Consider the following 72,089-nt stretch of genomic DNA (forward strand, 5'->3'; position numbering starts at 1 on the left):
AGCAAAACTGCTAAGTTTTGTGTTAAATAACTAAGCGCATGCGTCCTGCGTGCCATGCGCAATTTGCAACAAATCGCAGCATAGCGAAAATCGGCAACGAGCGATCAACTCGGAATGACTCCCATTGTGCAGTACAATTAAGGACGTATTAACGTCACGGAGAACCCTGCTGTCCCTGACGGAGGGTCTATATATGTATGTGGATTAATATATGTTTATATGTATATAGTATGTATATGTATGTATAGATATATACGGATAGCTAATCTCATGTACTGAGCGCTCTGTTTGAGAAAGAATCCTGGTGGCTTCCGATGGTTATTCGTTCTCGCCGCGGACAGAATAAAGTGTGAGTCACTCCATGCTCGGCATGGGAACATGTCACAAATCCAATGGATCGTATACAGGAAGCTACGCTATATTCTAGCTATGTAACCACGGGTGCCTTACTTAGGCCTGCCATGGCAGGCGTAAGGGTGAGTAGTAGTATTTAAAAATTATAGGATACCTTGTCGTCCAATATATACCCTGTAGGGAGATGAGATACTCCTTACGTTGGGTCATATCAAGGATGCTGCAGCATGCTTAAGTGAGACGGCAGGGGAAATTGGACTCTTGGATTCACATGCCATTTCTATAGCGGTCTCGGCTAGGCAATCGTTGTGCATTCACCAGTGGAAATGCTGATGCTGACTCCAAGAAATGGAGCCTCTTCCCTAGGAAGGTGAAGCCTTGTTTGGTGATGGCCTAATTGATTTGTTCTCATTCAACAGCCGCAGGTAAATCAACCTTCTGGCCCTATGGTCAATCACAATGAATGAAGACGCATCATTATCGGATGCCGTCATTTCGACCCAATAGATGCACAAAAAGTTAGATTCCCTTTTCTTTGTAGGTTTAGGAAAGGGAAGAGGGAAGATGTCCGCAGCCTCTTCCAGGTCACAGGTGCAGAAATTATCCTCTACGTCTGCCGAATCCACCGCATGCCACTGGGGCTCTCTTGCAGGAGGCCGCACCGGTGGGAGTGCATCAAAAAAATAATAATTCTTCAGTCAGTTCTTGATTCATTTTGAAAATTGGCAGTTTTCGAGACATTTCCCCTCAACGATTTTTTCAAATCGGCCTTACCAGTTCTCCGAAGAACAGGGAGGTAGTATGAGACGCAATACAAAAAATTGTGTCTGAATCATGTCATTGTCCGCGTTCCCCCCGTCACACCAGGGTAAAGCCATTAATCAAGCCTTTTTCATGGTTCCGAGACCGGACAGAGGCCAATCCTAAATGGAAATCCCTCAATGTCTACCATAAGAGACTTGAATTCAAGATGAAATCTCTCAGGACAGTGATTTTCAGTCTGGTGGAAAGAGATTTCCTTGCTTTGGTAGATATAAAGAATGCTTACTTGCAGATTTCCATTTTCTTCGTTGTCACTGCAGTGTGCAATTCAGGATTGCCATTACCAGTTTCAGACGTTGCCATTTGGTCTATCCATGGCTGCGAGGTATTTTCACGACATAACGGCAGAAATGCTGGTTCCCCTTCAAAAGCATGGAGTCACGATTAACCCGTACTTGGACGATCTCCTGATAAAGGCGAGATCCAGGGACCAGTTGGTGCAAAACATTGCACTCTATCTGAAAGTTTTTCAACAACATGGTTGGCTCCTAAGCTTTCCTAAAGCAGAGTTGTTTCCAACAACGCGGCTGTTGTTTTTTTGGGAAGCATACTGTACACAGAACTACAGAGTTTTTTCGTCCAGCGAAAAATGTTCTGGAACTTCAGAGCCTGGTCAGACATGTTCTGAAACCGGCAAAAGTGTGAATTTATCAATGCATTCGGTTGCTGGGAAAGATGATTGCGGCCTACGAGGCCATTCAGTTTGTCAGTTTTCATGCCAGAAGTGTTCCAGGTGGATCTGTTGGTCAAGTGGTCCAGATCCCAACTACACATGCCCCGAAGGATTGTCCTGGTTTCTGAGACCAGAAACTCAATCTTGTGGTGGCTACACAGCTCTCACTTCCTAGAGGGGCGCAGGTTCGAGATCCAGGACTGAATCCTGGTAACCACGGATGCAAGCCTCCGAGGATGAGGTGCAGTCGCACGGAGGTCAATCTTCCAAGGAAGATGGTCTAGTCAAGTCATGAAACTTGTCTCCACATAAACGTTCTGGAGTTAGGGGCCATTTACAACAGCTTTCTGCAAGCAAAACATCTTCTTCGCGATCTGCCGTATTGATCCAGTTGGATGATGTAACAGCAGTAGCATACATAAACCGCCAGGGTGAAACAAAATGCAGAGCGGCGATGGCAGAAGCCACAAAGGTTCTCCGCTTGGCGGAAAAACATACAAGCGCTCTGTCAGCGATCTTCATTCCAGGAATGGACAACTGGGAAGCAGACTTCCTCAGCAAGCACGATCTCCATCCAGGAGAGTAGGGCCTCCATCAAGAGGTCTTCATGAAAGTGACAAGTCATTGGGGTGTTTCCTCAAATAGACATGATGGCATCTCGTCTAGAAAAGAAGCTTCAGAGATATTGTTTCAGGTCGAGGGACCCTCAAGCAATAGCAGTGGATGCACTGGTGACACCGTTGGTGTTTCAGTCAAAATATATATACCAACCAACAGAAAAAAAAGGACACAACAAAGTGACCCCCTGGCGCTGATTAGCAATTTACAAATAATGCGTCTATATGTCTTATAGTGTTTTTAGCCCTTGAAAATTCATTTGTTTTAAAGAAACTAGAAGCAGCTCACTGTGAATATGGGGGCTTCTTTACCCCCTTACCATAATACTCTTAGAAGAAGAAAAAAGAAAGAACAGAAGCGCTAATAGATTCCTTATTAAAAAAAACTTTTATTTTTACTTTTTAGCTATTGCTAAATAGCTCCTTATCTTACCTATATATTTAATTAAACATTTAAAAGTTTTACTTTGTAGAATGTTCTAAAAAAAATCTGGCCAGCTTAAAAAACAATAATAATAACAACACATTCACAATTAGAAACTCTGCTCAGTACGGAAGAATAGCCAATTAGATACAGATGGATCCCACTGTTGCTTTTTAATGTTACAAGGTAACCAGCCTCAAAATTGATACATCATTACACATTCAGCTTGTGTTTAAAGCCTTTCAGGTTCTATAGCTGTGTTTGAGAAATGATTTTAACACAGTTTCTCGTTCAAAGAGTAGACTAATAATCACAAGTCCACGCTTATTTAACCTACGAGGAATACACCACGATTCTGCCTCACTGCGCTGGGAAACATCCAAAGACCTCCGGATAAGGCTCATACAAAGGCATTCGAGCACTAGAGCCGGGAGTGAAAAGGACTTGAACCCAGGAGGTTATGTGGTAATCAGTGGCGGTTCTTGCCACGGGCAAGCAGGACTTTTGCCCGGGGCGCCGCCTTCCGGAGGGCGCTGGCGCCGTCCGGAGGGCGCCGCACCGTGGCAAGATCCGCCACTGCTGCCCGCTGTGTCCCCCGTCCGCCTCCGCTGCCGTCCCCGTCCTCGGCGCCTCCTGTGAAGGGAACTAGACGCTATGCGTCTAGTTTCCCTTCGTGGAGAGTAACTGCTGAGCGGTGCGCGATGACGTAATCGCGCACCGCACAGCAAAGGTCCTCTCCACGAAGGGAACTAGACGCATAGCGTAATTATCCTCATACAACATGGCCATGTTATAATATCAGTTGAGCTGCAGCAAAAGGCTCCATTACTGTTCGGAGTAAAGCTTCCACATGTGTATTTGCGAAACCTATGAGCAATCAAGTACCTGATGTTGTATATCTGATCAGCTCTAAGACATCAGCTGAGCTGTATATATATAAAAAAAACTTTTCTCTGCTTTGAAGGAAGCTTATACTTTGGCTCTACACGCAAATTCACAAGCAATCAATTCATCACTTCTGTTTACTAAATTATCTATATTTTCTGAGAGAAAAGGAACAGTTATTGAGATTATGCACAGGGTTCACTTCTGAAAGCTAAAATCATTGCAATCTATAAGAGCGTGGACTTGTGATTATTAGTCTACTCTTTGAACGAGAAACTGTGTTAAAATCATTTCTCAAACACAGCTATAGAACCTGAAAGGCTTTAAACACAAGCTGAATGTGTAATGATGTATCAATTTTGAGGCTGGTTACCTTGTAACATTGAAAAGCAACAGTGGGATCCATCTGTATCTAACTGGCTATTCTTCCATACTGAGCAGAGGTGGTCATTCCGTGTCGTTCGCTCGGTAAATTTCATCGCATCGCAGCGTTTTTCCGCTTAGTGCGCATGCGCAATGTCCGCACTGCGACTGCGCCAAGTAAATTTGCTATGAAGTTAGTATTTTTACTCACGGCCTTTTCTTCGTTCAGGCGATCGTAGTGTGATTGACAGGAAATGGGTGTTTCTTGGTGGAAACAGGCCGTTTTATGGGCGTGTGGGAATAAACGCTACCGTTTCCGGAAAAAACGCAGGAGTGACCGGAGAAACGGGGGACTGTCTGGGCGAACGCTGGGTGTGTTTGTGACGTCAAACCAGGAACGACATGCACTGAACTGATCGCAGATGCCGAGTAAGTCTGAAGCTACTCTGAAACTGCTAAGAAGTTTGTAATCGCAATATTGCGAATACATCGTTCGCAAATTTAAGAAGCTAAGATTCACTCCCAGTAGGCAGCGGCTTAGCGTGAGCAACTCTGCTAAAATCGCCTTGCGAGCGAACAACTCGGAATGACCTCCAGAGTTTCTAATTGTGAATGTGTTGTTATTATTATTGTTTTTTAAGCTGGCCAGATTTTTTTAGAACATTATATAAAGTAAAACTTTTAAATGTTTAATTAAATATATAGGTAAGATAAGGAGCTATTTAGCAATAGCTAAAAAGTAAAAATAAAAGTTCTTTTAATAAGGAATCTATTAGCGCTTCTGTTCTTTCTTTTTTTTCTTCTAAAAATATATATACATATATATATATTGTGACAAGAACACTGGGATAGTGTTTGAGGGCAGGTATATTTGTCCCAGGTTCTTGTCTTACATGTTTTAGAAAATGTTAACTTCTAGGAAAAATGCTTTTTGTTTTGTCTGAACCTTTTCAGTTTGCTGTAAAAGCTGGGTAAAGGCTCTGAGAGAGAGATAAGGCGAGTTCTAGACATTGGGCCCAGTTCGGGTCTTTGGCCTCACAGAGGGCTAATCAGGGTTTCAGCTGTGTAAGTGTGTTATAGTGCTGCTAACCTGATTAGTATGGGCAGACTGCCTGGGAAGGCTGAGGGATCTGTGTGTGAGAGACACACTTTCTGAGGCAAGTGAGCTATACAGTATGTACTGAAGAACTCTGTGTTTTGTTTAGTGACAGTTAGGAATATCTTATGTTTAGTTAGTGCCGGACAGGCAAGGTATTTTTATTTTGGGGTTTGTTTTATTTTCTGTTTCAATAAAACTGGCCGGGGTCAGTTGTACCAGAAACTGGACTTGTGTTGTTCCTCAGCTGCTGCGTGCTACCATATTCCCCAGGAAAAGGCGCCTTGCACCCCTACAGTGTTACAACTTGGTGGAGAATGCGAGCAACCCCGTTCTGCGCATAAGTGAAAGCAGCAGCTTTGTGAGGCCTGCAGAAAACGGTGGTTTATGCAGATACAGCCCAGTGTGAAGTTACTGAGACTCACCCCTGAGGGTTTGATATATGTCTTGGGTGAAAGCAGCTACAAAGCCGCCTGAAAAATCTGTCGACATGGAGGATCTGCTTAAAGCCTTGCTGCAAGCTACAGCGGCTCAGCAGGAGGCCAACCGACAGCAGCAGGTGGCAATGGAGGAAAATAGGAGACAGCAGCAGGTGGCTATTGACGAACTTTACCGGCAACAGCGTCAGGATAGAGAGGCCTTAACAGAAGTGGTGCAGAGCCTTGCAGCCCGGATTGGAGATGTGGCCGTCAGTGCTCCGACCAGCTCTAGTTCTATACGGGCCAGTCACTTCTTGCAGAAAATGACAGAGGCTGACGATGTGGAGGCCTACTTGACCACGTTTGAAAGGACTGCAGAGCGTGAGAACTGGCCAAAAGCACAGTGGGCCAGTCTGCTGGCACCTTTTCTGTCAGGTGAGCCCCAAAAAGCGTACTTTGATTTAAGCCCTGCTGAGGCTCGGGACTATGATAAACTAAAGACTGAGATCCTGACCCGCCTGGGAGTCACGCTGTCAGTACGAGCACAACGGGTGCACCGTTGGGTGTACGCCATGGAGAAGCCTCCGCGCTCTCAGATGCACGACCTTATTCAGCTAACAAAAAAATGGCTACAGCCAGAGACATTAACTGGTCCCCAGATGGTTGAAAGAGTCGTCATGGACCGCTACTTGAGATCTTTGCCCATGGTCCTGCGCAAGTGGGTGAGCCATGGAAACCCGGGTACTGCTGACCAATTAGTAGACATGGTAGAGCGGTATTTGGCAGCAGAGGAACTACTGATGACCACCCAGCAACCCATAGATCCTCGACAGCGCCCTTCAGTAAAGACTGGTAAGACTGTTCCGTGGGAAAACGTTGCTGGGCGGTTAAGAGAACGCAAGGCTGGAGAGACTGTAAACACTGGCCCTGGAGACAGGCCAATGGGGCTAGAACGGTCTATGTTGCCCAAACGGGTTGATAATCGTGTGGTTAAATGTTTTAGATGTGGTATGCCAGGTCATGTTGTTGCCAATTGCCCAGTCATGCAAGAACCCATGCAATGTGATGCTGCCTTTGAATGTCGCAGAATGTCTTTCTTTGCTAGGTTAGCCTGTACTGTGGTACCTTCACCTGAGCTGGAAAAACAAATGTGTGATGTGTTCTTAGAGGGTAACCGGGTAGAGGCCTTGCTAGATTCAGGAAGTTTAGTTACCCTCGTGAAAGCTGGGTTAGTGAACCCCTTAAAGGTCCAGCAAATACCTATTGGGGTAACTTGCATACATGGGGATACCCAACATTATGCCACTGCTGAGGTGAATATAGAAACTTGTTGTGGGTCAGCAATGGTTAAAGTGGGACTGGTCCCTACCTTGGTGCATGAGGCCATAATAGGGAGGGATTTTCCTCATTTTTGGAAACTGTGGGAATCACGGTTATCAACAGATGTGAGAAGTAAAAAGCCAGTTGATAATACCGGTGATTTTATGGATGTACGTGGGTCTTCGGAACTTTCTGGCCCTTTGCCTTTTGCTAGTTTGGCTGGGGAAGTGACAGATGGGGAGTCCAGTGAGGACCCTCTTGCCGGGAACAGAGACATAGTAGTTAGAACTGAAAGCGTGCCTGACCTGGAGGTAAAGAAGGATCTGTTTGCGTCTGAACAGTTAAAGGATCCTACCTTAATAAAGGCTAGAGAGAATGTTAAGATTGTTAATGGGGAACCTGTGGTACCAGGTGACAGGGTTACGTATCCCCACATGGCCATCTGTAATGAGCTCTTGTACCACATTGTCAAAAGGGGTGAGGATGTGGTAGAACAGCTGGTAGTTCCCCAGCCTTATCGGAGAACGGTACTAGATTTAGCTCATAGTCACGTTACCGCAGGACATTTAGGGGCAGAAAAAACCACTGAAAGAGTTTTACAAAGGTTCTTTTGGCCAGGGGTTTATAAAGAAGTGTCTGAATATTGTTCTTCCTGTCCTGAATGCCAGTATCATGCCCCTAGACCCCATTTCAGGAGCCCACTAGTTCCCATGCCTATTATAGAGGTCCCGTTTGACAGAATAGCCATGGATCTCGTGGGGCCCTTGTTAAAGTCTGCTCGGGGCCATCAGTATATCCTGGTAATTATGGACTATGCCACTCGATATCCTGAGGCTGTCCCTTTACGCACTATCACAACCAAGGCGATAGCTAAGGAGCTGGTGCAGGTATTTAGTAGAGTGGGAATACCAAAAGAAATTTTGACTGACCAAGGTACTCCATTTATGTCAAGGATCATGAAAGAATTGTGCAAGTTATTTAAGGTCACTCACCTCAGGACGTCCATCTACCATCCCCAAACTGACGGGTTGGTGGAAAGGTTTAATAAAACATTAAAAAGTATGTTAAAAAAGGTTGTTGAGAGAGATGGGAAAAACTGGGATTGTTTGTTGCCCTACTTGTTAATGGCCATCAGAGAAGTTCCTCAGTCCTCTACGGGGTTTTCTCCATTTGATTTGTTGTATGGTAGACACCCCAGAGGGCTGTTGGATATTGCCAAAGAGACGTGGGAAGGACAGCCCACTCCTTATAGAAGCGTTATTGAGCATGTAACACAAATGCAGGATAGGATTGCAGCCGTGGTACCTGTTGTCAGAGAGCACATGGAACAGGCCCAAAGTGCTCAACAGAGGGTCTATAACCGGAGTGCCAAGATACGGGAATTTGCTCCTGGAGATAGAGTTCTTGTTTTGGTACCCACTGTGGAAAGCAAATTCCTAGCTAAATGGCAGGGTCCATTTGAGATTAGGGAAAAAGTGAATGAGGTTAATTACAAAGTATACCAGCCGGGAAAGAGAAAACCCGAACAGATTTACCATGTTAACTTAATCAAACCCTGGAAAGATAGGTTGTCTCTGTCAGCGGAGCCTTGCCCTTCGGTGTCTTCACCCTGGTTGCTTCCCGCAGTGAAGGTGTCAGAGACATTATCAGCTGATCAGAACAATCAGGTTAAAGAATTTCTCATCCAAAATAGGGAGGTATTTTCAGAGCTGCCTGGCCGAACGACCATAATAAAACATGACATTGTCACAGAACCAGGGGTCAGGGTTCATTTAAAGCCATATAGGATTCCTGAAGCTCAGCGAGAAGCTATTTCTAAGGAAGTTAAAACCATGTTAGAACTTGGAGTCATAGAGGAGTCTAACAGTGAGTGGTCCAGTCCCATAGTGCTCATCCCGAAGCCCGACGGTAGCATACGCTTCTGTAATGACTTTCGTAAGTTAAATGAGGTGTCCAAGTTTGACGCATACCCCATGCCCCGTGTGGATGAGCTTGTAGAAAGGCTGGGAACAGCCAGGTTTCTCACCACATTGGACCTGACCAAAGGTTACTGGCAAATACCTTTATCTGATAGCGCCAAAGAAAAAACAGCCTTTTCGGTTCCGGAGGGGCTGTACCAGTATAAGATGTTACCCTTTGGGTTGCATGGGGCTCCAGCAACCTTTCAACGGGCGATGGATAAAATTTTGAGGCCCCATAGAAAATATGCAGCTGCCTATTTGGATGATGTGGTAATTCACAGTACAGACTGGGGGTCCCATTTGGTTAAAGTACAAGCAGTACTGGACTCAATCAGAGAGGCAGGGTTAACTGCTAACCCAAAGAAGTGCTGCCTCGCAATGGAGGAGGTCAAATACTTGGGCTTCACCATAGGCAGAGGTCTGATTAGGCCCCAATTGAATAAAGTTGATGCTATTCAAAACTGGCCTCGTCCAGTGAATAAAAAACAGGTAAGGGCTTTTTTGGGAATTACTGGGTACTATAGACGGTTTATTCCTAATTTTGCGACCACAGCGGTGCCGTTGTCAGACCTTACCAAAGGGAAGCAGTCAAATGTGGTGAAATGGAACCCTGATGCAGAAAAGGCGTTCCAAGCGTTAAAAGTGGCTTTGTGTTCACAACCGGTGTTGATAACACCAGATTTTTCAAAAGAATTTGTGGTACAGACAGATGCCTCAGAGGTAGGGATAGGTGCTGTGCTGTCCCAAACCAGAGATGGGGACGAACACCCTATCATTTATTTGAGTAGGAAACTCAATGAGCATGAAAAAAGGTATGCCATTGTGGAAAAGGAGGCTTTGGCCATTAAGTGGGCACTAGATACCTTGAGATATTACCTCTTGGGTAGACAATTCAGACTAGTGACAGACCATGCCCCTTTAAAATGGATGTATGTAAATAGAGGCAAGAATGCTCGTGTAACTAGATGGTTTCTAGCGTTGCAGGACTTTAAGTTTACTGTCGAACATAGACCGGGAACACAATTGGCCAACGCAGATGCATTGTCTCGCATCTTCTGTTTGGGGGCTACAAGTGTTCCGGCCCCTAGGTCGAAACAGGGGAGGGGGATATGTGACAAGAACACTGGGATAGTGTTTGAGGGCAGGTATATTTGTCCCAGGTTCTTGTCTTACATGTTTTAGAAAATGTTAACTTCTAGGAAAAATGCTTTTTGTTTTGTCTGAACCTTTTCAGTTTGCTGTAAAAGCTGGGTAAAGGCTCTGAGAGAGAGATAAGGCGAGTTCTAGACATTGGGCCCAGTTCGGGTCTTTGGCCTCACAGAGGGCTAATCAGGGTTTCAGCTGTGTAAGTGTGTTATAGTGCTGCTAACCTGATTAGTATGGGCAGACTGCCTGGGAAGGCTGAGGGATCTGTGTGTGAGAGACACACTTTCTGAGGCAAGTGAGCTATACAGTATGTACTGAAGAACTCTGTGTTTTGTTTAGTGACAGTTAGGAATATCTTATGTTTAGTTAGTGCCGGACAGGCAAGGTATTTTTATTTTGGGGTTTGTTTTATTTTCTGTTTCAATAAAACTGGCCGGGGTCAGTTGTACCAGAAACTGGACTTGTGTTGTTCCTCAGCTGCTGCGTGCTACCATATTCCCCAGGAAAAGGCGCCTTGCACCCCTACAGTGTTACAATATATATATATATATATATATATATATTCCCTCCACTTCCTCTCATTCCAAAAGGTCTAAAGATCATAAGAAGAACAAAGATTCAAGTGATACTCATTGTCCCAGACTGGCCAAGGAGGGCTTGGTATCCAGATCTTCAGGAATCACTCGTAGGAGATCCCTGGCCTCTTCCTCTCTGTGAGGACCTGTTACAGCAAGGGTCGTAAGTGTATCAAAACTTACCGTGGCTACGTTTGACGGCATGGTGGTTGAACGTCAGATCCTAGTCTGAATGGGTAGTCATTTCCACACTTATTCAGGCCAGGAAAGGAGTAACGTCTAAACAGTACCACCGTTTTTGAGAAAATATGTTTTCTTGGTCGGAATCCAAGAAGGCTCCTACGGAGGAATTTCAGCTAGGACGTTTTCTCCATTTTCTACGGGCAGGTGTGGATGCGGGCCTAAGTTTGGGCTCAATTAAGGTACAGTTTCAGCCTTATCGGTTTTCTTTCAAAAACAATTGGCCTCCCCTCCAGAAGTTCAGACTTCGTGAAGGGTGTGTTGCACATCCAACCTCCATTTGTGCCCCAGTGGCACCATGGGTTATTAAGTTGGTGTGGCAGTTCCTTCAATCATGTTGGTTTGAACCTCTACGAAAGGTGGAATTAAAATTCCTCATTTGGAAAGTGGTCATCCGGTTGGCCCTGGCATCCGCGAGGCGGGTATCTGAGTTAGTGGTCTTGTTTCACAAGAGCCTTATTTGTTTTTCCATGAAGTTAGAGCAGAGTTGAGAACTTGTTCACGATTTCTGCCAAAAATGGTTTAATTTTCCACATGAACCTACCTTTTGTGGTGCCATTGGCTACTGACGCTTTATTTGAATCTAAATTTCTGGATGTAGTCAGAGCTTTGAAAAGTTTCTGTTGCCAGAACGGTTCAGATTAGGGAAACAGAGGCTCTGTTTGTCCTATATACTCCCATCAAGATTAGATGTCCTGCTTCCAAGCTGACCTTTGCACGCTGGATCTGTAATACCGTTCAGCAGGCTCATTCCACGGCTGTATTGCCGTTACCGGAATAGGTGAAGGCCCATTCTACTAGAAAGGTGGGCTCGTCCTGGGCAGATGCCCGAGGGGGTCTCGGCATTACAACGTTGCCGAGCAGTTACTTGGTCGGGTTCGAACACTTTGGCTAAGTTTTACAAGTTTGATACCTTGGCCGATGATGACCTCAAGTTTGGTCATTCGGTACTGCAGAGTCATTCGCACTCTCCCGCCCATTCTAGAGCATTGGTATATCCCCATGGTTCTGAATGTGACCCCAGCATCCCCTAGGACGTATTAGAAAATAGGATTTTAATACCTACCGGTAAATCCTTTTCTCATAGTCCGTAGAGGATGCTGGGCGCCCGTCCCAGTGCGTACTGTATCTGCAGTTATTATTTGTAGTTACACACATATGGTGTTACGGTTCTTGTCAGCATGTTACTGAAATCGTTCATGCCGTTGGCTTGTATTCTGTTGAATGCCACGTTCTGCGGCATACTTGAGGTGTGAGCTGGTAAGATGCTCACAGTGGTTTAACAATAAATCGAAATGTCCGTCTCCCTGGGCACAGTTCGTATAACTGGAGTCTGGAGAAGGGGCATAGAGGGAGGAGCCAGTTCACACCCTTTGAAAGTCTTAAAATGCCCATGTCTCCTGCGGATTCCGTCTATACCCCATGGTTCTGAATGTGACCCCAGCATCCTCTACGGACTAAGAGAAAAGGATTTACTGGTAGGTATTAAAATCCTATTGTAATGACTTTCCCTCTGCATGTTGATAACCAATACTAACTTTCTATGCCTTGTAGTACTAGTAACCAAACAGCCTCATTAATTACAGAGAAAGGCATCATTACATCCTTGTTGGCAAACAGCGCTATACTAAGCATGGTGTCATGCCGCCACCGCGCTTACCCCTCCGGGTGCGCTGGGCTTCCTGGCGGCCATCCCCGGCTCCTGGTGCTCTGTTGGCGCTGGTACCGGCGGATGTCCGGGGGACGGGCGCCACGGGTACGCCTGGCATCCACGAGGGTCAGATGGGCGGGTGACGTCATCGGCACTCTTCCCCAATCGGAGAGAGGCGGGAAGGTTAAATTCAGACGCCGGGCAGAGCTCCGGCGCCTGAGTATCATCAATTCTGCCGTCAGAAGCTGTGATCTCCAGAGCTCCCACGTTCCTGCGGTCTCCATGCCTGCAAGCATCTCCGTGCCTCCAAGCACTTCCGTGCCTCCAAGCATCTCCGTGCCTCCAAGTACTTCCGTGCCTCCAAGCACTTCCGTGCCTCCAAGCACTTCCGTGCCTCCAAGCATCTCTGTGCCTCCAAGCACTTCCGTGCCTCCAAGAATCACCGTGCCTCCAGGTGCCCAAGCGCCTCCACGCACCTCAGTGCCTCCAAGCGCCTCCCCGCCTCTAAGCACCTCTGTACGTCTAAACATCTCTGTACCTTCAAGCACCTCGGTACCTCCAAGCACCTCCGCACCTCCAAGCGCCTCCGCGCCTCCAGGCACCTCAGTGTCTCCAAGCACCTTAGTGTCTCCAAGCACCTCAGCATCTCCAAGCACCCAGTGCACTTTAGCGCAGTTTGTGCGTCCAGCACCAGGCATTCTTCACTGATTTATCAGCGCCTTTCAAGTTTTGTATTTCACGAGACACTCAGCGTCCACACGTGCCTCCTGTCTGCCGATCTAATCCTGCATGAGGAAAACTTACATTCAGCCATCCCTGCTGCGGCCCAGTTGCGGTTCCTCTTCCCGGTCACCGGAAGAAACCTCGAGTCCACAACACTCCCAAACCAGGTCAGTGATAGTATACTCAGGCCACATGGACCCGGGGGATCGGAACACAGAGTCGAGCGCCATCCAAAGTTTGGCTTCCCGAGTTCAGACTCAGGAGGCGACACAGGGACAGGTGATGCAATATCTCCAGGAATTGTCCGGCCGATTTGATCAAATTCAAGCATCCTTAACTTCCGTAATTACGGTTTCTGTTCCCGTAGTTGCTCCAGTTGTCGTTTCCAGTAATGTCCAACCTCCGGCCGGTACCAGGTCACGCCTTCAGCTTCCTACTCCTTCCCGCTATAATGAGAATCCAAAGAATTATCGTGGTTTTCTAAAACAGTGCGAGGTGCACTTCGAGCTTCTCTCTCATAATTTCCCTACGGATCGGTCTAAGGTGGCGTATATTATTTCCCTGCTGGAAGGGTCAGCATTGGATTGGATGTCTCCGTTATGGGAACGATCTGATTCCATGGTTTCCAACTACACCAACTTCATCACGTCCTTTAGAAGAATCTTCGATGAGCCCGGCAGGATGACCACTGCTTCTTCTGACTTGCTCCGTGTCCGTCCGGGCTCCCGCTCCGTGGGTCAATACGTGGTTCATTTCCAGACCATTGCCTCTGAACTTCGCTGGAATAACGACGCCCTTAGGGCGGCCTTCTGGAACGGTTTCTCCGACCGGCTTAAAGATGAGTTGGTTACTAGGGATCTGCCGGATTCATTAGAAGAGTTGATCTCCCTCTGCGTCAAGGTGGATCTTCAGATGCAGGAGCGTGGAGGAGAACGTAGTCGTTCAGATCGTTCCAGGTTCCGGCATCCTCCTCCTAAGACGCCGGCGGTTGTGCCCAGTTTGGATGAACCCATGCAAATTAACCGGTCCCGACTGTCTCCGTAGGAACGACAGCGTCGTCGTGAGGGTAAACTTTGCCTTTACTGTGGAGCCGCAGATCATTTCCTCAAGTTTTGTAAATCCCATCTGGGAAACGAGCAGCCCTAGCTTGTTCCGGAGGAGTCAAGTTAGGAGTCACGTCCAAATCTTCTCCGACTTTGGATTGTTTACTTTCCGTGTCTTTGACTTCCAAGTCAGTTGCCAAATCTTTTAATGCCCTATTGGACTCTGGGGCTGCTGGGAATTTCGTTTACTTCTCCTGTGCCCAAGGTCTGGGTTTAAAGTTGCGGTCAATCAAACGGCCTATTTCTTTGACTGCTATTAATGGAACCAGAATATCTAATGGCCTCATTACATATCGCACAGAGCCCGTTAGGCTGCAGGTCGGAGCGCTACATCAGGAACATCGGGAGCTCCTAGTGATTCCGGAGAAGCCTCATGACCTTGTCCTCGGGTTGCCTTGGCTCAAAATCCACAACCCCAACGTCGACTGGAAGTCTTCACAGATTCTGTCTTGGAGTTCTTTTTGTCACGCTAACTGTCTCAGTCCCGTCTGTCCGCTCCGTGTGTCTTCTAAGTCGGATGAAGAGCTTATTCCGGAGGCGTATCAAGAGTTCAAGGATGTGTTTTCGGAACAGGCAGATGACCAGTTACCTCCCCATAGGCCTTGGGACTGTCCCATTGACCTTATCCCAGGGAAGATGTCGCCCCGTGGCCGCACATATCCTCTGTCACTTCCTGAGACTCAAGCTAAGTCGGACTATATTAAGACCAATCTGCGCAAGGGATTAATTCGCTCCTCTATCTCCCCAGCTGGAGCGGGCTTCTTTTTCGTGAAGAAGAAGGATGGGGGGTTGAGACCATGTATTGACTACCGCGGCCTAAACGATATTACTATCAAGAATAAATACCCATTGCCACTAATCACAGAGTTATTTGATAGGGTTCGTGGCGCTCGCGTTTTCCCCAAGCTCGATTTAAGGGGGCCTATAATCTGATACGCATCCGAGAAGGGGATGAATGGAAGACCGCCTTCAATACCAGGGATGGACATTATGAATATCTGGTGATGCCGTTTGGCCTTAGTAATGCCCCTGCCGTCTTCCAGGGATTCGTCAACGAAATCTTCCGAGACACGTTATACCAAAGTGTAGTGGTGTATTTAGACGACATCCTGATTTTTTTCAAAAATCTGGCAGAACACAGGACACAGGTCAAAGAGGTACTTCTCCGACTACGAAAAGAATCATCTTTATGGCAAGATTTCCAAATGCACTTTTGAGGTATCGTCAATTCCGTTCCTTGGCTATGTCATCTCGGGTACGGAGCTTCGTATAGATCTGGAGAAACTCACTGCCATTCGTGATTGGACTCAGCCTCTCTCTTTGAAAGCAGTACAACGGTTCTTGGGCTTTGCAAACTACTACAGGAAATTCATTAAGGACTTTTCCACCATTGTTGCACCCATTACCGCATTGACCAAAAAGGGTTCCAACCCGAGTTTGTGGTCTCTCGAAGCTGTGGAAGTTTCACACGGTTGAAATCAGCTTTTGTATCCGCTCCAGTACTCCAACAACCAAATTTTGAAGAACCGTTCTACCTGGAGGTTGATGCTTCCTCAGTCAGAGTCAGAGCCGTTCTTTCCCAGTATTCTCCGGACAAGAAATTGCATCCATGTGGGTTCCATTCTCGTAAGTTCTCGCCTGCTGAGCAAAACTACACTATTGGAGATCAGGAACTGTTGGCAATAAAATCCGCCTTGGAAGAATGGAGAACCTTGTTAGAAGGTGCCAAACATCTGATTACTATTTACACCGATCACAAGGACTTATTGTACATCAAGACCGCTCAATGCTTGAATCCCCGTCAGGCCAGATGGGCACTTTTCTTTACTTAATTCTCCTTTGTTATTAAGTACCGGGCCGGGACTTTCAATACAAAAGCTGGTGCTCTGTCTCGTTCCCTAACTGCCTCAGACGAAGAGAATTCCTTTGAAAGGAGTTTAATCCTCAGTCCAATCTCCATTTCCGCTGCTTCCACTTCGCTTCCATTCAGAGCCTTCTAGTTCAACCTCAGTAGAGACTGAAATTGGGACAGAATTTGAGATCAAAACTATTCTGGACTCTCGTTACTATCACAAGAATTTACAATATTTGGTGGAATGGAAGGGTTATGGACCTGAGAAAAGAAGTTGGATAAAGGCTTCTGAGTTCACCGCTCCCCGACTAATTTGGATCTTTCATTCCAGACACCCAACTAAACCAGGAAAGTGTCCTGAGGCCACTCCTAGAGGAGGGCGTACTGTCATGCCGCCGCGGCCGCCGCGCTTACCCCTCCGGGTGCGCTGGGCTTCCTGGCGGCCGTCCCCACTGGTGGTCCCCGGCTCCTGGTGCTCTGTTGGCGCTGGTCCCGGCGGATTTCCGGGGGGCAGGTGCCACGGGTACGCCCGGCATCCACGAGGGTCAGATGGGCGGGTGACATCATCGGCGCTCTCCGCCAATCGGAGAGAGGCGGGAAGGTTAAATTCAGACGCCGGGCAGAGCTCCGGCGCCTGAGTATCATCAATTCTGACGTCAGAAGCTGTGATCTCCAGAGCTCCCACGTTCCTGCGGTCTCCGTGCCTGCAAGCATCTCCGTGCCTCCAAGCATCTCCGTGCCTCCAAGTACTTCCGTGCCTCCAAGCACTTCCGTGCCTCCAAGCATCTCCGTGCCTCCAAGCACTTCCCTGCCTCCAAGCACTTCCCTGCCTCCAAGCATCACCGTGCCTTCAAGCGCCCAAGCGCCTCCACGCACCTCCGTGCCTCCACGCACCTCAGTGCCTCCAAGCGCCTCCACGCCTCTAAGCACCTCTGTACCTCTAAGCACCTCAGTACCTCCAAGCACCTCGGTACCTCCAAGCACCTCGGTGCCTCCAAGCGCCTCGGTACCTTCAAGCACCTCGGTGCCTCCAGGCACCTCAGTGTCTCCAAGCACCTCAGTGTCCCCAAGCATCTCAGCGTCTCCAAGCACCTCAGCGTCTCCAAGCACCCAGTGCACTTTAGCGCAGTTTGTGCCTCCAGCACCGGGTATTCTTCACTGATTTATCAGCGCCTTTCAAGTTTTGTCTTTCAGGAGACCCTCAGCATTCACACGTGCCTCCTGTCTGCCGATCTAATCCTGCATGAGGAAACCTTACTGCTCCACAGTTGAGTACTTGCATTCTCTGGGCAGTAATTTCTGGCTAAGGAAGAGAATGGGGATCTCTTCCCTTTGACCTCTTGGGAAAGGGCTGCCCCTAACCATGTCCGAGGCATCAGTCTGCAACACAAACTGCTTTCTGAAATCAGGAGCTTGCAATATGGACTCTGTGCATAAAGCTAACCTTAAATCCTGCCAAACAGTCTCTGCAGGCCTAGAGCATACGATCTTGTCTGGGCACTGTTTCCTCAGACAGTCAGTTAAGGGTACCGCAAAATTGTGTATGAATACAATAATAGCCCACCAGACCAAGGAATGTCCTGCGTTGCGACTTACATTTTGGCTTAGGCCAAAATATAAGCCACAAACCCTCTGAGGTAGAGAAGGCTGTCTTTGCTTTAGAAGCTTCTGTCAGAGGAATTTGGCAGTACCCCTTCATTAAATCTAGCATGGTGAGATATTGGATTGTTGCTAAATTTTCTACCAGTTCATCAACCCGGGGCATGTGATAGGAATCGAACTGAGACACTTTATCTAACATTCTGAAGTCATTACAGGATCCTAAAGCTCACAAAGGCTTGGGCACTAAAACAATGGGATTATGCCATTCCCTGATTGACTCCTCAGTTACCCCTAGGCTCATCTCTTCCACTTCCCATTTTACTGCTGCCCATTTGGCCTCAGGTATATGATGTGGCCTTTGGTTTATCACCACCCCAAGTGGAGTAACAATATCATGCTGTATGATTTGGGCTTTCACTGGGAGGGCAGAGAACACATACTGGTACCATGCTACTAAGTTTACCACTTCTTGTTTCTGGCCAAGACTCAAGGTGACTTCAATGAGCACCTGACATTCTGGGGTTTTCATGACCACTAAAGAGGGCAGACTGACATTTTCTTCCCAAGGCTTCAACAAATTCACATGGTATACTTGTACCTCTTTCCTTCTATCCTCCTGCCGTACCTTATAGTTCACAGGTCCCACTGCATCTATGATCTCATAGGGGCCTCGCCATTGGGCATACACTTTACTGTCAGTAGTAGGCACAAGTACCATTGCCTTATCACCTAGAATAAAGATCTGTTTGACAGCGGTAACATCATAACTGCATTTTTGACACTGTTGAGCCCTTTCCATATGTTTATACAGAAGTGGTGCAATTTGCCTTAGACATCAATACAATTGGGACACAAACTGATTGATGTTAGGATCTTGGGATGATTGTTGCTCCCACCCTTCTTTTAATAGATCTAGCATCCCTGTGGGTTGTCCACTATAGAAGCGTTTGAAGGGACTAAACCCCGTAGAGTCTTGGAGTACCCCTCGAACCACAAACATTGGATAAGGTAAGAGAAGGTCCCAATCTCACTTCTCTTGTGATACCACCATTTTTATCATATGTTTATGGGTTCGGTTAAAGCGTTTGACCAAGCCACCTGTTTGCGGGTGGTAAACTGAAGTGTTAATTCTATCCACCTTTAACAGATGACACAGGTCTTTTATTAATTTAGACACAAAAGGGATACATTGATCCATCAGGACCTCTTTTGGTATTCCCAGCTGGGTATACATCATCAACAACTCCCAGGCAACAGTGCTAGATTTCATGTTAACTAGTGGTATGGCCTCTGGGTACCGGGTGGCATAGTCCACCACCACCAATAAAGTCTGATGTCCACAAGCAGATTTTTACACCGGCTCTATCAGATCCATACCAATTCACTCAAAAGCCAAAAAGGTGAGAAGCATGGGAACCAAAGGTGATCTAAATTTCTGGCTGCGGCACAGTCTTTTGGCACACTGGGCATTCCTGACAATATTTTTTTACTGTCCAGAAAAACCATAGCTGGATACTCTGGTGAGTTTTCTCCTCCCCTAAATGGCCACCCTATGAATAAGTGTGACCCGCCCTCAATATCATCAGCTCGTGTTTCCAGGATCAAGCAACTGGTCTACTATTTTACCTTGCAAATAAGTACATGGTACATTTACATCTTTTTTTACCATGAAGTAAGGTACACCTTCAGGTGGTAAAGCAGAGATTACCTTACCATTTACAGCTACCACATTTTCAAAAGCATGGACAAGTTGCCATCATTCCGTTGACGTTGCCCAAAGACCTGCAAAGACACACTTCCACCAATGGGGAGCCAGAGGGCTTTACAGTTGCACAACCTTGGCCTCCAGTAGATCTTGGCTCAGCCTCTGTTTGTATGCCAATGTAATGCCACCTCCTGTAACAGCAGGAATTACCAGCCCAGGATCAGTGGATAAGGAGGTTTGGGTGCTACTGTGGCTACCACTTGTACTGGCTGTATTTTAATTCCCACCTGCAGGTGCACTCTTGTGTATTCTTCTATGTCTCCATGAATACTTACCACCTTTACCAGGGGGGTGTAAAACCTGCCCAGGCCCAAGAGGAACCAGGTTAGCAGAGATGGTGGATAATTAACTGCCAGTGCCAACCAAGGCCCAGATATACTGGCCTTCAATATGTACCATCAGACAAAAGAGGGTGGGTTATGCTGGGGAAATAGTTCCAGCCACCATCCTGACTACAGGTTATGCTGTTTTCCCTGTGCTGCAATCCACCAGCTCACCCTGCTTTGGGCAGGCCCACCATAAATGACTGGGCTTACTGCACTCATAACATGGCTGGATGTGGGATGTTGGGTTTAACAATGGGGACCTTGGTTCTGGACTTAGATTCTGGTTGTAACCCTTGCTTGGCTTTTTCCATTTTACCAGTCAAGTACCTCTCAATCGACACTCCTAAATGTCTGGGGGTCAGCCTGCAGGGCCCAGTGTTGTACAACATGGTCTAATACCCATATAGACTGGTCTACAGCCACCACTACCACTACCTGTTGAGCAGAGTTTTTATAGGGTTGTTGTAACCTGGCTTTACTCAGTCTGGCCAATTTCACCAGTTGGACCCTTGGAGGTTCAGACGGGTTCAGACGCCACTCATTAAATTCTTGGGATTTGATGGGGCCCATCACCCAATTCTGTGGAGTATAGCATCCTTTAAGTGAGAATATGAGCTGGCCTCAGACACCTTTAAATCAATATAGGCTCTCTCTGAATCCTCAGCTGCTAAATCAACCATTACTTTAAATAAATCTTCCATTTCCCTCTGCTTTTCCACACTGTTGACACATTTAGCAGACTTAATTAACACTTTCTGGTGTGCCAGTTCCACTGACCACTCCACCACACATAAACTTGACAAATTTCCTGGCTTTCCAGCCACATATGTAATATACAAAAAACAAAAGTAACCTTGTTTAGCCTGCAAAAGACTTCCGTTTAATCACTGATCCAACAGCCAGACTCTACCTTTACTTGGGTCCTGTACTGCATAGTAGTGTCCAATCAAAGGTCTCTGTTGGGGCGCCAAATGTGACTGGAATCACATAGACCAGATAAACTTCACTAGGTTCTTTTTATTTAAAAACATATACACTGTGAGCATATAACACATGTGCACTAATCAAAATTTTATTGCATTTGACTATGGTGGTCATTCCGAGTTGATCGCTCGCTAGCAGTTTTTAGCAGCCGTGCAAACGCATTGTTGCCGCCCACTGGGGAGTGTGCTTTCACTTTGCAGATGTGCGGACGCCTGTGCAGCAGAGCGCCTGCAAAAACATTTTGTGCAAAACAAGACCAGCCCTGCACTTACTCTTCGTGTGCGTTGATTCTAACGTTGGAGGGTTGGCTTTTGACGTCACACACCCGCCCAGCGTTCGCCCAGCCACGCCTGCGTTTTCCCTGGCACACCTGCATTTTTCTAAGCACTCCCTGAAAACGGTCAGTTGACACCCAGAAACGCCCCTTTCCTGTCAATCTTCTTGCGGCCGTCAGTGTGAATGAAAACGTGCAAAACCACAAAGGGCTTTGTACCCGTATATCGCGCGTGTGCATTGTGCATATGCATGCGCAGAGATGAAATTTTTTAGCCTGATTGCTGCACTGCGAACAACCGCAGCTAGTGATCAACTCGTAATGACCCCTGTATGCGATAAAAATGGCAAAAAATTAAAAAAAATTCGGAGAAGTGTTAAGAGGTGTTAAAAGTCTGAAAAATACAGGTCAGTTCTGCAAATAATGATGCATTCCGCTTATATATACACAAGTAAAAGACATGTATAATCATGTATCTTTTGTAATGTCAAATTAAGTTCATTCTTCATGGTTATACTGTGCTTTACAGTTCATACACAGCTGTAACCTCTAGTCATCTACAGTAATTACAATCCAATTACAATACAGCTGGGAGATCACATCTGCATAATTATCAGTGGAATACATGACTTGGAAATACTTACAGATCTAATTTAGGAAAAGTCCATTGGGATCTATTGATAATGACTAAAAGAAAATGGTGCAATTATGAATTACGCGTCATTTACTGGAATGTTAAGTTTCAGACCACATGGAGTTAATACCACTTTGACAACTAACAACTGCCGGTATATAAGTGGAACAGCTAGGTGTAATCACAACAGACAGTCTCTGTTCCGTGAGTATGATGCATCGCAAAGACCTTACCTGCAGCTTACACCGACACCCATACACAGATCACTGAGCTCACACCTGCTGCTTACACCGACACCCATACACAGATCACTGAGCTCACACCTGCAGCTTACACTAACACCTAAACACAGATCACTGAGCTCACACCTGCAGCTTACACCGACACCTATACACAGATCACTGAGCTTACACCTGCAGTGTACACTAACACCTATACACAGATCACTGAGCTTACACCGACACCTATACACAGATCACTGAGCTCACACCTGCAGCGTACACTAACACCTATACACAGATCACTGAGCTTACACCTGCAGCTTACACTAACACCTATACACAGATCACTGAGCTCACACCTGCAGCTTACACCGACACCTATACACAGATCACTGAGCTCACACCTGCAGCTTACACCGACACCTATACACAGATCACTGAGCTCACACCTGCAGCGTACACTAACACCTATACACAGATCACTGAGCTCACACCTGCAGCTTACACCGACACCTATACACAGATCACTGAGCTCACACCTGCAGCTTACACCGACACCCATACACAGATCACTGAGCTCACACCTGCAGCTTACACCGACACCTATACACAGATCACTGAGCTCACACCTGCAGCTTACACCGACACCTATACACAGATCACTGAGCTCACACCTGCAGCTTACACTAACACCTATACACAGATCACTGAGCTCACACCTGCAGCTTACACCGACACCCATACACAGATCACTGAGCTCACACCTGCAGTGTACACTAACACCTATACACAGATCACTGAGCTCACACCTGCAGCTTACACCGACACCTAAACACAGATCACTGAGCTCACACCTGCTGCTTACACCGACACCCATACACAGATCACTGAGCTCACACCTGCAGCTTACATCGACACCCATACACAGATCACTGAGCTCACACCTGCAGCTTACACCGACACCTAAACACAGATCACTGAGAACTCACCTGCAGTTTACAGCGACACCCATACACTGATCACTGATCTTACACCGACACCTATACACAAATCACTGAGCTCACACCTGCAGCTTACACCGACACTTATACACAGATCACTGAGAACTCACCTGCAGCTTACACCGACACAGATACACTGATCACTGAGCTTACACCAACACCTATACACTGATCACTGAGCTTACACCAACACCTATACACAGATCACTGAGCTTACACCAACACCTATACACAGATAACTGAGCCCTCACCTGCAGCTTACACCAACACCCACACACTGATCACTGAGCTTACACCTGCAGCTTACACCGACACCCACACACTGATCACTGAATTTACACTGGCACCTATACACTGATCACTGAGAACTCACCTGCAGCTTACACCGACACCCATACACTGATCACTGGGTTTACACCGACACCTATACACAGATCACTGAGAACTCACCTGCAGCTTACACCGACACCCATACACTGATCACTGGGTTTACACCGACACCTATACACTGATCACTGAGAACTCACCTGCAGCTTACACCGACACCCATACACTGATCACTGGGTTTACACCGACACCCATACACAGATCACTGTCACTAAAAATGCATCTGTGTCCATATACAAATAGCTATCAGCATAGCTCCCCATCACATCTTTTGTCATCATACACTATCATATACACACAACACACACACACACACACACACACACACACACACACACACACACACACACACACACACACACACACACACACACACCAGTCATAATCCCTCATCTATACACATCACTATCACTGCACTACATCACACACCCTCATCTGTACACAACACTGTCACTGCACCTCCATCATACACCCTCATCTATACACATCACTGTCACTGCACCTCCATCACACACCCTCATCTATACACATCACTGTCACTGCACCTCCACCACACACCCTCATCTATACACATCACTGTCACTGCACCTCCATCATACACCCTCATCTATACACATCACTGTCACTGCACCTCCATCACACACCCTCATCTATACACATCACTGTCACTGCACCTCCATCACACACCCTCACCTGTACACATCACTGTCACTACACCTCCATCACACACCCTCATCTATACACATCACTGTCACTGCACCTCCATCACACACCATCATCAATACACATCACTGTCACTGCATCTCCATCATACACCATCATCTATACACATCACTGTCACTGCACCTCCATAACACACCCTCATCTATACACATCACTGTCACTGCACCTCCATCACACACCCTCATCTATACACATCACTGTCACTGCACCTCCATCACACACCCTCATCTATACACATCACTGTCACTGCACCTCCATCACACACCCTCATCTATACACATCACTGTCACTGCACCTCCATCACACACCCTCATCTATACACATCACTGTCACTGCACCTCCATCACACACCCTCATCTATACACATCACTGTCACTGCACCTCCATCACACACCCTCATCTATACACATCACTGTCACTGCACCTCCATCACACACCCTCATCTGTACACATCACTGTCACTGCATCTCCATCATACACCCTCATCTGTACACATCACTGTCACTGCACCTCCATCACACACCATCATCTGTACACATCACTGTCACTGCACCTCCATCACACACCCTCATCTATACACATCACTGTCACTGCACCTCCATCACACACCCTCATCTGTACACATCACTGTCACTGCACCTCCATCATACACCCTCATCTGTACACATCACTGTCACTGCACCTCCATCACACACCCTCATCTATACACATCACTGTCACTGCACCTCCATCACACACCCTCATCTATACACATCACTGTCACTGCACCTCCATCACACACCCTCATCTGTACACATCACTGTCACTGCACCTCCATCATACACCCTCATCTATACACATCACTGTCACTGCACCTCCATCATACACCCTCATCTATACATATAACTATCACTGCACCTCCATCATACACCGTCATCTATATACACATCACTGTCACTGCACCTTCATCACACACCCTCATCTATACACATCACTGTCACTGCACCTCCATCACACACCCTCATCTGTACACATCACTGTCACTGCACCTCCATCATACACCCTCATCTATACACATCACTGTCACTGCACCTCCATCATACACCCTCATCTATACATATAACTATCACTGCACCTCCATCATACACCGTCATCTATATACACATCACTGTCACTGCACCTTCATCACACACCCTCATCTATACACATTACTGTCACTGCACCTCCATCATACACCCTCATCTATACACATTACTGTCACTGCACCTCCATCACACACCCTCATCTATACACATCACTGTCACTGCACCTCCATCACACACCCTCATCTGTACACATCACTGTCACTGCACCTCCATCACACACCCTCATCTGTACACATCACTGTCACTGCACCTCCATCATACACCCTCATCTATACACATCACTGTCACTGCACCTCCATCATACACCCTCATCTATACATATAACTATCACTGCACCTCCATCATACACCGTCATCTATATACACATCACTGTCACTGCACCTTCATCACACACCCTCATCTATACACATCACTGTCACTGCACCTCCATCACACACCCTCATCTGTACACATCACTGTCACTGCACCTCCATCATACACCCTCATCTATACACATCACTGTCACTGCACCTCCATCATACACCCTCATCTATACATATAACTATCACTGCACCTCCATCATACACCGTCATCTATATACACATCACTGTCACTGCACCTTCATCACACACCCTCATCTATACACATTACTGTCACTGCACCTCCATCATACACCCTCATCTATACACATTACTGTCACTGCACCTCCATCACACACCCTCATCTATACACATCACTGTCACTGCACCTCCATCACACACCCTCATCTGTACACATCACTGTCACTGCACCTCCATCACACACCCTCATCTGTACACATCACTGTCACTGCACCTCCATCATACACCCTCATCTATACACATCACTGTCACTGCACCTCCATCATACACCCTCATCTATACATATAACTATCACTGCACCTCCATCATACACCGTCATCTATATACACATCACTGTCACTGCACCTTCATCACACACCCTCATCTATACACATCACTGTCACTGCACCTCCATCACACACCCTCATCTGTACACATCACTGTCACTGCACCTCCATCATACACCCTCATCTATACACATCACTGTCACTGCACCTCCATCATACACCCTCATCTATACATATAACTATCACTGCACCTCCATCATACACCGTCATCTATATACACATCACTGTCACTGCACCTTCATCACACACCCTCATCTATACACATTACTGTCACTGCACCTCCATCATACACCCTCATCTATACACATTACTGTCACTGCACCTCCATCACACACCCTCATCTATACACATCACTGTCACTGCACCTCCATCATACACCCTCATCTATACACATCACTGCACCTCCATCACACACCCTCACCTGTACACATCACTGTCACTGCACCTCCATCACACACCCTCATCTATACACATCACTGTCACTGCACCTCCATCACACACCCTCATCTATACACATCACTGTCACTGCACCTCCATCACACACCCTCATCTATACACATCACTGTCACTGCACCTCCATCATACAACCTCATCTATACACATCACTGTCACTGCACCTCCATCATACACCCTCATCTATACATATAACTGTCACTGCACCTCCATCACACACCCTCATCTATACACATCACTGTCACTGCACCTCCATCACACACCCTCATCTATACACATCACTGTCACTGCACCTCCATCACACACCCTCATCTATACACATCACTGTCACTGCACCTCCATCACACACCCTCACCTGTACACATCACTGTCACTACACCTCCATCACACACCCTCATCTATACACATCACTGTCACTGCACCTTCATCACACCCCCTCATCTATACACATCCCTGTCACTGCACCTCCATCATACACCCTCATCTATACACATCACTGTCACTGCACCTCCATCACACACCCTCATCTACACACATCACTGTCACTGCACCTCCATCATACACCCTCATCTATACACATCACTGTCACTGCACCTCCATCACACACCCTCATCTACACACATCACTGTCACTGCACCTCCATCATACACCTTCATCAATACACATTACTGTCACTGCACCTCCATCACACACCCTCATCTGTACACATCACTGTCACTGCACCTCCATCACACACCCTCATCTATACACATCACTGTCACTGCACCTCCATCACACACCCTCATCTGTACACATCACTGTCACTGCACCTCCATCATACACCCTCACCTATACACATCACTGTCACTGCACCTCCATCCCACGCCCTCATCTATACACATCACTGTCACTGCACCTCCATCACACACCCTCATCTGTACACATCACTGTCACTGCACCTCCATCACACACCCTCATATGTACACATCACTGTCACTGCACCTCCATCACACACCCTCATCTATACACATCACTGTCACTGCACTTCCATCACACCCCATCATCTATACACATCACTGTCACTGCACCTCCATCACACACCCTCATCTATACACATCACTGTCACTGCACCTCCATCACACACTCTCATCTGTACACATCACTGTCACTGCACCTCCATCATACACCCTAATCTATACACATCACTGTCACTGCACCTCCATCACACACCCTCATCTATACACATCACTGTCACTGTACCTCCATCACACACCCTCATCTATACACATCACTGTCACTACACCTCCATCACACACCCTCATCTATACACATCACTGTCACTACACCTCCATCACACACCCTCATCTATACACATCACTGTCACTGCACCTCCATCATACACCCTCATCTATACACATCACTGTCACTGCACCTCCATCACACACCCTCATCTATACACATCACTGTCACTGCACCTCCATCACACACCCTCATCTATACACATCACTGTCACTGCACCTCCATCACACACCCTCATCTATACACATCACTGTCACTGCACCTTCATCACACACCCTAATCTATACACATCACTGTCACTGCACCTCCATCACACACCCTCATCTATACACATCACTGTCACTGTACCTCCATCACACACCCTCATCTATACACATCACTGTCACTACACCTCCATCACACACCCTCATCTATACACATCACTGTCACTGCACCTCCATCATACACCCTCATCTATACACATCCCTGTCACTGCACCTCCATCATACACCCTCATCTATACACATCCCTGTCACTGCACCTCCATCATACACCCTCATCTATACACATCCCTGTCACTGCACCTCCATCATACACCCTCATCTATACACATCACTGTCACTGCACCTCCATCACACACCCTCATCTATACACATCACTGTCACTGCACCTCCATCACACACCCTCATCTATACACATCACTGTCACTGCACCTCCATCACACACCCTCATCTATACACATCACTGTCACTGCACCTCCATCACACACCCTCATCTATACACATCACTGTCACTGCACCTCCATCATACACCCTCATCTATACACATCACTGTCACTGCACCTCCATCACACACCCTCATCTATACACATCACTGTCACTGCACCTCCATCACACACCCTCATCTATACACATCACTGTCACTGCACCTCCATCACACACCCTCATCTATACACATCACTGTCACTGCACCTCCATCACACACCCTCATCTATACACATCACTGTCACTGCACCTCTATCATACACCCTCATCTAAGACATCTATACACATCACTGTCACTGCACCTCCATCACACACCCTCATCTATACACATCACTGTCACTGCACCTCTATCATACACCCTCATCTAAGACATCTATACACATCACTGTCACTGCACCTCCATCATACACCCTCATCTATACACATCACTGTCACTGCACCTCCATCACACACCTCATCTACTCACATCACTGTCACTGCACCTCCATCACACACCCTCACCTATACACATCACTGTCACTGCACCTCCATCATACACCCTCATCTATACACATCACTGTCACTGCACCTCCATCACACACCCTCATCTACTCACATCACTGTCACTGCACCTTCATCACACACCCTCATCTATACACATCACTGTCACTGCACCTCCATCACACACCCTCATCTATACACATCACTGTCACTGCACCTCCATCACACACCCTCATCTACACATCACTGTCACTGCACCTCCATCACACACACACCCTCATCTATACACATCACTGTCACTGCACCTCCATCATACACCCTCATCTGTACACATCACTGTCACTGCACCTCCATCATACACCTAATCTATACACATCACTGTCACTGCACCTCCATCACACACCCTCATCTGTACACATCACTGTCACTGCACCTCCATCACACACCCTCATCTATACACATCACTGTCACTGCACCTCCATCATACACCCTCACCTATACACATCACTGTCACTGCACCTCCATCATACACCCTCATCTATACACATCACTGTCACTGCACCTCCATCACACACCCTCATCTGTACACATCACTGTCACTGCACCTCCATCACACACCCTCATATATACACATCACTGTCACTGCACCTCCATCACACACCCTCATCTATACACATCACTGTCACTGCACTTCCATCACACCCCCTCATCTATACACATCCCTGTCACTGCACCTCCATCATACACCCTCATCTATACACATCACTGTCACTGCACCTCCATCACACACCCTCATCTACACACATCACTGTCACTGCACCTCCATCACACACCCTCATCTACACACATCACTGTCACTGCACCTCCATCACACACCCTCATCTATACACATCACTGTCACTGCACCTCCATCACACACCCTCATCTACACACATCACTGTCACTGCACCTCCATCATACACCTTCATCAATACACATCACTGTCACTGCACCTCCATCACACACCCTCATCTGTACACATCACTGTCACTGCACCTCCATCACACACCCTCATCTATACACATCACTGTCACTGCACCTCCATCACACACCCTCATCTGTACACATCACTGTCACTGCACCTCCATCATACACCCTCACCTATACACATCACTGTCACTGCACCTCCATCCCACGCCCTCATCTATACACATCACTGTCACTGCACCTCCATCACACACCCTCATCTGTACGCATCACTGTCACTGCACCTCCATCACACACCCTCATATGTACACATCACTGTCACTGCACCTCCATCACACACCCTCATCTATACACATCACTGTCACTGCACTTCCATCACACCCCATCATCTATACACATCACTGTCACTGCACCTCCATCACACACCCTCATCTGTACACATCACTGTCACTGCACCTCCATCACACACCCTCATCTGTACACATCACTGTCACTGCACCTCCATCACACACCCTCATCTATACACATCACTGTCACTGCACCTCCATCACACACCCTCATCTATACACATCACTGTCACTGCATCTCCGTCACACACCCTCATCTATACACATCACTGTCACTGCACCTCCATCATACACCCTCATCTGTACACATCACTGTCACTGCACCTCCATCATACACACTCATCAATACACATCACTGTCACTGCACCTCCATCACACACCCTCATCTGTACACATCACTGTCACTGCACCTCCATCATACACCCTCATCTGTACACATCACTGTCACTGCACCTCCATCATACACCCTCATCTATACACATCACTGTCACTGCATCTCCGTCACACACCCTCATCTGTACACATCACTGTCACTGCACCTCCATCATACACCCTCATCTGTACACATCACTGTCACTGCACCTCCATCATACACCCTCATCTGTACACATCACTGTCACTGCACCTCCATCATACACACTCATCAATACACATCACTGTCACTGCACCTCCATCACACACCCTCATCTATACACATCACTGTCACTGCACCTCCATCACACACCCTCATCTATACACATCACTGTCACTGCACCTCCATCACACACCCTCATCTGTACACATCACTGTCACTGCACCTCCATCATACACTCTCATCTGTACACATCACTGTCACTGCACCTCCATCATACACCCTCATCTGTACACATCACTGTCACTGCACCTCCATCATACACACTCATCAATACACATCACTGTCACTGCACCTCCATCACACACCCTCATCTATACACATCACTGTCACTGCACCTCCATCACACACCCTCATCTATACACATCACTGTCACTGTACCTCCATCATACACCCTCATCTATACACATCACTGTCACTGCACCTCCATCACACACCCTCATCTATACACATCACTGTCACTGCACCTCCATCATACACCCTCATCTGTACACATCACTGTCACTGCACCTCCATCATACACCCTCATCTATACACATCACTATCACTGCACCTCCATCACACCCTCATCTGTACACATCACTGTCACTGCACCTCCATCACACACCCTCATCTATACACATCACTGTCACTGCACCTCCATCATACACCCTCATCTATACACATCACTGTCACTGCACCTCCATCATACACACTCATCTATACACATCACTGTCACTGCACCTCCATCACACACCCTCATCTATACACATCACTGTCACTGCACCTCCATCACACACCCTCATCTATACACATCACTGTCACTGCACCTCCATCACACACCCTCATCTATACACATCACTGTCACTGCACCTCCATCACACACCCTCATCTATACACATCACTGTCACTGCACCTCCATCACACACCTTCATCTATACACATCACTATCACTGCACCTCCATCATACACCCTCATCTATACACATCACTGTCACTACACCTCCATCACACACCCTCATCTATACACATCACTGTCACTGCACCTCCATCACACACCCTCATCTATACACATCACTGTCACTGCACCTCCATCACACACCCTCATCTGTACACATCACTGTCACTGCACCTCCATCACACACCCTCATCTATACACATCACTGTCACTGTACCTCTATCACACACCCTCATCTATACACATCACTGTCACTACACCTCCATCACACACCCTCATCTATACACATCACTGTCACTGCACCTCCATCATACACCCTCACCTATACACATCACTGTCACTGCACCTCCATCCCAAGCCCTCATCTATACACATCACTGTCACTGCACCTCCATCACACACCCTCATATATACACATCACTGTCACTGCACCTCCATCACACACCCTCATCTATACACATCACTGTCACTGCACCTCCATCACACACCCTCATCTATACACATCACTGTCACTGCACCTCCATCATACACCCTCATCTAAGACATCTATACACATCACTGTCACTGCACCTCCATCATACACCCTCATCTGTACATATCATTGTCACTGCACCTCCATCACACCCTCATCTATACACATCACTGTCACTGCACCTCCATCACACACCCTCATCTATACACATACCTGTCACTGCACCTCCATCACACACCCTCATCTATACACATCACTGTCACTGCACCTCCATCATAAACCCTCATCTATACACATCGCTGTCACTGCACCTCCATCACACACCCTCATCTGTACACATCACTGTCACTGCACCTCCATCACACACCCTCATCTATACACATCACTGTCACTGCACCTCCATCATACACCCTCATCTATACACATCACTGTCACTGCACCTCCATCATACACCCTCATCTATACACATCACTGTCACTGCACCTCCATTACACACCCTCATCTATACACATCACTGTCACTGCACCTCCATCACACACCCTCATCTGTACACATCACTGTCACTGCACCTCCATCACACACCATTATCTATTCTATACCCATCACTGTCACTGCACCTCCATCATACACCCTCAACTGTACATATCATTGTCACTGCACCTCCATCACACACCCTCATCTATACACATCACTGTCACTGCACCTCCATCATACACCCTCATCTATACACATCACTATCACTGCACCTCCATCATACACCCTCATATATACACATCACTGTCACTGCACCTACATCACACACCCTCATCTATACACATCACTGTCACTGCACCTTCATCACACACCCTCATCTATACACATCACTGTCACTGCACCTCCATCACACACCCTCATCTATACACATCACTGTCACTGCACCTCCATCACACACCCTCATCTATACACATCACTATCACTGCACCTCCATCATACACCCTCATCTGCACACATCACTGTCACTGCACCTCCATCATAAACCCTCATATATACACATCACTGTCACTGCACCTCCATCACACACCCTCATCTATACACATCACTGTCACTGCACCTCCATCACACCCCTCATCTATACACATCACTGTCACTGCACCTCCATCACACACCCTTATCTATACACATCACTGTCACTGCACCTCCATCACACACCCTCATCTATACACATCACTGTCACTGCACCTCCATCACACACCCTCATCTTTACACAGCACTGTCACTGCACCTCCATCATACATCCTCATCTGTACACATCACTGTCACTGCATCTCCATCACACACCCTCATCTATACACATCACTGTCACTGCACCTCCATCACACACCCTCATCTATACACATCACTGTCACTGCACCTCCATCACACACCCTCATCTACTCACATCACTGTCACTGCACCTCCATCACACACCCTCATCTATACACATCACTGTCACTGCACCTCCATCACACACCCTCATCTATACACATCACTGTCACTGCACCTCCATCACACACCCTCATCTATACACATCACTGTCACTGCACCTCCATCATACACCCTCATCTATACACATCACTGTCACTGCACCTCCATCACACACCCTCATCTATACACATCACTGTCACTGCACCTCCATCACACACCCTCATCTATACACATCACTGTCACTGCACCTCCATCACACACCCTCATCTGTACACATCACTGTCACTGCACCTCCATCACACACCCTCATCTATACACATCACTGTCACTGCACCTCCATCATACACCCTCATCTATACACATCACTGTCACTGCACCTCCATCATACACCCTCATCTATACACATCACTGTCACTGCACCTTCATCACACACCCTCATCTGTACACATCACTGTCACTGCACCTCCATCACACACCCTCATCTATACACATCACTGTCACTGCACCTCCATCACACACCCTCATCTATACACATCACTGTCACTGCACCTCCATCACACACCCTCATCTATACACATCACTGTCACTGCACCTCCATCACACACCCTCATCTATACACATCACTGTCACTGCACCTCCATCATACACCCTCTTGTGTACACGTCACTATCACTGCACCTCCATCACACACCTCATCTATACACATCACTGTCACTGCACCTCCATCATACACCCTCATCTATACACATCACTGTCACTGCACCTCCATCACACACCCTCATCTATACACATCACTGTCACTGCACCTCCATCACACACCCTCATCTATACACATCACTGTCACTGCACCTCCATCACACACCCTCATCTATACACATCACTGTCACTGCACCTCCATCATACACCCTCATCTATACACATCACTGTCACTGCACCTCCATCATACACCCTCATCTATACACATCACTGTCACTGCACCTCCATCACACACCCTCATCTATACACATCACTGTCACTGCACCTCCATCATACACCCTCATCTTTACACATCACTGTCACTGCACCTCCATCACACACCCTCATCTATACACATCACTGTCACTGCACCTCCATCACACACCCTCATCTATACACATCACTGTCACTGCACCTCCATCATACACCCTCATCTATACACATCACTGTCACTGCACCTCCATCACACACCCTCATCTATACACATCACTGTCACTGCACCTCCATCATACACCCTCATCTATACACATCACTGTCACTGCACCTCCATCACACACCCTCATCTATACACATCACTGTCACTGCACCTCCATCACACACCCTCATCTATACACATCACTGTCACTGCACCTCCATCATACACCCTCATCTATACACATCACTGTCACTGCACCTCCATCACACACCCTCATCTGTACACATCACTGTCACTGCACCTCCATCACACACCCTCATCTATACACATCACTGTCACTGCACCTCCATCACACACCCTCATCTATACACATCACTGTCACTGCACCTCCATCATACACCCTCATCTTTACACATCACTGTCACTGCACCTCCATCACACACCCTCATCTATACACATCACTGTCACTGCACCTCCATCACACACCCTCATCTATACACATCACTGTCACTGCACCTCCATCACACACCCTCATCTATACACATCACTGTCACTGCACCTCCATCATACACCCTCATCTATACACATCACTGTCACTGCACCTCCATCACACACCCTCATCTATACACATCACTGTCACTGCACCTCCATCATACACCCTCATCTATACACATCACTGTCACTGCACCTCCATCACACACCCTCATCTATACACATCACTGTCACTGCACCTCTATCACACACCCTCATCTGTACACATCACTGTCACTGCACCTCCATCACACACCCTCATCTATACACATCACTGTCACTGCACCTCCATCATACACCCTCATCTTTACACATCACTGTCACCGCACCTCCATCACACACCCTCATCTATACACATCACTGTCACTGCACCTCCATCATACACCCTCATCTTTACACAGCACTGTCACTGCACCTCCATCACACACCCTCATCTATACACATCACTGTCACTGCACCTCCATCACACACCCTCATCTATACACATCACTGTCACTGCACCTCCATCACACAACCTCATCTATACACATCACTGTCACTGCACCTCCATCATACACCCTCATCTATACACATCACTGTCACTGCACCTCCATCACACACCCTCATCTGTACACATCCCTGTCACTGCACCTCTATCACACACCCTCATCTATACACATCACTGTCACTGCCCTCCATCATACACCCTCATCTATACACATTACTGTCACTGCACCTCCATCACACACCCTCATCTATACACATCACTGTCACTGCACCTCCATCATACACCCTCTTGTGTACACGTCACTATCACTGTCACTTTACTATATCCCACATCCTCGTTAAATACTTCACTGTAACTGCACCGGCATCATCAGGGGTTCAGCTACAGAGAGCTTGCAGTGCACATGCCCTGGTTCATGTATAACCAAAGGAACAGCAAGCTGGCTGCTTCAGCCGGCTAGCATTGTGGCCCAGGGAGTTGTTGCCAGATTCGCCCCAGGCCTGTCCTCTTTCATTGATGTCTTCTGCTGTATAGTAGTAGGTACTGTACAAGGGCAATATGCAGAGGGACAGAGCATGATCTATGCGGTAACTGCAATTTGTGGCCATTTAACTTGCCCCACTCTTTCTTGTTGTGTGGCCCCACCCCTGATCTCCTTTACTGGTCTTCCGAGTTTTATAATATATGGGTCGTGTCCAATCCACTCACTTACAACCCTAGCCACAACAATGCTGAATATTGGTGGTCATTCCGAGTTGTTCGCTCGTTTAATTTTTTCGCATCGCAGCGTTTTTTCCGCTTAGTGCGCATGCGCAATGTCCGCACTGCGACTGCGCCAAGTAAATTTGCTATGCAGTTAGGTATTTTACTCACGGCTTTTTCTTCGTTCTGATGATTGTAATGTGATTGACAGGAAGTGGGTGTTTCTGGGCGGAAACTGGCCGTTTTATGGGCGTGTGGGAAAAAACGCTACAGTTTCTGGGAAAAACGCGGGAGTGGCTGGAGAAACGGGGGAGTGTCTGGACGAACGCTGGGTGTGTTTGTGACGTCAAACCAGGAACGACAAGCACTGAACTGATCACAGATGCCGAGTAAGTCTGGAGCTACTCAGAAACTGCTACGAGGTGTGTAATCGCAATTTTACTATGCTAAGATTCACTCCCAGTAGTCAGCGGCTTAGTGTGTGCAAAGCTGCTAAAAGCAGCATGCGAGCGAACAACTCGGAATGAGGGCCCTTGAGAGTTGCTAAGAATGAATAGTTCCCTGGTGCTGCTGCATGGATCACATGCTGATTTAGAATAGCAATTATGGCACATATTAAACTTGTAAGGTTATTACACATAATCTGTGTACTATATGGGATTCCATGTTGTTCTCTATGTTATGTGGTGTTCACTGCGATATTCTCCTCACAATATGGTGGTCACTAATATATTCTCTGCATTATATGGCAGTCACTGTGACTCTCTGTATATTATGGCGGTCACTGTGACTCTCTCTGTATATGCTGATGTTCTGTGCTTACAGCAGTCACTGTGATGATCTCTGTATTGTGTGTCAGTCACTGTAATGTTATTTGCATTATATGGTGGTCCCTGTGAAGATCTCCTTAATGTATGAGGGTATTGATGCTTTCTGTATTATATGGCAGCCACTGTGATGATTTCTGTATTATATGGCAGGTATTGTGATACTCTGTATTGTACAGTTTTCACTGCGATGCTCTGCGGTGAGTGAGAGCGTATAGTACAGGCAATGATACTGACAGTTGAGTGATGTACACTAAGGGGTAAATTTACTAAAGATTCTAAGCAGATAATTGGTGATGTTGCCTATAGCAACCAATCAAAGATAAAACCTATCTTTATCTCTTATACACTCATCCATACACACATCAATCTCACTACACTTACATTTCATTCTTTAATCCATAAACTGTTCACGCATCTACACTAATGGCTATTGTTTATCTATTCCTCAGGTCACTTCTCTGTTCATTAATAAAGTATGAACAGCTATATAGTCATCTGGACCCTCATCTTGTTCTACCTGATTCCAGATATCTGTTCCGTGGATCAGAAATGCAGACTTCCAAGTATATCCGAGCTTGAGGGTATAACACAACCTGGGGATATCACAATAGGAGTAGTATTACCTATTCATGTGGACAAGATTTACCAAAAGATCTCTTTCGATAAGAGACCTCCAAGGACCATGTGTACACTGTAAGTGAAATATAGGGAGATATTTACTAAGCAGTGATAAGAGCGGAGAAGTGAGCCAGTGGAGAAGTGGCCCTATCAACCAATCAGCAGCTCTGTATCATTTTATAGTATGCAAATTATAAATGTTACTTCAGTGCTGATTGGTTAGCATGGTCAACTTCTCCACTGGCTCACTTCTCCGCTCTTATCACTGCTTAGTAAATGTGCCCCATGATATAACTGCTATAGTATTATAGCTGATTGAAAGGAGCAGTATACTGGTACTGTGTTTGGATTTCCAATACTGAACACTTTGGAGCTGATACAGTGTAGAATGGAAAACTATGTTGTGGGTGGAACTTGTAGTCTGCTGCATGCGCTTCAGAGATGAGCGTACACAGCTACTGACAAATCTGAGTCATATGCTTCTCTGTGGAATTTCCACTGGCAGGGGTGGATTGGCCATACGGCTCACAGGGAAGAGTCCCGGTGGGCCGCCGGCCAAGTGGGGCCTGTTTTGTTTGTTGACATGTGAGGGGTGGTGCTACCGCCGTAGTTACACAGTATATCTGTAGTTTTGCCCGTGTGATGCCACTTCTACAAATTTTTCCAGGGCCACTTTCAGTTCCCAATCCACCCCTGTCCACTGGCCTCTGATGGGACATAACTCAGCAGCAGTGTGGGTTTTATTTGTAGGCTAAGGCCCAGATTTATCAAGCCTTGGATAGTGATACATTGATACTTTATCACCGTGCAATTTATCACTCTCCAAGGCTTGATAAATCTGGGCCTTACGGGTCTATTTACTAAATCTTGGCTGGAGATAAAGTGGACGGAGATAAAGTAACAGCCAATCAGCTCCTAACTGTCATTTTTCAAACACAGCCTGTGGCATGACAGTTAGAAGCTGATTGGCTGGTACTTTATCTCCAACCAAGACTTAGTAAATAGACCCCCCCAATCTTATTCCCAACAAGAAAAAGGAGAAGCGCTGTGAGGGTAAATTTACTAAAGCTTCTAAAAATGAAAAGTGGTGACGCTGCCCATTGTAACCAATATGAAAAGTGATGTTGTTGCCCAAAGCGATCAATATGAAAAGTGTTATTATTGCCCATAGCAGCCAATCAGAATCTGATTGGTTGCTATGGCCAACATCACTACTTTCCAATTGTAGAAGCTTTAGTAAATATACCCCTCAGTGAGATGCAGATGGAACTGAACACTTTGCAAAGTTGTACTTATGTATAGATCCCAAACAAAAGTACCTCTGGTGCGCCAAAACGATTGACAATATTAATAGTTCGTATGTTAAAAATATCAACTAAAATATTTTTTTTTAATGTATTCACATAGGTAAAAATGTACACACTTTTACATAAATACCAACACTGTACATATAGTGTCATACAATTCCAGTATATATTGTGACCTGCTAATTTCCAGGGGATATGGTGTTATTCACCTCACCCACTCGGGTGTGAGCTCATGGGTGAGTAGCCCTTCTGGTTTTTGCAGGTTGTAACCCAACACGTTTCAACCACTTTATGGACTTCCTCAGGGGTATAAATCCATAGTTATGGTATCCTATGAACGGGCTACGTTCAATATGGATGGGTAATAATTCCTTAGGGATACAACATATGTTCAATGCTACCTTTATAATACCCAGCTGATATTGCAGGGCGGTATAAGGAATATATCTTATGGGTTTTCTCCAGATATAAACTTTCGGCTAGAGCACCTTGATGATGATGATGATAATAGCTTTGTAGTGTGGCCACCTATTGTAGATACAGGACGTGCTTACTGTATGGTTGACTATCCTCCTAAATTCATAGAAACATAGAATTTAACTGCAGATAAGGACCACTTGGACCATCTAGTCTTCCCCTTTTTCTAACCATTGGGGAACCTCTACCCAATTTGATCCTTGGGGGCCTATTTATCAACAAGTGATAAAACTTGTGGATGATAAATTAGAGATGAGCGGGTTCGGTTTTACTCGGATTTACTCGGTTCTCAAAACGGCATCTTATTGGCTCACGGATGTCACGTGTTTTGGATAGCCAATCAGAAAAATCCGGATAAAACTGAACTGGTGTTAATTCTGGCGTTACATCCGCACCAGCTCATCTCTAGATAAAACTCATTGCATATGGTAACTGGTGCTCCAGTCAATCAGCTCACAGCTGTCATGTGTCTGACATATGACAGTTGGGAGCTAATTGGCTGGAGTACCAGTTATAATCTGCAATGAGATTTATCATTCATTGATAAATGGTCCCTTAAATTGCTCTACTGTTTAAGGGGTAAATTTACTAAGGTGGAAGTTTTTTTTTAGAACTGTTGATGTTACTGATAGCAACCAATCAGATTTTATCTATTATCTTCTAGAAGCAGCTAGATAAATGTTAAGTAAAATCTGATTGGTTGCTAAGAGCAATATCACCAGTTCTAAAAAAAAATCCCACCTTAATCTCTACCACCAAATAAAAATAATAATAAACAGCGCTTATAGTAATGATATATCACATGTTTGGCTCCAAAGATACTATATGTACTATACTATATGTAAAAAAATAGTTTTATTATGTTGGCAACGATGTTTTTTTATAAGGACACGACATATAAAATATTAAAAATAGCTAACAAATTGAGCGCTCAAGAAGAAAATATATACATGTACTGTATACACACACACCAATGCAAAAATACTATTGAGAAATCAAAACCACCTGGAGTGGACAAGCAAACACTGGGGGTAATTCAGACTGGATCGCTGCGGCGGCAGCGATCGCAGTCTGAATCCCTCTGTGCCATGGAGTGCGCCCATACACCCCGGGAGCCCAGTGCAGTGCCGTAACTAGTCATTTTAGCGCTGTGTGCAAGAAACAGCATCGGCGCCCCCCACCCCCATAGTTAAAATATGCAGTGCGCGTCAGAGGGGCGTTGCAAAAGTTTAGGGGTGTGACTTCATGGGGAGGGGCGTGGCCACATAATAATACCAATTAACATTACATCACACAGTAGTGACACTTGTACATATTGTGCCAGGTAGAGCACATTATACACATAACGCCAGGTAGAGCACATTATACACATAATGCCAGGAAGAACACATTATACACATAACGCCAGGTAGATCACATACACACACACAACGCCAGGTAGAGCACGTTATACACATTACGCCGGGCAGAACACATTATACACATTACGCCAGGAAGAGCCCTCAATACATTACCCCAGGTAGAGCCCATTATATACATAACGCCAGGTAGAGCCCATTATACACATAACGCCAGGTAGAGCCCATTATACACATAACGCCAGGTAGAGCACATTATACACATAATGCCAGGAAGAACACATTATACACATAACGCCAGGTAGAGCCCATAGTAGACATTACGCCAGGAAGAGCACATTATACACATTACATCAAGAAGATCCCCATATATACATTACGCCAGGTAGAGCCCCTTACATTCTCCCCCTTACCTTTAGGGTGTACTGTAGTGTAATGTACTGTAGTGTAGTGTAGTGTGAGTGTAGATACTTTATTGCATTATTTACAGTGGGGCCATCAGCGCTCTATACAAGGGTGTGGGAGTGGCTGCAGCGTATGTCAGCACTCTTAACAGGGTAGCGGAAGGAGTGGGCGCAGTGATCTACACAGGGGAACAGGAGGCGCAGCCTCAGCACTCTAAACGGGAAGAGTGGCCGCAGCGGCTGTCAGCGATCTACACAGGGGAGCAGGAGTAGCGGCTGGAGCATTCGTCAGCGGAGCACACGGGGGAAATAGGTGGCAGTGTGGCCAATCGGGTGTATGTGGAAGGTGCGCCCACTGGCCAAATGAACTGTGGGCAAAGCACTTTCTGCCCACACCTAGTTATGGCCCTGAACAAGAGTGTTAGTAGTTTTTTATTTTCACTTTATATGTAAACTTACATAATACTGACACTTACCTAGAAATGTAGTGCTACTACTACCACACACATTACTGCCTGCCCCAACTCATCCAAACCCACAATCGATGGCTACTGCTAGCAAACATCCCCCCCTTCCCATCCCCCCCCCCACACACACTTTCCTGGAACCATCAGCCGCTGTTGCCCCAAACTCACCCCTGTATCCCCGCAGACCGTCTAGTGCAGCCAGCACCTCACCCACCTCAGTCCCGTGCACATCTCACCTTCTGTCCGGCTGTTGCACCACCTTCTTGTCAGCTCTTTTCCCTGTACTAAGCTTGCTGCCTGCGGACCGGCGGGAGTGTAGCAGTTGAGAGCAAGGCTGCCGGCCCGGGGTAGGAGGTGCTTCCAGTAGCCTGAGATCCGGGGGAAAGGGGGGGGGGGGGGGTAGTGGGTAGCACATATTGGCAGCGGCTCCTCTCCCTTACATGTCGCACGCAGCACGCTGTGACAGTGTCCTGTGAACAGGGGAGAAGAGAGAGCGGCGTGCGGCGCAAGCTCAGTAAGCAGGGTCCTGAGCATCTGCTTACATTACTTTTCGGTAATTATAGTACTGGCGCGTCTCTGTGTGTGTGCCAGCGGATGCGCTCTCAGTGCAGATGCGCTGTGTGCAACGCACCGCTGGCACACACCTAGTTACGGCTCTGGCCCAGTGAGATGCTGAAAGAATCTCAGGACTGCGATCGCTTCTGCCTCGTTGACAGGCAGAGTCGGGCATGGGGCAGGAGGAGGCGTGTCAATGGCGTTAGAATGCCGTTGGCGGGGCGAGGCCCTGACAACACAGGCGTTGCCTGTACCGTTGCAGGGGCGGGCCGCGGCGTCTGTATGATGTCACGTGCAGCCACTGCGACATGGGACACGGCAAGTAGAGATGAGCGGATTCGGTTTTACTCGGTTTTACTCGGTTCTCAAAACCGAATCTTAATGGCTATCCAAAACACGTGACATCCGTGAGCCAATAAGATGTCGTTTTGAGAACCGAGTAAAACCGAGTAAAACCGAATCCGCTCATCTCTAACGGCAAGTAGCCGCTTGCCAGCGCGCAAGAGCTGCGCAGGCAGGGAGCTACTCAGGGGGTGCAAAAGGATTGCCGCTATGCGATGCTTTTGCACCCTTGCGGGGGTTCTGACATGCCTCTGCAATAGTCACTCCACAATGGTCAAAATTATTCTCCACAGGATCAATGTTGTCTCCAAAAATGGATCACTGTCTCTTAAATATATGAATGCAGACATCCAGTATAGATGATAGTCTCTGTAGGATAATGAATCTTATATGTGATAAATACTGATATACCCATCTGTCGGCAACTAGGAAGCATAGTGTTATCCTGTGTGATTGTTCTAAAAAAATCCGCTCAAGATTGACTTGACCACAGTGTAATCAATTTCTATGTACTGTAGTAGAGGAAGCCCTAACGCGTTTCGTCACGATCACGTGACTTTTTCAACAGGGAATTCAAATCCTGATGGGTGTATATGTGTGTGGCTTTCACTGTTAATGATTATTGCTTGTAAAGTGCTAAAAATATGTATAACTGTTAATAGTAACATAAATATATATATATATATATATATATATATATATATATATCCTGCCCTTAAGGTCTGCTCCACACAGCATTTATATATACACTATATATGCACAGTATTATGAACCCTAGCCAGACTTGTATCCTTAAATGGTACAGCAAGATCAGTATTCGTAATATGAAGAGCAAATCAGTGATCCATATGCACATAATAAACACACTCTGTAATGGGGTGTGACTAATTCCGAGACTTTGTGAGGACCCTACAAACAATCAACATATGTACAGAGTTTTATATGGTCGGAATCGGTTCTTTCAAGTCTAATTGTTTCACTATCTCTGTTTTGAAGGTTCAGCTTGGACTACTATAACTTGTTTCAGACTCTTGTATTTGCTGTAGAGGAGATCAACCGGAATCCTAACATTCTGTCCAACATCACTTTGGGGTTCCAGGTGTACGACACTTGCAGTGTGCCTCAGTACGAGTTACATGGAGCCCTCCAGTTTCTATCAGAGTCCAGCACAGCCGTACCCAACTACCGCTGCCCCTCCACGCCAACTGTCGCTGCAGTTATTGGATCTATATATTCTTCAAACTCAATAACTTTAGCCAATGTTTTGGGGGTCCTCAGATACCCTCAGGTATGCAGACAAGGATTGTTTGTCAATGTATTTTGGCCTGGAGAGGTGAAAATGTAAATCAGTAAAACAATTAAAAAAATTAAGTTTTGTCTCATCTAGACTACATACAGTATATTTGTTTTTTGGTCTTTTTAAAGGTGAAATAATTAAGTTTTTAGGGTAACTTCCAGATTTTCCCTTACTGGTCCTGATTCAGAAATGACCATAGTTGCAGGCGCAGTTGTGATTTCATTCACAGTGGACTTGCGAAAATATGCTAATGACTTATGACTTGCTAATGACCGCCATCTTGTGCACAGGGACGACCCCTACCGGCATCTTGCATACGCCATTCACACATGCAAGCAGAAATATTGGGAACGTTGGCCACACATTGGTCGGGCCGTCTAACCTCTGTGCACTCCTCTGTGTTCTTCTACATCTATGAAAAACTTCCATTATGGGGGGTAATATGAGACATAGGCCCTCATTCCGAGTTGTTCGCTTGCTATCTGTTTTTAGCAGCCATGCAAACGCTAAGCCGCCGCCCTCTGGGAGTTTATCTTGGCTTAGCAGAAGTGCGAACGAAATGATCGCACAGTGGCTACAAAATAATTTTGTGCGGTGTCAGAGTAGCTCCAGACCTACTCCTAGCTTGTGATCACTGCAGACTATTTAGTTCCTGTTTTGATGTCACGAACACGCCCTGCGTTCAGCCAGCCATGACTATGTTTCCCCAGTCACGCCTGTGTTTTTATCTGACACGCCTGCGCTTTTCCACTCACTCCCTGAAAACGGTCAGTTGACACCCAGAAACACCCACTTCCTGTCAATCACTCTGCGGCCAGCAGTGCGACTGAAAAGCTTCGGTAGACCTTGTGTGAAACTACATTGTTCATTGTAAGAGTACGACGCGCATGCGCATGCGCGCAAATACGCATGCACAGAACTGCAGTTTTTTTGCCTGATCGCTGCGCTGCGAACGAAAGCAGCTAGCGATCAACTCGGAATGAGGGCCCTAGTACTTCCATGTCCCATATATGGAAAATGGGTTCCAAATCATAGATATTGTCTAGGTAGACAGTCAATAGGGTGACACCATATGTTCGACTGTCAAAAGTTAGACATGGTCAAAAGTTCAGCAGTCAAAATGTCGACAGTCAAAAGTTAGACAGGGTCAAAAGGTAAACATTCCAAAGATCGACAGGGTCCAAATGTCAACATGAAAAAGGACGACACATATGGTCGAGGCATTTTTTAAAGGGGTTTTCCATGTTTTTACAACTTTTGCTGCATGTACTATTTATGTCACAAACTATTACCTTTAGTAACACCCTTAAAAAATATGTATTAAATACGTTTTAATGTATTTAATGCTGCATCGTCATCAGGTCATGACCTGATGACGATGCAGCATTAAATGCATTGAAACGTTGCTTACACAGCATGTATATATAGAATCGTCTTTTAAGCCGCTAGGAGTGCCACATTCCCCAGGAAAGTATACTATTATGGTCATGGGGGCACCCGGCACAGCAGCAGTTTTATAGTGGGAGAGCCGGGCATTCTGGACTATTTTATTGATTTATTTATATATATATATATATACAGGTTGAGTATCCCATATCCAAATATTCCGAAATACGGAATATTCCGAAATACGGACTATTTTGCGTGAGAGTGAGATAGTGAAACCTTTGTTTTCTGATGGCTCAATGTACACAAACTTTGTTTAATACACAGTTATTAAAAATATTGTATTAAATGACCTTCAGGCTGTATGTATAAGGTGTATATGAAACATAAATGATTTGTGTGAATGTAGACACACTTTGTTTAATGCACAAAGTTATAAAAAATATTGGCTAAAATGACTTTTAGGCTGTGTGTATAAGGTGTATATGAAACATAAATACATTCTGTGCTTAGACTTAGGTCCCATCGCCATGATATCTCATTATGGTATGCATTTATTCCAAAATACGGAAAAATCCGATATCCAAAATACCTCTGGTCCCAAGCATTTTGGATAAGGGATACTCAACCTGTATATATATATATATAATCAGTTTGTGTACAATATTGTTATTTTCTGTGCAACAATTGCACCTGAATTACTTTATTCTTTAACAAAAAATGATAATATTGTGCATGCATGATGTAATGTACTTTTAGTAGAATCATTTGCAAGACTTTTAATCCTCGACGGACGTGGTAATTGATAGAGAAAGAGAAATTGCAGATCTGCAAAATATTGTTTACAGTGCCAAGACCAAGGACCTTAAAGGATTTACACCGGGAGGAATGAGATCTGATTATAAACATTGGATGTGACCAGTAAATGTGACCAATTTGGACACAGTGGGATCTACAGTAAGCCACAATAGAAGATGTTGCTGGTGTGCAGCGAACGCCTTCGGCAAGACCCAACACTCATTTCATTGGCTAAAGTTGTCATTTCCTTATAGGATTAATTGAATTCTGCTCCTTAAAACTTGTTGCAAAAATTAATATTCATATATTTCTGTTCTTTTGAGGCTACAAGTTCCGGATTGTACTCCTACTGTATGAACTAATATATTGAATTATGCACTTTAAATTGTTTGTTTAAATCAATATCTATAAGCTGTTTAATTTGTTTTTATGTTGTTTGTATACTTTCTTTTCTTTTTTTTTTACCAAACTTCATGTGGTGACTCCCATTATTGCAGAGTCAAATTTATTATACGTAGTTATCTTTCACTTTGCGTTTTTCCAGTTCTCAAGGTTTGAGGTGTTCTGTAACTGAATGTAAATTTATCCTACAAAATATTGGGCTGTATTTTAAATAAAGATAGATAGATAGATAGATAGATAGATAGATAGATAGATAGATAGATAGATAGATAGATAGATAGATAGGGGTGTATTCAATTGATGTTGGAAAGGATCCGACATCTCAGTATTTAATTAGCGGCCGCTCCTGACAATGCTAATCCGACTTTTTTTTAAAGTCGGATTGACATTATCGGAAACTGGGCTAAATCCTGTCGGATTTGGCCACGAATCCGACAAAACATGTGGATCTAACGTGATTTCCGACAAGTTGGATTTTTTGACTTATCGGATAAATGGCACTTTGAATAGGTTGAATCTGTCGGGAAATTCAACTTGAATTGAATACTGCTCTTAATATGGCACATTTTGGCACATACTTTATAACTGCTAATTATAAATAAAAGATAGATGATAGATAGATAGATAGATAGATAGATAGATAGATAGATAGATAGATAGATAGATATTTAATATGGCACATATTTTATAACTGCTAAATTTCTTTACAATGCATTTGCAAGTGATATGAGAAATACCATGTTATTAGCAATAAACTGTTACATTTATTTATTTTCAGATCAGTCCATTATCAAGTGTATCTCTCTTGAGTAATAGAGTAATGTTTCCCACCTTCTTTAGGACAATTGCTAGTGATATGGCACAGTCTAAGGAACTAGCAAAGCTTATTCTGCATTTTGGTTGGACCTGGGTCGGCCTGTTGGCTGCAAACAATGATTATGGTCAACAGGGAATTCAACCAATTAGTCAAGAGATCATCAAAGCTGGAGCATGTGTGGCCTTCACAGAATACATTATTTTAGGTCAATCAGACCGCAATGCTCCCCATATAGTCAAGGTCATTAAAGAGTCAACCGCTAAGGTCATAGTTGTCTTCTCCCTTGATGTTGACTTGGTTCCAGTTATGAATGAGATGTTGATACAGAATGTGGAAGGGAAAGTTTTCATTGCCAACGCAGGCTGGTCCAAGACTACCTTGTTGTTAAATGGGAATTATTTTCAGGCTCTCTCTGGCACTGTTGGTATAGGCACCAGCTATCGGGTGATTCCGGGATTGAGTGACTTTCTTAATAAAACCCATCCTTTCACATCTTTGGGTCAGAACTGGGTGAAGCTATTTTGGGAGCAGGTTTTCAGTTGCAAGTTCCATGAGAAAAATAGTACAAGTGCACTGGAGAGCGCGGTAAAAGTGTGCACAGGAAACGAAACTATAGAGAGCGTTAAGAATAGCAACACCTTTGTCACCAGCCTAAAATACATCAACAATTTCTATGCTGCAGTCAATGTCATGGCCAAAGCTTTGGAAGATCTGAAACAGTGCAAGATGGGCAAAGGTTCAGTTTCTTTAATGAAGTGCACCAACATTTGGAATTTCAACCCATGGCAGGTAATTTCATTTTAAACACTGAAAATGAGGTCAAACACAATCTAAACATATATATTGTGAAGAAATGGATGAAAACAGTGCCTAGTGTAATAGTGTAACTTACAGTAGTAGGTGTGTAAAAATGAGAAAAAGCACAAATCACCAGTTTAGTCTGTTTGTCTAGAGTGGCACTCCCCTTAAGACCAATGATGTCAGTTCACTCCCAACTAGATAAGCAGTGTTGATTTTCATATAGAAATGTGTAACAAAGAGGTTAAATGAGTAGAGGTCTTCAAGAGAAAAAAAGGTAGATTATAAAATAATAACATAATAATAATAACATGCAATACTTATCTTTTTAGTGCTTGTTTTCAGATCCAGTCCTCTTAGTAGTAATTAGGGGATATTCATTTAGATCAAATAAATAAAGGAAGAAGAAAAACATAGCATACTGTGTATGATTTATTTTATTATTATTATTATTATTATTATTATTACTCCGCAGCCAGCTGCACTGCCAATATTGGCTATCACAGAAGATTTCTGGGGCATGTCCAGCCAATCCGACAGGTAGTGCAATTTCTAGTGGCGGGCTAGCCATCCGATCACATGGCTCACCGGCCGCTGCACTTTGTGGATGCATTCTGCTCCCCTTCCTCCCTCGTTCTCCGCTTGGGGGATGGATTTTCGCAAAATGATGTGGTTGCATCTTGATGGCATGACTCAATCACGTCATTCTATGAAACTCCGCCCCCTTGAGTGGAGCATTAGGGAAGAGGGAGGAGGGGGAGCAGGATATTAGTGCTGGCGGGCTGGCGCTCACCAGCGAATACTCCCTCCACTTGGCAATGAGCATTACCCTTGGCAACAAGCATTACCCTTGGCAACTGGCATGGATCCCAGCACATGAAACCCCTGGCAATGAGCAGGTAATTCATTTAAAAACCCACCCTGGGAGGTGTGACATGGGAATAAAAAATAAACCACTGAAGGGGTTAAACCAGGATGCTATACACAGGTTTTCTGGCTGGCTAAATTTGAACCTTCATTTCACCTGGTTTTATTCCACCACAGAACCTGCGTAAATCATAGGTGTCCCAGTTTAATGGGATATTATGGCAAGCCAAAAAATAATACAAACAATGTTACAAAGAGTGAGAGTGTACATAACCTTTCTTAAACTGGGTACACACTTTTCCAATCCTCGGGAGATTCGACCCCCAGCAAACCAGTTTGCCCGATATGGGGACTTCTGGGTTTAGGACCTGGGAGCCCCTCTGCTCAAGTACAAAGTGATGCAGTAGCTGTGAGGAGTGCTGGGAGGGATCTAATTGGATCCCTCTCAGGGGACAATGTGTTGAGAAGCCCATAGGGCAATGCCAGTTAAAGCTACCCACTGCTTCCAAGCCGCAGAATGCATCACATTCCAGATCTGCCACTGTGTGTACATGGTTCAAATGACTTAATGGAGGACAAGCTGAATGCTGACAAAATCCTTACAGATCAGCAGAGTTTCCAATGTGATACCATCATGCATCTGAGATACTGTACAGTACAATATATAATTCATACATTCTAGATTCACTGTATCCAGTTGCTAGTAAAAATTACTGCATTATATATTATTATATATAATAACAAAATTAAATGTTTGGTTTCATCATATTAAACAATAAAACATTTTGTTTGCAGCTCCTATATTATATCAGGAATGTTAGGGTTAAACTTACCACTGGGAGAGAAATTTACTTTGATGAAAATGGTGGTACACCAGAAGTCTACGACATTGTGAACTGGCAGATGGGTACAGGAGGTTCCATGGAAAGTATTAAGGTTGGAAGTTATGACACCGCAACATCCGTTGGTCAAGCACTGGACATTAACTCAAGCTTATTCCTTTGGGCGATGGGAGATAAAGAGGTGAGACTTCCAATTGAGCTTAATATTACAAATAGGGAGGAAAATCCTGCGCCGTTTTTTCAATCCCAGGGATCGGGATTGAAAAATGATCAATCCCGGGATTTACGGGACACCCGGGATTGGGTTGTCAATGTTCCACCCACCCAGGTCCACCTCACCGCACCATAACTTACCATCCTCTGTACAGGTGAGTGGGAGGATGGGTCCACTTATGGAGGACTGTGGTGAGGTGAAGTTTGGGCAGTCTGGGCGGCGTAACATGAGCTTTGACATCATGTCACTTTTCGCAGTGCTCACAGACGGGGACAGGGGGAGCCGGGCAGCGTCTAAGCCTCCTTAAGATGCTCAACGCTCCCAGGCATTGAAAAGAAAAAACAGTTGGTGGCTACTTCCGAATGCCGGGATTGGAAGCTCCAATACTGGGATTCAATCCTGGCCAATTTAGGCCAAAATCCCAGGATCCCGCTGATCTTGATATTGGCCAGCATAATTGCAAAATACCACTTGGGCATTTTTTCGTTGAACTTACTTGCAAGAGCTTTGTTTAGCTCTACCACATTCTATGAGGCATTGTATTATCAATTAATGCAGTGTTTCCCAACTCCAGCACTCAGGGACCACTAATGTGGCATGTTTTACAGATCTCCTTGTTAGTGCACAAATGTATTGCTTACTGGTCAACATAATTTAAAAAATCGACAGGTGGAGCCAATTATTTCAGTTGTGTTGCTGGAAAGATCTGGAATATGTGCACTGTTAGGGTCCCTGAAGACTGGAGTTGGTAAAACACTCAATTAACATATACAGTAGGCTACAGTTTCACTGGTGAAGTACAGTAGTCCAAAATTTGTATCGGACCACAGCAATCAATAGGCCACTGGGATTTTTTATGTTTAGTGCAGGTTAGATGACAAAATCAAGTGCTAGATAGTTGAAGACATTGAGTTCAAAATGTCCCCCATGTACAGAGCTATCGAAGTGAGTTCTTGTGTTGTTTTGCCCATGTTATCAGCCAGTGTAGTTACTTAGGGTTGGGTACAGGATCCTGGCTATTACTGTGCCGGCAGTCAGAAGACCGACAGCGGCATTCCAGTGGTCAGAATCCCGAAACCCGGTGGGTAAGTATACTAACCCTCTCCCCCTAGTTTCTTAACTCAAACCCTACCTACTTGCAGCCTAACCCTATCCATCCCCCTTCAGTGCCTAACCATAACCACCACCCCCCCCTTAGTGCCTAACCCTAACATTCCCTTCTTAGGGCCTAACCTTAGTCCTCCCCCAGCAGCCTAACCCTAACCCTCCCACCCTTGCAGCCTAACCTTACTCCACCCCCTAGTGCCTAAGATGGCCAATGAAGATTGGATGTAAGTATCATGGTTTGGTCTTGAGTGGTTCACATTCTACCTCCAGCCAGTTATGTCTTCTGCTAAGTCAACCAAGCAAACATGACAATTTATGGCAGATAAAAATCTATGATGATTCTAAATGACAATGTAATGTGACATGTTATTCTCTGAATATATTCACCCAGGTCCCCAGGTCAGTCTGCAGTGAGAGCTGTTCTCCAGGATACAGGAAGTCTGCTATACCTGGAAAACCCGCCTGCTGCTTCGAATGTGTCCAGTGTCTACAAGGAGAAATCTCCACCCAGACAGGTACAGCAAGCCAGGGCATTGTGAGTCAGCCTGAGATATCAAACAGTAAGAGATAGAGGAGTGGTAAATACAGGATGAAACTAAGAAAGAGGCTGGAGATCCCAACGTCTGGAAAAAGAAAAAAAGAATTTCAGCAATGCGTAGTGTATTTTTGTATTGCTTATGGATTACCTGGGTATTGTTTAGGATGTTGAGAAACTGCACCTTGATACTGTGCCAATGGCGCAGAGAGGTGCCAGGCCAATTGGAGCAGCCCAGTGGGGGCCCAGGTCCACGTTCACCCCCTTTTTATCTGTAAAAACATAGCATACTGTGTATGATTTTTAAAATTTTATTATTATTATTATTATTATTATTATTAAAACTCTGGATCCAGCTGCACTGCCAATATTGGCTATCCCAGAAGATTTCTGGGGCCTGTCCAGCCAATCCGACAGGCAGTGCAGTTTCTAGCGGCGGGCTAGCCGTGCGATGACACGGCTCACCGGCCGCGGCACTTTGTGGATGCATTGATACTGTGCCAATGGCGCAGAGAGGTGCCAGGCCAATTGGAGCAGCCCAGTGGGGGCCCAGGTCCACGTTCACCCCCTTTTTATCTGTCATGCTGTAGCACTAAAGCCTCTCTTTCGAGCCCTCATACACTGTAAGGCATGTGCCGCATGAGTTTTTAGGATTCCCGCTCATGCTCAATAACACAAAAGCGTTCAACGCCATGAACTGCGCCATTGTGTGTAACTGAGAATCAGGCCCTTAATGAAGTTAGCGAAGCTTCTGTCACAAAATGATTTACATATGATCATCACCCTCGCTACCATCACTAAGGACAGAAACACTCATGTAGGGTTGGACGTATGAAAGAAAGACATATATTGCATGGTACGCTGGATCAGATGCAGATTATGATGTGCCCAGTTATGCAAGGGTATCATATGCACCATGTTGGCACCATACAAAGCCGACAAGGCAGCCAGACTACAGAGCACGAATACTATGGGGAGAAACCAGGATTGTTGTGGGAGAAATGGCGCACTGAGCTACCTGTCTAATGGTATAACAAAAATACAAAACCGGAATAAGAAAAATATGTTGTTGTCACTGATATCTAATGTTAACCATTACTTGTTGAATCATAAACTTGTCACAATAACTAACACCCGGCGGTGCTCCCTTGAGTTGTTAAAGACACAATTAATAAGCAAGAGAGAAAAGACAACTCCTTTTTATGGGGCACTCATTAGTAGTAATCTAATTAAAATGTAACTTTTATTGAAACGGACTCACAATGGACATACAACATAAAACACTCAATTTATGGGGATGTTAATGATATATCTGGCTGTATTAATTACAACTATCCCCTGCTAATGATTTGTTATTCCATTCATCTGTCAAATCACACAGCACTGCCTAATATATGGCTGATTGATTTACCCAATAGGGTAATAAATCAGTATTGTGTGAAAAGAATTACTGAAGAAAAAAGTCAGAAGGAAGATAGGGAAGGATAGATGATAATGCCTGGTTTCTGCTTTTGAAGATCTGCTTAGGTAGCATCGAATCCCCAATGAGAGAACCAACTGGAGCATATATGCATCACTCCCAAGACCTGTATCTGCTGTTAACTCCACCTAGCTAAGCTATGGCAGAGTTAATGAGAGTGCAGGGGAGAGGTCCCTAGCCAGTGTTAAATAACTGTGATACTGATTATTTACTAGCCCTTAATTTGTATCAAATGCAGTATACATTTAGGGCATCGCCCTCTTGTGAATATTCACAGTGAATTTATGTAACATTTAGTGAAGGAACACTCAAAAGATCAAAAAAGATACTTAGGTATGTGTCTGTGACACATTTGATGAATTGGTTTCTAAGAAATACAGCTTTCATATGCAGTGACACCCAGGATGTCTACTGTCCCCAATCTTATCCAATGACATCGAATTGTGGATGAGAGAGTCCTGATGGGTGTGAGTGCAATATGAAAAAAGTGTGCTTCTGCTGTCGTTGTCTCAATAGATGAGTCAAACCGATGAGAGAGCACTTACAAAGAAAAATAAATACAGATGAAAATAAAAATAAAAATAAAAATGATAATACATTATGTGTTTTAGAATAAATTATATTATATTTTCTTGATGTTTTTTTGTACTGTGTTTCTTTGAGTGTATTTACTCCACATCATAAATATAAAGGGATTAGCTCAGTATCAACAAATTTATTTATTCCCATATAATTTATGTTTAAGACCAATAAAACAATGGGTTAATCTGCCCTACAAGATTTGATCAATTAAGTACATAATTATGCAAATGGGTTTATTCTGCCCTTAATGGGTTAATCTACCCAACAAACTGTACAATTAATCCCAATTAGAACACTGTACAATTAATCAATTAAGTGCATAATTTCTGTAGTATGTTAAGTACCCACACAATAAACAATGTGCGTTTAATCAATTAGGTATATGATTAATGTAGTATATTCAGTACCCGCACAGTAAAGATTATATCCAATTTAGAACACATTTGCATTATATTTGCTCTAATCAAAATAATTTACATTATATTTGCAGAAGGCGGATTTGTACATGCGGATGCGACCCTGGTCGCTCGTACCACAGTAAGAAGAAACACCCTACTATTCAATTCATCCACAATTATTCATATTATACTAATAGTAAATTGATTGTTAAATAATTAAGCATGTAATAGCCCATCAGTAATAAAAATGGTGCGATAATAGAATAAGAGTAGGGAATGTTGTTACTTATCCTCTGTGTGTTGTATCGATTACCCTCTGCTGCTATCAGTGTGCGGCTCCTCATTACTCGTTTGGCTCCGAGGCCGTGATGCTAGGAGATGTAGTTACTAATGTCTCCGACATGCACCTCCCTTTAGGATATCCTTATTCTAGGGCGTCATCGGGATGGCTGGTCACAGCCAAATAACTGGCGTTCAAAACCACCGCGGGCAAATTGCAGCCCGTCGCTGCCACTAGATCGGTGTATAAAGGCAGGAGAAGCAATTCTCAAATGGCATCCACGTACGCTGTCATCCGTCATTAATCCCTCACTGACATACACTTCCCTTCAGGATATCCTTGATCTAGGACATCCACGGGATGACTGGTCACAATCAGGAGCCTGCCGTCTTAGACTGCCGCGGGCAGCGTGCAGCCCGTCGTAGCCGCTGAACCTATGTATATGAGCAGGATAGGCAGTTTACGGGTAACATCCACATGCACTGTTATCCGCCGTTAACCCAACGTGCACGTTTCACCTGGACGGCTTCCAGGTGAAACGTGCACGTTGGGTTAACGGCGGATAACAGTGCATGTGGATGTTACCCGTAAACTGCCTATCCTGCTCATATACATAGGTTCAGCGGCTACGACGGGCTGCACGCTGCCCGCGGCAGTCTAAGACGGCAGGCTCCTGATTGTGACCAGTCATCCCGTGGATGTCCTAGATCAAGGATATCCTGAAGGGAAGTGTATGTCAGTGAGGGATTAATGACGGATGACAGCGTACGTGGATGCCATTTGAGAATTGCTTCTCCTGCCTTTATACACCGATCTAGTGGCAGCGACGGGCTGCAATTTGCCCGCGGTGGTTTTGAACGCCAGTTATTTGACTGTGACCAGCCATCCCGATGACGCCCTAGAATAAGGATATCCTAAAGGGAGGTGCATGTCGGAGACATTAGTAACTACATCTCCTAGCATCACGGCCTCGGAGCCAAACGAGTAATGAGGAGCCGCACACTGATAGCAGCAGAGGGTAATCGATAACAACACACAGAGGATAAGTAACAACATTCCCTACTCTTATTCTATTATCGCACCATTTTTATTACTGATGGGCTATTACATGCTTAATTATTTAACAATCAATTTACTATTAGTATAATATGAATAATTGTGGATGAATTGAATAGTAGGGTGTTTCTTCTTACTGTGGTACGAGCGACCAGGGTCGCATCCGCATGTACAAATCCGCCTTCTGCAAATATAATGTAAATTATTTTGATTAGAGCAAATATAATGCAAATGTGTTCTAAATTGGATATAATCTTTACTGTGCGGGTACTGAATATACTACATTAATCATATACCTAATTGATTAAACGCACATTGTTTATTGTGTGGGTACTTAACATACTACAGAAATTATGCACTTAATTGATTAATTGTACAGTGTTCTAATTGGGATTAATTGTACAGTTTGTTGGGTAGATTAACCCATTAAGGGCAGAATAAACCCATTTGCATAATTATGTACTTAATTGATCAAATCTTGTAGGGCAGATTAACCCATTGTTTTATTGGTCTTAAACATAAATTATATGGGAATAAATAAATTTGTTGATACTGAGCTAATCCCTTTATATTTATGATGTGGAGTAAATACACTCAAAGAAACACAGTACAAAAAAACATCAAGAAAATATAATATAATTTATTCTAAAACACATAATGTATTATCATTTTTATTTTTATTTTTATTTTCATCTGTATTTATTTTTCTTTGTAAGTGCTCTCTCATCGGTTTGACTCATCTATTGGGACAACGACAGCAGAAGCACACTTTTTTCATATTGCACTCACACCCATCAGGACTCTCTCATCCACAATTCGATGTCATTGGATAAGATTGGGGACAGTAGACATCCTGGGTGTCACTGCATATGAAAGCTGTATTTCTTAGAAACCAATTCATCAAATGTGTCACAGACACATACCTAAGTATCTTTTTTGATCTTTTGAGTGTTCCTTCACTAAATGTTACATAAATTCACTGTGAATATTCACAAGAGGGCGATGCCCTAAATGTATACTGCATTTGATACAAATTAAGGGCTAGTAAATAATCAGTATCACAGTTATTTAACACTGGCTAGGGACCTCTCCCCTGCACTCTCATTAACTCTGCCATAGCTTAGCTAGGTGGAGTTAACAGCAGATACAGGTCTTGGGAGTGATGCATATATGCTCCAGTTGGTTCTCTCATTGGGGATTCGATGCTACCTAAGCAGATCTTCAAAAGCAGAAACCAGGCATTATCATCTATCCTTCCCTATCTTCCTTCTGACTTTTTTCTTCAGTAATTCTTTTCACACAATACTGATTTATTACCCTATTGGGTAAATCAATCAGCCATATATTAGGCAGTGCTGTGTGATTTGACAGATGAATGGAATAACAAATCATTAGCAGGGGATAGTTGTAATTAATACAGCCAGATATATCATTAACATCCCCATAAATTGAGTGTTTTATGTTGTATGTCCATTGTGAGTCCGTTTCAATAAAAGTTACGTTTTAATTAGATTACTACTAATGAGTGCCCCATAAAAAGGAGTTGTCTTTTCTCTCTTGCTTATTTACTATGGGGAGAGCAAGGACAGGTTAGAAACTCTGATGGGAAAACTGGTGGGGGTAGGTAATGCCCCACCGGAGATATATTGGCCCTGGTTGGGGGTTATTACACATATATATAGTGACACATTGGCGTTGTAGTGCAGCAGTGGGGAAGGTGTGGGTATTCCCACTTAGGGATCTTTTGCCACTGGGGTTGGGAGTTACTTTTACAATAGGGGCCTATGAACACCGGAAGGGGGGATGGGGTGTGAGACACCACTTGGTCATATTTTTTTTAATTAAATTATAAAAAAACATTTTTTTAAATATGTTTGAATTATAATTAAGTAAATAAGATGAAAAAGTTAGCCAGTGAAGTGGTTAAAGTAGATTTAAAGTAATATGAGCGTTCTTCATGTGTGGGATGGGTTCATTTAAGAATTGTTAAAATACTTGAGCTTAATATATAATGTTGAGCAGGGGTGATGAGTGGAGAGTACCTGTGCCCATGCCTTGCTGAGAATGTGGGCAGAAACCCATGTACCCATGCCCTTTCGGTAACATTCTACTGAATCATGATAGTGGAACATCTACACAGAGGCCAATATTCATAAAAGGTTGTACCTACATCCCTCTAAGTAATGGAGCACAAAAGTTCTCACGAAGTCCCTGATGTCAGCTTTATGTGTTCAGTTGAGATAATATAAATTTTTGAATGTATTCTACTAATTACTACACACCACTCATTCAATATCAACAGAACAAATCCAAGTACGTTGTGACATTGTTGATAACATATATAGTACTGTACAGTAGGTCTTACAATGCTTTGCCTTTATCTTCTAGATTCCATTGATTGTATTAAGTGTCCGTGGGACCAATGGCCAAATTCCCAGAAAACAAGCTGTCTGCCTAAGGCCACAGAGTTTCTCTCCTATGAAGATGTATTAGGAACCAGTCTGGCAGCTGTCAGTGTCCTATCTTCCTTCACACCGTGTCTTATCTTGAAACTTTTGAGGCATCATAAGCAATCTCCTATAGTCAAAGCCAATAATTACTCTCTCAGCTGTCTTCTCTTGGTCTCACTGTTTTTCTGTTTCCTCTGCTCTTTGGTCTTCATAGGTTATCCTCATCCTGAGAAATGTCTCCTGCGTCAGGCTTCATTTGGCCTGGTTTTCACGGTCTGTGTTTCATGTATTTTGGCCAAAACTATCATGGTGATGCTTGCTTTCGCTGCCACCAGACCAGGCAGCATTCTGAGGAGATGGACCACACCTCAAGTGTCTTACATGATAATTTTTACTTGTTTTATGTTACAGTTTGTTTTATGTCTCACTTGGCTGTCGCTCGCCCCTCCTTTCCCACAGTACAACACTCAAACCAAACCTGGACTCATCATTGTAGAGTGCAATGAGGGATCTCCCATAGCCCTCTGGACCATGTTTGGTTACCTCTTTCTTCTGGCCACCATTAGTTTCATTGTTGCCTTCCTGGCTCGGAGACTCCCTGACAGCTTCAACGAGGCCCAGTTTATTACTTTCAGCATGCTGGCCTTCCTCAGTGTCTGGGTGTCCTTCATCCCAGCCTCCCTCAGTGCTCAAGGAAAATACACAGTCGCCATGGAAATCTTTGCCATCATGGTCTCAAGTTGGGCTCTGGTAATCTGCATGTTTCTGCCTAAATGTCTTATTATAGTGTGCCGACCAGAGATGAACACTAGAGAGTATCTTATGAAGAAAATCAGAGATCAAAATAAGACCAATGGAGTGCAGATATTAAATGTAGAGAATCACTCTGAAAGTATCTAAAGTCATAATAAAACAAAAACTTGTCATACTGGTGTATGTGGTGTATATTGCACAGCTCTTGCCATAACCCAAAAGGGTAAATAAAATTTGAGATTAACAAAGTTATATATTTATTTTAACAAACAATCTACAGCATTTCCCATACAATAATTTTCAGATATCAGTGACTGCTGTATGTGTTTCAAGCAGTAATCTGAAAATATTATGGACAACGTATTGTAGTTTTTTTGAAGATAGAACATACCAGTATAGCTCTACTTGGTGATAGAGTTGCGGGGTGATTACCTCCATGATGCATCCATTGTCTTCATGGTGTGACAACATATGTATGGTAAATGCCATAAAAGTCCAGAGGGCCTCTTCCCTGGTTGTGTTGCACTTGAGCATCTTCCGTTGAGTTGTCTCTCCTGTAGCGCCACCTTCAAGACATAGTACATGCCGGGAGTAGATAATGTGATTGCTAAAGCCTGCTCAAGATTTAACTGGGTCAGGTTCAGGGAGATGACTCTGCATGTGTTTATTCATTGGTGACACCTGTCATGCTAACTGTATGTTTGGCAAGTTAACAAGCTGGCATGGAAGCACTCAAAGATTGCTCTGTTGCTTCTATGACTCTTCAATCATACTGGTTGGCACAGGTGGAGTGGTAGAGTTCTTGTGCCCTTGAGGGTTGTGGGGGTGAGCCTGTATGGGAGATGTATGTCTAGGGCTGGTCCTGAGCTATGGTGATACCTAGCTAACATCTCTTTATTTGCTTAGCTCTCATAGGATCAAAGCTTTCTGATTAAGAAGGCTCTTGCGTGTTGGGTTATGGTTGTGCTAGTGCCTGTGGATGGCTGTTGTCCTATTAATGCACATTTCCTTCCTTTCTTGTAGATGGTGTCTGCTACTCTCCCTGCTACTGTACTCGCTCATTTCACTGAGCTTTTAGGGTCTTGGAAATGGTGGGTGAAGCTGCAGACTGGTCACTGCTATTTTTGGTTTTGTTGGTAAATGTACTTTGCACATTGCGGTGCTCCAAGACAGACCCACTGGGTAAGGGTAAATGGGTGTCTTTGGTGGTTTGCATGGCTATTTGGATTTGTCCATTATCTTTTGTTGAGGCATATTTGGAGGGTCCTCCCCCTTCTGACCGATGCGTGAGCTGCTGCATGTGGAAGGTTTGCTGTGCCCTGTCTTGTATTATTTCTAGAGATGTGTGCCAGATTGGGCTCTGATTTGTCGACTTCTGGTTTTGGATTTGCCAAACTGCAGTGACTGGTTTTGGATTTGAATTTGCATTTTTTTTTAATTGGACAAAAAAGCTAAAATCACATAATAATTTAAGCCTTTTTTCCCCCTATAGTATTATTAACCTCAAAACCATACATTTCCTGTCATTTTCATAGTGTAGGATACATTGCAGGGTGAATACACCAATAATGACAGAGGGTTCTGGCGAATATCCTCAGTGTGCAGCTGCCGACAGTGTCGGCAATACGGGAGTGCTGGCATTGTCCTCAGTGTGGGGGTGCCGGCGGTGTCAGCAGTGAGGGGGTGCTGGCTGAGTCAGTAGTGCAGGGGTGCTGGCTGTTTCAGCTGTACAGGAGTGCCAGCAGTGTCCTAAGTGCTTGGGGTGCCAGCAGTATCCTCAGTGCCGGGTGCCGGTGGAGCAGGCACTGTGGAAATACCAGCAGTGTGGCAGTGTTGGTAGTGCAGGTGGCGGTGTCATTAGTGTGGTGGGGTCACAGTGAAGTCTTTAGGGACTTGCTGATTTTCTGAGAGCCATGACAGATGGCTCTCTTAGCCAATCAGTGGTCAGCCCCTATCACTTCAGCCTGTCCGGGACCTGAATTGATATCAGACACCCTCCCTTCCAACGCTTGGACATGCCTGCGTTTTTCCAGACACTCCCTGAAAACGGTCAGTTGGCACCCACAAACACCCTCGTCCTATGAGTCACCTTGCGATCGCCCGTGCAATCGCTTTTTTGGCACCATCCCACCGCTATGCATCGATGCCCGGTGCAGTCATCCGATGCACCTGCGAATTGCGGTGCATACGCATGCGCAGTTCGGACCTGATCACAGGCTGTGAGAAAACGCAGCCTATCGATCAGGTCTGAATTAGGCCCATTATGTTGTGTAAGGTAGGAAATGATTAATATTTACCTAATAGAGGTGTCTTTAATAACTCTGTATCCTATAACACCCAATAAAATCTGGCTATGTACAGTGCATCCGGAAAGTATTCACAGCGCTTCACTTTTTCCACATTTTGTTATGTTACAGCCTTATTCCAAAATGGAATAAATTAATTTTTTCCCTCCAAATTCTACACACAATACCCCATAATGATAATGCAAATTTATTAAAAATAAGAAATCACATGTACATAAGAATTTAACATGAAGCTCAAAATTCAGCCCAGGTGCATCCTGTTTTCACTGATCATCCTTGATATGTTTCTACAGCTTGATTGGAGTCCACCTGTGGTAAATTCAATTTATTGGACAAGATTTGGAAAGGCACACACCTGTCTATATAAGGACACACACTTGACAGTGCATGTCTGAGCACAAACCAAGCATAAAGTCAAAGGAATTGTCTGTAGACCTCCGAGACACTATTGTCTTGAGGCACAAATCTGGAGAAGGGTACAGAAAAATATCTGCTGCTTTGAAGGCCCCAATGAGCACAGTGGCCTTCATCATCCATAAATGGAAGAAGTTTGAAACCACCAGGACTATTCCTAGAGCTGGCCGGCCGTTTAAACTGAGCAATTGGGGGAGAAGGGCCCTAGTCAGGGAGGTGATCAAGAACCTGATGGTCACTCTGTCAGAGCTACAGCATTCCTCATCTCTGCAGCAATCCACCAATCAGGCCAGTATGGTAGAGTGGCCAGACGGAAGCCACTCCTAAATAAAAAGCACATGGCAGCCCACCTGGAGTTTTCCAAAATGCACCTGAAGGACTCAGACCATGAGAAACAAAATTCTCTCGTGTGATGAGTCAAAGGTTGAATTCTTTGGCGTGAATGCCAGGTGTCATGTTTGGAGGAAACCAGGCACCGCTCATCACCAGACCTATACCATCCCTCAAGGGCATCTTAAGAGAAGAGGGGACCCGTGTGCACACTTCAGGTGGGCCCCCTCCTCTCCACGGCACCATAGGCTCCAATAATATGCCAGAGTCTACGGTGCATGCACAGGTCTCCCGAAACATGGCGCCCGCCATTTTTTGGAGACAAAATTCGAACTACTCATGTGCGGCGGCTATTTTTGATGCATTTTTTGGATGTGACAGCTGCCGCTGCTGCGTATGGCAGTGGACATCGGAGAGGTGAGTATGAAAATATGGATGCAATGTGTGTGGTGTGGGGCCCCCCCTGGACACAGGGGCCCATGTGTGCACCGCACACATTGCACCCATGATAGAAATGCCACTGCCATCCCTACAGTGAAGCATGGTGGTGGCAGCATCATTCTGTATAGATATTTTTCAGCTGCAGGAACTGGAAGACAAGTCAGGATAGAGGGAGAGATGTATGTAGCAATGTACAGAGACATCCTGGATGAAAACCTGCTCCAGAGCGCTGTTGATATAAGACCTGGCGACGGTTCATCTTTCAGCAGTACGTCAACCCTAAGCACACACCCAAGATATCAAAGGAGTGGCTTCAGGACAACTCTGTGAATGTACTTGAGTGGCCCAGCCAGAGCCCAGACTTGAATGCGATTGAACATCTTTGGAGAGATCTGAACATGGCTGTGCACCGACACTTCCCATCCAACCTGATGGAGCTTGAGAGGTGCTGCAAAGAGGAATGGGTGAAACTGGCCAAAGATAGGTGTGCCAAGCTTGTGGCATCATATTCAAAAAGACTAGAAGCTGTAATTGCTGCCAAAGGTACATCAGCAAATTATTAAGCAAAGGCTGTGAATACTTATGTACATGTGATTTCTTAGTTTTTGATTTTTAATACTTTTGCAAAAATCTCAAAAACACTTTTTTCACGTTGTCATTATGGGGTATGGTGTATAGAATTTTGAGGGTGAAAATAAATTTATTCCAGTTTGGAATAAGGCTGTATTATAACAAAATGTGGAAAAAGTGTAGTGCTGTTAAGACTTTCCGGATGCACTGTATGTCATAAACCATAAAATAAAAAATATTTGAAAAAAATATATAAAAATAGATTATTCACACAATATCAGAGCATAATTAATACAACACACATTTTTTGACTTACAGCTGCAAGGTTGCCGCTTCTGAGGTCGAAATATTTTTATCCCTAGTATTGGGGTATATATGTTCGTGACCCTATGCGTTTCATCTCCTCAAGAAACTTTATCAAGGTTAATCTATGAAATGGTTTTGGGTAGTACGGATGGTGTAATGGTTAGCATTACTGCCTCACAGCACTGAAGTCATGGGTTTGATTTACCCCATGGCCCTTACTGTGTGGAGTTTGTATATTCTCCCTCTACTTGTGTGGGTTTTCTCTGGATACTCCGCTTTCCTCCCACAATTCAAAAATATACTGGTAGGTTAATTGGATCACAACAAAATTAACCCTAGCATGAATGTGTGTATTTGTACATGTGGTAGGGAGTATAGATTTTAAGTAGAGATGAGCGGGTTCGGTTCGTCGAGATCCGAAACCCCCCCCCCCCCCCCCGAACTTTACCTATTTTACACAGGTCCGAGGCAGCCTCGGATCTTTCCGCCATGCTCGGTTAACCCGAACGCGGACGAACGTCATAATCCCGCTATCGGATTCTCGCGAGATTCGTATTCTATATAAAGAGCCGCGCGTCGCTGCCATTTTCACTCGTGCATTGGAGATTGAACGGAGAGGACGTGGCTATGTTCTCTGCCTGAAAAGCTCCATATCTGTGCTCTGTGTGCTGCAAATATCTGTGCTCAGTGTGCTGCAAATATCTGTGCTCAGTGTGCTGCATTTTGGTGACCAACAGTATATAGTAGTACAGTACAGTAGGCCATTGCTGTATCTTGCAGCTCTGTGTCACTGCAAGTATCCATTCCATATCTGTGCTGCATTTTATGAGCAGTATATATAGTAGTACAGTGCAGCATTTTGGTGACCAACAGTACATAGTTGTACAGTACAGTAGGCCATTGCTGTATCTTGCAGCTCTGTGTCACTGCAAGTATCCATTCCATATCTGTGCTGCATTTTTGTGAGCAGTATATATAGTAGTACAGTGCAGCATTTTGGTGACCAATAGTATATAGTAGTACAGTACAGTAGGCCATTGCTGTATCTTGCAGCTCTGTGTCACTGCAAGTATCCATTCCATATCTGTGCTGCATTTTTGTGAGCAGTATATATAGTAGTACAGTGCAGCATTTTGGTGATCAAAAGTATATAGTTGTACAGTACAGTAGGCCATTGCTGTATTTTGCTGCTCTGTGTCACTGCAAGTATCGATTCCATATCTGTGCTGCATTTTTGTGAACAGTATATATAGTAGTACAGTACAGTAGGCCATTGCTATTGATATATTACTGGCATATAATTCCACACATTATAAAATAGAGAACAAAAATGTGGAGGTTAAAATAGGGAAAGATCAAGATCCACTTCCACTTAGGGCTGAAGCTGCTGCCACTAGTCATGGCCGAGACGATGAAATGCCATCAACGTCGTCTGCCAAGGCTGATGTCCAATGTCATAGAGAGTGTGTAAAATCCAAAAAGCAAAAGTTCAGTAAAATGATGACACAAAAATCAAAATTGAAAGCGTCTGAGGAGAAGCGTAAACTTGCCAATGTGCCATTTACGACACGGAGTGGCAAGGAACGGCTGAGGCCCTGGCCTATGTTCATGGCTAGTGGTTCAGATTCACATGAGGATGGAAGCACTCATCCTCCCGCTAGAAAAATGAAAAGAGTTAAGCTGGCAAAAGCACAGCAAAGAACTTTGCGTTCTTTTAAATCACAAATCCCCAATTGTGTCGGTTGCGATGCCTGACCTTCCCAACACTGGACGGGAAGAGGTGGCTCCTTCCACCATTTGCACACCCGCTGCAAGTGCTAGAAGGAGCACCCGCAGTCCAGTTCCTGATATTCAAATTGAAGATGTCACTGTTGAAGTACACCAGGATGAGGATATGGGTGTTGCTGGTGCTCAGGAGGAAATTGACAAGGAGGATTCTGATGGTGAGGTGGTTTGTTTAAGTCAGGCACCCGGGGAGACACCTGTTGTCCGTGGGATGAATAAGGCCATTGACATGCCTGGTCAAAATACCAAAAAAATCACCTCTTTGGTGTGGAATTATTTCAACAGAAATGTGGACAACTGGTGTCAAGCCATGTGTTGCCTTTGTCAAGCTGTAATAAGTAGGGGTAAGGACGTTAACCACCTCGGAACATCCTCCCTTATACGTCACCTGGAGCGCATTCATCAGAAGTCATTGACAAGTTCAAAAACTTTGGGTGACAGCGGAAGCAGTCCACTGACAACTAAATCCCTTCCTCTTGTACCCAAGCTCCTGCAAACCACACCACCAACTCCCTCAGTGTCAATTTCCTCCTTAGACAGGAATGACAATAGTGCTGCAGGCCATGTCACTGGCAAGTCTGACGAGTCCTCTCCTGCCTGGGATTCCTCCGATGCATCCTTGAGTGTAACGCCTACTGCTGCTGGCGCTGCTGTTGTTGCTGCTGGGAGTCGATCATCATCCCAGAGGGGAAGTCGGAAGACCACTTGTACTACTTCAAGTAAACAATTGACTGTCCAACAGTCCTTTGCGAGGAAGATTAAAAATCACAGCAGTCATCCTGCTGCAAAGCGGATAATGTACAGGAAAAGAAGATGTATCTGCACACTTAGTGATCTATGAACTAATTGGATCATATCCAATATTTGAACCCCATTAAAGAAATTCTGGATCTGATATTAGATCTAACTGTGTGGGGGTGCAGCCCGATTGCAACTCTAACTAAGTATGAAAAAAGGGGGGAAACAGGGAGGGGAATAAAAAAGTAGGTGCCTAGTAGGGCGCACTGATGTGATTTGTACTCTAATAACTATCTAAAACTTAGCTTTTATTGCTTCTGCCTTCTAAAATATCCCATTTCTCTGGGGATTACACAGCAAAACATAGAGGTTAAAAACTTAGACACATACAGACAAATAAGTGAAAAGGAATAGAAATGAATGTGAGTAGATTTAAAAAGCGGTACTTCCACTTATGACTCCTGATACGGTGTAGAAATAGAAATGTTTATGGAGCCCTTAAGAGTCCAGATATATTAACTGACCAGATCTCTTCACAGGTAAAAACACTATCTTCATGCTTGTATATCTGAGTCTCTCATCTCTCTCTGGCTACACTTTTCACACCCCAAGGAAGTTTGTCTGCAAATGTCTGTGATCCTTCTTCAATGCAAAATAACCTCTGTTAATTAGCTGAACTTCTGATTGCATACCTCCCCCTTTGCCAGCTGATATAGTTGGAGCATTTAAGAGCAATATTATCAAGGCCTGCAGTCAGGACTTGGCCTGCTTGCAATTGTGAAGAATGCAATTGTTAAGAATATGATTTAAGAATGGAGTTAGAACCGGAACTGAAAACCATTTCTCCTCTCTTCACAGGTAAAAACACCATCTTCATGCTTGTATATCTGAGTCTCTCATCTCTCTCTGGCTACACTTTTCAGACCCCAAGGAAGTTTGTCTGCAAATGTCTGTGATCCTTCTTCAATGCAAAATAACCTCTGTTAATTAGCTGAACTTCTGATTGCATACCTCCCCCTTTGCCAGCTGATATAGTTGGAGCATTTAAGAGCAATATTATCAAGGCCTGCAGTCAGGACTTGGCCTGCTTGCAATTGTGAAGAATGCAATTGTTAAGAATATGATTTAAGAATGGAGTTAGAACCGGAACTGAAAACCATTTCTCCTCTCTTCACAGGTAAAAACACCATCTTCATGCTTGTATATCTGAGTCTCTCATCTCTCTCTGGCTACACTTTTCAGACCCCAAGGAAGTTTGTCTGCAAATGTCTGTGATCCTTCTTCAATGCAAAATAACCTCTGTTAATTAGCTGAACTTCTGATTGCATACCTCCCCCTTTGCCAGCTGATATAGTTGGAGCATTTAAGAGCAATATTATCAAGGCCTGCAGTCAGGACTTGGCCTGCTTGCAATTGTGAAGAATGCAATTGTTAAGAATATGATTTAAGAATGGAGTTAGAACCGGAACTGAAAACCATTTCTCCTCTCTTCACAGGTAAAAACACCATCTTCATGCTTGTATATCTGAGTCTCTCATCTCTCTCTGGCTACACTTTTCAGACCCCAAGGAAGTTTGTCTGCAAATGTCTGTGATCCTTCTTCAATGCAAGATAACCTCTGTTAATTAGATGAACTTCTGATTGCATACCTCCCCCTTTGCCAGCTGATATAGTTGGAGCATTTAAGAGCAATATTATCAAGGCCTGCAGTCAGGACTTGGCCTGCTTGCAATTGTGAAGAATGCAATTGTTAAGAATATGATTTAAGAATGGAGTTAGAACCGGAGTTTGAACTGGATTTGGACTACGCTAAAATCTCGAATAATACAATTTCCCCAAACACTGCAACTCGGGACCATCATGTGGCCTCTCCTCACCTCTGCCTTGAGAACACCAGGACCAATGCCTGCTACTTCTCTGTCCAAGAACATCATGACTGCCCCCAAGACTACCCCTCAAGCTGAGCAGGGAACTGAGGGGCGTGCGCATCAGAACCAGATTTTGCTGGGTCAGTTCCATTGGACATTAGTGTGCACTCCACATTCTTACACCCACCCGCACTGCTCCCCACACTCTCACACACACCCGCACTGCTCTCATGAGACCAGGACATTTATCATTTTCACAAATTAATGTTTTCCTGCAAAGTGTCTTTCTTTTCTTTCTTCTTACAGGGTACTTTCCCCCCACTGTGTGCTATTCCTGTAATGTGTACCTCCATTGGTTGCACACCCTGCCAGCAGTAACCTACACAGTGCGCCTCACGTGGCTGCCTCGGATGGTTCCTCCATGGGCAGGGTGTGCTTCATTTGGATCTTTCCATGCAGGGTATAGCATACTCCTACACTCGTGTCAGTTTTCTCGTGAATGCATTTGGCCCTTGTATGGCTCATCTCCCACTGTGTAACCTTCGTAGTGCGCCAAACATGGCTGCCTTATCTGGTATACTTGTGGATGGGATGAAAAATACATGGACCTGATGGTTTTACTGGAACCCTACTCTGAACCTAAGGACTCTGCAATCTCCCCGTTTTGTGTTCTCTTCTAGGGGTGGACTATTCCACCCTGGGTAATCCTACGCAGAGCGCCTAAGATGGCTGCCGCACCTGGTACCTTGTGAGGGTGGAATACACAACCCCTGGAGGTTATTACCCAAAATGCTTACACCAACCCTTCATTATGCTTTCTGTCTTTATTGTCTGTGTGGTTTATCTTTTGATGTAATACTTAAATCTTCTGTATTATGTGCATTGTTTGAGTTCTAGTTGGCACCACGGATGGCTGCCTCGGTGCTGCTCTGCCAAGCAGCCTTTGTGTTTAGTCCTACATGTATAATATGTCTAATATGTTGAGTCTATTGTACAGTTGCAATGTGCAGTATCAACTCATACGTGTAATGTGTGTAATGTATGCTATGTTCTTCCCCCTTCGTATGCTATGTATTCCCCCTTCATGTTGCTGCTTGGCGATGCATTGTACCACAAAGAATTCCTAGTGTACGTGAGTACACCTGGCCAATAAAGCTGATTCTGATTCTGATTCTGATCCCCCAGATCTATCAGATTATTATCATGTAGGGGGTCAGTGATCCCTATTCAAGATTTACACAGCCTCGTTTGTACTTGTAAAGTATTGCAGGGTTGAGATATGTATATCTAAATAGCAACCTGGTAAAATGAAGGTATAATGTGAAAAGTCACTTGTCACAATAAATCTCTCTTGCAAATGTGGTGTGTGTTTTTTGTGTTCATACAGTATACACGTTTTTATTCATCTAATAAATTCCACACAATCACCTCACATATATAACGCTGACTTTTTATTGAAAGAAAATGCCCCGTGGGTTAATACCCCTACATTGAGGATGAGGGGTGATAGAGAGATATATCTCGTAATTATGGTTAGGGAGGCCAATTCCGGGGCATTTTTTCAATCCCGGGATTGAAAAATGCTCAATCCCGGGATTGCAGTAGGGATCAGTGTAGGGAGCAGGGAGAGTATATGTGGAGGGCAGCGAGGGGTGTAGGGTGGGTGTAGGGAGCATGAAAGGAGCAGGAAGGGAGGGTGGGTGTAGGGAGCAGCGGCAGAGTGAGTGTAGGGAGCATGTAAGGAGCAGGAAGGGAGGGTGGGTGTAGTTAGCAGTGGGACAGTGGGTGTGTAGGGAGCATGTAAGGAGAAGGAAGGGAGGTTGGGTGTAGGGAGCAGGAAGGGAGGGTGGATGTAGTGAGCAGGAAGGGAGAGTGGTTGTAGGGAGCAGCGGGAGGGTGGCTGTGTAGGGAGCAGGAAGGGAAGGTGGGTGTAGCGAGCAAGGAGGATTTCAAGCTCAGAGAGGGAGGGAGGATGTCTGGAGCAGAGAGGGAGTGTGGGTGTAGGTAGAGAACACTTACTAATTAATGCGCCGCGGGCACCAGCCATGGACACACACACACTGACCTCGCTGGCGGCATTTCAAATGTTGCGCTGGCCACCAGCCAGTCAGAACTGGCATTCTGGCAGCCAATCAGGGGCCGCGGCTGCTGCCGCTTCCCTGATTGGCTGCCGGTCTGCCAGCTCTGATTGGCTGGCGGCCGGCGCTACATTTGAAATGCCGCCAGCAAGGTCAGTGTTATATCGCTGACAGCCGGGCAGCGCTGTGCTGTAGTGCTCAGCGCTGTCCGGCAAAAATGCGCATGCGCACTCTAATCCCGTGAATCCCGGGATTGGAGGCTCCAATCCCGGGATTCAAATCCCAGCATTTTTGAGGCCAAATCCTGGGATCCCGCCGATCCCGATCCCGGGATTGGTCTCCCTAATTATGGTGAATTCCACATATTCACTTTACATTGCATATCATTGATTTTTGTTGAAAAGACACCATGGTTTGATGCCCCTATAGTGAGGAATTATAAAGGGGGGTGTCACAGAGTTGTGTTGTGGCCCTTAAATTACATAAGTGACAAATCAATCGATCATAAATGGTTGCCAGCATTTAATTATCCAGTGATACTTTCTCTCTAATATTGTAGCAGCCTGTATTCACGATAGAATAACACAGGGATGATATTGCTACATTAATGTTATTAGTCTGGCTGCACCCGTGCTTGTAGTCAAACAATGTATCAAGTTATGTTACGCAGTACACTTCACTTATGTATTACTGGCTTCTGCTTAAGGGCTGGAAGATGTATGCTCAATCAGTAGTATATATCTATTATATTGATAGATGGAGCACAGCATTCGTGTGTAATTACCATGGATCAACTATTAACACTATTAGATCGATGTGGTATATATGATATTATGTTGCCAAGTGCTAAATACAGCACCTTAGTGAATAGATTTCAGAGTGGCCACACAGTGCTGCTGCTGACATACATATTCATCAATGACATAAATCATTCAAGGTCTGTGTCTGAGTATCTGAGTCATATGCAATTTTTCTATCACTCTTAGTGTTACTCCATAATAACCTGTCCTGACACTTGAGCTTAATTCATATCACCTCAATATTCGAGGGTGTCAGAGAAGGTCTATAGTAACTGCCTATCTAATTCGATTCTACACCATTGAATACATTATTAAAGGAGTGTGGTCTATTTCTACACCGTATCAGGAGTTATAAGTGGAAGTACTGCTTTTTAAATCTACTCACATTCATTTCTATTCCTTTTCACTTATTTGTCTGTATGTGTCTAACTTTTTAACCTCTATGTTTTGCTGTGTAATCCCCAGAGAAATGGGATATTTTAGAAGACAGAAGCAATAAAAGCTAAGTTTTATATAGTTATTAGAGTACAAATCGCATCAGTGCGCCCTACTAGGCAACTACTTTTTGATTCCCCTCCCTGTTTCCCCCCTTTTTCCATTCAAAGCGGATAACTCAGGCCTTGGCAGCTGTGTTGGTGTTAGACGTGCATCCGGTATCCGGTGTTAGTTCACAGGGACTTTGAAAATTTATTGAGGTAGTGTGTCCCCAGTACCAAATACCATCTAGGTTCCATTTCTCTAGGCAGGCGATACCGAGAATGTTCACAGACATCAGAAAAAGACTCACTAGTGTCCTAAAAAATGCAGTTGTACCCAATGTCCACTTAACCACGGACATGTGGACAAGTGGAGCAGGGCAGACTCAGGACTATATGACTGTGACAGCCCATTGGATAGATGTATTGCCACCCGCAGCAAGAACAGCAGCGGTGGCACCAGTAGCAGCATCTCGCAAATGCCAACTCGTTCCTAGGCGGGCTACGCTTTGTATCACCGCTTTCCATAAGAGGCACACAGCTGATTACCTCTTCCGGAAACTGAGGAACATCATTGTAGAATGGCTTACCCCAATTGGACTCTCCTGGGGCTTTGTGACATCGGCCAACACCACCAATATTGTGCGTGCATTACATGTGGGCAAATTCCAGCACGTCCCATGTTTTGCACATACATTGAATTTGGTAGTGCAGAATTTTTTTTTAAACGACAAGAGATGCTGATGGT

The 72,089-nt window shown here is 44.9% G+C and overlaps 1 protein-coding gene and 1 long non-coding RNA gene across 2 annotated transcripts; both read left to right on the forward strand.

Annotated features, from left to right (window-relative positions):
- The first annotated feature begins 10,307 nt into the window (after positions 1-10,307).
- On the forward strand, positions 10,308-44,539 carry LOC134934787 (uncharacterized). Its single transcript, XR_010179805.1, has 3 exons — positions 10,308-10,371; positions 38,089-38,332; positions 44,164-44,539. It is a non-coding gene; the product is annotated as an uncharacterized LOC134934787 (long non-coding RNA).
- A 3,367-nt stretch (positions 44,540-47,906) lies between these two features.
- Positions 47,907-59,376, forward strand: LOC134934181 (extracellular calcium-sensing receptor-like). The gene is made up of 4 exons (XM_063929674.1): positions 47,907-48,656; positions 50,328-50,555; positions 52,087-52,210; positions 58,415-59,376. The coding sequence occupies exons 1-4, from the start codon at positions 47,907-47,909 to the stop codon at positions 59,374-59,376; spliced, it is 2,064 nt and encodes a 687-aa protein (XP_063785744.1).
- The last annotated feature ends 12,713 nt before the right edge of the window (positions 59,377-72,089 follow it).

The sequence above is a fragment of the Pseudophryne corroboree genome, chromosome 6 (genome assembly GCF_028390025.1).
Source record: "Pseudophryne corroboree isolate aPseCor3 chromosome 6, aPseCor3.hap2, whole genome shotgun sequence".
NCBI lineage: Eukaryota > Metazoa > Chordata > Amphibia > Anura > Myobatrachidae > Pseudophryne > Pseudophryne corroboree.

Bases quoted from the DNA above. Each gene is read 5' to 3' on its own strand.
- LOC134934181 (XM_063929674.1), top strand. From the start codon at position 47,907: ATGGCACAGTCTAAGGAACTAGCAAAGCTTATTCTGCATTTTGGTTGG. The intron at 48,657-50,327 runs GTAATTTCATTT...TTTTGTTTGCAG, and splicing joins GGAATTTCAACCCATGGCAG to CTCCTATATTATATCAGGAA. The intron at 52,211-58,414 runs GTACAGCAAGCC...TTTATCTTCTAG, and splicing joins AGAAATCTCCACCCAGACAG to ATTCCATTGATTGTATTAAG.